A 72,089-nucleotide genomic window follows, 5' to 3' on the forward strand; every position below is an offset into this window, starting at 1 on the left:
TAACGGCTGTCCCAGGCAAACCTCAACATAGAACGTCGAATTTCCAACTTAACTGTGAAAATAAGTGAATATGAGTAGGAGCTATGTGAATAATGAGTAATGAGTAGTGGGTGAGAAGTGCCTGGTGTCAGTCACACGTTGCTTGGCATGGCAGACTCGCGTTGTGATGTCATCTCAGCACATGGTGACGTCGGCTTCCCACACTGGTAGCTGTGGTGAGTGAATGAGTAGCGATGAGTAACTTGAGTGAAGATGAGTTGTGAGTCGTGTCTCACTCTTCGTTTGTTTGTTCCCTTTATTCTATGTGGAAGTTTTCTCTGTCCTTTCTCTAGTGATTTACTCGTTGTGGGATGAAGACTGCCGCTACTTGTAGGTGCGTGTAGAAGATTATACAGACGACGTAGAGTTGTTAATTGTAGTTGATTGTAGATGGCTGTAGTTGATTGTAGATGGCTGTAGACTTTGTAGAACTGAAGCTAACCTTGTAGTCTCGGTTGCTTTTGTAGAAATTTGCTTTTAATTCGGAGACGATGTCCGCAGATTTGCTGGTTTGTCGTTAAGCTACTTGCAAGGCGTCGAGTGATCTCTTGACCTCTGCATCAGCGTAATGATCTGGGAGACGGAGGGGGCAGGAGCTGATATTGTTGGTTGTTGTCAATCTTGATATTTTGTAGGAATTTAATGTTGATTCGTAGACGAGGTTCGTATCCCACCGCTGCCACCAAATGTCATAAGACTTTGTAGTTACTTGTAGAGAAGTATATTTTAGACTTGTGGTCGAGCGGCTTTTATATCTTGTAGTAGTTTCCCCACCAGATGTCATGTAGTGACGGGAGAGGTAAAGAATAGTATGGGACTATTTTTATTTGTCTTGGAAATATTAAACAGGTATAATAGTATAAGTCCTGGGTAGCTACCTCCCTGTCTCGCTATCTCTCTCTCTCTCTGTTCTAAGGCTAATCTCCGTCTCGACCTCTCTCTAGGGTCGCTTGTCTCCTTCTAAACTCTCTTTCCTAAAATCTGGTGTAGTAGGGTGTGTGTGTCACGTATGTTCCTCATGGCAACAGAACTTTCTCACGAGAGGACTGCTGACAGCTAACTGCATCATCTCCTTACTGGCCGCTGTCGTCAGCTTTCCTCCGTGTAAGCATGTTTAGCGCTGCTCGCTTCTCGCAAACACAACACCTTCTCATCATTTGACTTCCTGCTTCTATCTGTCTCTCTATCTATCTATTTATCTATCTATCTATTATGTAGTCCTATATATGGATGAACCACGTATATGCTTACGTACGCAGATACGTGTACAGTACTTATGGACGTACCAAAGTACGGACCTAAGTACGCAGAAACGTACAGTTATGGACGCACATACATATGTATTTACGTACGTAGATATGTTAAGTTATTGACGTACTTACGTACGTACTTATGTACGCAGATACGCATAGTTATGGACGCACCTATTTACATTCTTACGTACGGAGATACGTATGTACTTAAGTACGTGCCTGTGTACGTACGCAACTATGTATGTACCTACGAACGCAATTTTGTACGTACTTACGTACGCAGCTATGTACGTACTTACCTACTTAAGTACGTATGCACGTATCTACGTACTAGCGCACTTAATTTTATTATATATGCAGATGTTCGTAGTAATTTGCGTACGTATTTACCTATATACTTAAATACGTACTTCCAGACTTACTAAGGTACTCGTACAAGCGTACATAAATACTTAATCAAGTAGGTTCTTACGTACGTACATGGTGTTTAATTATGTACTGGTTTTTGTACGGATGTAATTGCTTAAGTAATTTACGTACATGCATAAGTACGTATTTACGTATGTAAGTGCGTACTGTATGTAGCCAAGACCGTAGTACACACGTGTTTGCAGACATAAATACTTGGCTACGTAGTCTAAAAAAAAAAAAAAATAAAAAGTATGGCACACTCGGGGATCGATGGCTGGGAAACGAGCGAGGTTTGTAGACGGGCAGGAATTTGTCAGCATATTGCCTCTAAGAATATGTCGGCCAATATGTGACGGTTTGTGCTATTTCAAGTTGAATTATCAAGGACAATATTTGTACTTATAACTGCAGGATGCCCCGTATATCACAATGCCTCGTCCGTGTTTCCGACTGACACGTGCGATAAGATGGCAGATATATTTTTGGCACACACGATAATACTTGGTTATGCACTTACGTATGTACGTATTTATTTGCGTACAGTGGCGTATAATACTGATGTATCTACATACGTACGTACGTACATGAATACTTTGGTACGTATGTACGTAAATACTTAAGTCAGTTCTTGGTTACATTTGTCCTTGTGTAAATATGTACACGTTATTACATGCTTATGTGCATATGTATATACTTACAGTACGTACTTGATTTGTGGAAAGAGGGAGGTTTAGGAGGAGGGGGAAGGGAGGAAAGAGGTGCTGGAGGGAGTTTGGGGTTGAGCGTGTGTCTGTTTAAGACACAGACACGCATGTGTCTAAGACACTTGGCCCTCAGCTTTGATCAGTTACACAGGGATGCCACCAAAACCGACACCAGGACAAAACGGAACATTTAATAAATTATCTGTAGTCGACTATGTTTCATGTTCCTGAAGGATTTTCTCGTAAATTGGCCCCTTCACTTCAATGACGTCTTATTTAGCATGGTTCTAGCTGACGTCAGCGATTGGACTTAGGAGTCATCTCCTCGTTATGAAGAAATCAATTAACTCTTCATCTAACTTTTCCAGTTTGAAAATTCTCAACCAAGGTAAATGAAATCGTCTGAAGATGGCAAGAATATATAATGTAGAAGATACCATAGCAGTGAGGATGTTAGTTGACCAATCATTGCCTTCAGCATAGGCACAATCAGCACGCATGATGTAATGGTAAAACACACACACACACACACACACACACACACACACACACACACACACACACACACACACACACACACACACACACACACACAAAAGAGCTACTGTCGCTAAAACTGTCACGAAAGAACTGGACCTCCTGGATAATTTAATTAATTATTTTACACTGTGTTTCCATCTCAAAGCAAAGAATACGTAGCTCGTTCCCTGAGCCATTTTTTTTTTCTTGCAAAGCATGTGTCACTATATGCCATTATAATATTATGTCATTCTTTGGGCGATAATACCGTACTGTTGATACTGAATACATGCAAAGTTTTTCACATGCATAACACGTGTGAAGATATCAGCGGATGTGTGTGTGTGTGTGTGTGTGTGTGTGTGTGTGTGTGTGTGTGTGTGTGTGTGTGTGTGTTTTCCTGTCGGCGAGTCTTGACTCTTAAGGAAGATCAGATAAATCTATGTTAAGAAAATTAAAATCCATAAAATATTCCCAGCCGTAGCTAGGATTCAGTATTGCGTCCTTTCACTCAGCAGTCCACTACTCTACCATTTGACAGTCACCTACTTCACTGATGATTTATACATATGCAGACCTTATCTCTTGCATATAACGGCCAAAATACCACTAAACTGACACACACTGTATGTATGGTTTACCCACCGTAAGAACCATGACTGACGACAGTGGTTGGTTTACCGAACATAAGAACCATGGTATACAACTGTGAACAATTAAGTAATCATTGGAACTATGGTTTGCAGTATTGATTGTTTCACCTGATATAAGACTCTATTAGTTATTATTGGTTAGTACTTCACCTTATATAAAAATCATCGTCTGTAAGAGTGGTTATTTCGTTCGGTAAAGAAAATATATATGGAGTGAAATAAAAGTAACTTTACTTCAGCTTTATTCTTTCTGCTTTGATTCGTCTAAGAGTGGTTACAGAATCGCCTACTATATGAGACGATTCGATTTTTTACCAAAAAAAAAAAAATATTTTGTTCACAGAATGATGTAACAAATTAAATAAGTGTCACAGCTGTATTGGCGAAATAATTTAGTTACCGCTGAGGTCAAGAATCGACACAGAGCTAAATGAAACAAAAGCATTCGGGGGCCGAATGCTAATCGCCCACCAGAATGTTGTTGGAGAAGGAAAGTTACCTACAAACCAAATTTGAAAAAGAGAAAAAAAAAAATCGCAAACCTCCGCGGAATTCAGTCACATTGTTTCTCAAAATGCCAGTCCAAACTAAGCGATATATGGCGGCTGGCATTCCGTTGTCTTTGATCAAATCCTCACCAAAAGTAATAGGCTTCTGCATATCCACATCATTGCTGTTTCCTGACGGTTTGGTGAAATTTCCTCAACGACTTTTCAATATATGATGGGAACACACACACACACACACACACACACACACACACACACACACACACACACACACACACACACAACCGAGAAAAACTATATCTCCTCGCCTTACTGAAGGAGCAAGATAAAAATTCAACATCGCATCGTGAGACGGCACCAACATAACGTCGCCCTCTTGAAGAAACTGACTAAGTCATTTCCGGCGATTTCTGGATTTTTGCCTAAATCAATTCTTCATCACGTGGCGCACCTATTGGTATAGTTGCCACTGCCAGGTCTAGGATGTGAGTGGTCTAAAATGCTCCTCAAGTTTCTGCCTAAGTCACTGAAAATTAGAGAAAGTGAGACAGTTTTCTTTCCGATTTCCCGAAAAGTAGAAAAAATGACTTAGGCAGTTTCTTTATGAGGGTGACGATGAACAGGTAGAGTTGTCTCCCCCACGTACAGGTGCACTCGTACATTGCGCATGTCTTACTTTACCGAGCTACTTGCCACCAAATTTGACATATCAGCAATGTTCGATGTTTCCGTGAACAAAGATTGCTTGTTTTTGTGTTCTTGAATGGGCTTCTGCGCCTATGCAAATCAATCATTAACTCCTTGAGCCAGATGACGTATACTGCACTTTCTTTTTATGCAGACATGCACATCCAGTGACCCAGTCCTGGTTGCCCACTCTCTGCACCAGCTGCCTGCACTCCTGACCGCCGACACACCCATCACACGACACACATCCTGAGTTGATCAGCTGCAGCGATCCACTGTTGGTGGCAATGTCCACGATGCCTGAGCTACTGCTGCAGTAGGCGACAGCAGCAGGTGGCGTAGGCAGCAGCAGCAGCAGGAGGCAGATGGTGAGAGGCGAAGATATCTTAGACATCACAACTGTAATCATTATTTCCGACAGTAGTGGAGAGGAGTAGACGGACTTAGCTAGGCATCCCTGGCTGACTGATTGCCGTCAGCACAACGCAGCTCTCTATGCACAATCGTGAATAAATGTTATTGGTGTATAATCTGCTTTAATATGTGTAGTTTTTTCTTTGTAAAATTCTGGCGTATCGCTGGCGCTCCGTGTCCTCACTTGGCACATTAATAAAACATGGAATCCTTTTGTATACTTCTTGTTATTTGTTGCGTGTTCGCCCCTACTCGTAAAAAGTCAGATTAAATGCAAGAGGCGAACGGGGCAGAAATGATACACCCCGTTTCACAATACTCTGTTATATACAGTATATCTCTGACAGAACGTAGTCACTGATGACGTCGCAGTTGGCTATATACATCTGAACCAGTCTCTGTCTTTGCTCAATCTCCTTACGTATGCGACAGAACGTATCCACTGATGACGTCAGTGCTGGTTACGTATCTCTGAACAGGTCTTTATTTTCGCCCAGCTCCGTACTTGTCTGCCGTAACGTAGTGTTTAATGACGAATGACAGGCTACGTACTGCATATGCGACTCTGTGCACTGTATCTCTAATGGTCCACAGGTTCTGAGACAGAGAACGTATACAGTCAATACAAAAGTTAGCCTAATATTTTCTTACGACCCATTTTCTAGCTAAATCTTCCTAGGCTGAGAAAGGATATGTTTCCCTGACCGTAAATGATTATCAATGATATGATGCGTTAGCCAGGAAGGTAACGGAGGTGGCCTAAATGTGAAGCAGACAAATATGGAATAACAGGCCGAGCGTTTATCGCTTACTGTACGTCTTCGCTCCGGTTCCTCACTTGCGAGTATTTTAACGGAACGTAGTCACTGATGATGTCACAGGTGTTTACATGTCCAGGTATTCGTCACTGTTCTGGCTCCTTACGTATCTAAAGCATATTTTCTTAGTAGGGGAGATACAAGTATTTCATGTCGTATTCAGGGAGAAACATACAGGTATTTCATCTCCTCCGGATCACATCAATGGCTCTGTGTGTCCACGTGTTATCATCAACCACTTCAGTACGATGGTGAGTCAGAATGTCTTCTTGTTACTTTTAAATTATTAAATTGTCAACTTAAAAATGGTTATTTTGCAATGACGTGGTGAAATTTAGCATCCACTGAGCTATTCATCTACGAGTGGTGTGGTGTCAGGAGGCAGGAAGAATATAATGAACATGACGGCCTTGCACTGATGTGGTTTACCCATTCAATACAGCCTCCTTTGTAAACTTAGTCTTCTATTGCCACACCAGCTGAGTTTATTTAAGTTTTAAAGACTTCTCATACCGAAGGGGTAAGTAACAGCTAAATCTAAACCTGTCCAGCACGAAATGTTTATGCTAGAGACAGACATCTAGTGATAGCAATACTGAATACTAAAAAAGGCAGCCTTAGTGATGAAAATATAAAGGCCAAAAATGGTGATTAGGATGGCTGGACACATAAAGGACTGTGACGTTTAATTCTTTCTCCCACCAGACCAAGTTCCTAGAGTACAAAAAATTAAGTGGGTTAATGAACGGGAGGGAAAAAAAGGCGTGTGAGAGTGGCGACTGGAAATAAAAATGTGTGTGTGTGTGTGTGTGTGTGTGTGTGTGTGTGTGTGTGTGTGTTTCTTTAAAGAGGGTAGTGTGATTGTGTGCGGTTGAACAGAAAATGATATGACTGCGTGGATGGATAAAAAGAGTCGAGAGCGTGTTTGGATGGACAAAATAGGTGTGTGTGTGGATGGACAAAACGATGTGAGATATGTGTATACGAACAAAATGAAGTGAGAAAGTGAAAGTATGAATGAACAAAAAGAGGTGAGAAAATGAGTGTATGGATGAACAAACGGGGTGAGAAAGTAAGTGTGTGTGATGAACAAACGAGGTGATAAAGTGGGTGTGTGGCTGAACAAACGGGATAAGAATGTGGGTGTGTGGATGAACAAACGGGGTAAGAAAGTGAGTACGTGGATGAACAAACGGGGTGAGAACGTGAGTGTGGATGAATAAACGGGGTAAGAAAGTGAGTGTGTGGATGAAGAAAAGGGGTGAGAATGTGAGTGTGGATAAACAAACAGGGTAAGAGAGTGAGTGTGTGGATGAACAAAAGGGGTTAGAAAGTGAGTGTGTGGATGAAGAAAAGGGGTGAGAATTTGAGTGTGTGGGCGGACAAAAAAGGGTTGAAAATGTGTGGAAGGAGAGTAGGTGTGGCAGTGATGATGAAGGTGGCAGTGTGACTCTGAGTGCCACGAGAGGGAACCAATAATAAGTGACAGGCTACTCTTTGTCCAACGTACCGTACACGATCGGACAATTTGTGGCAAGACATGGGTCGTATTCTAAAAGGCTTTGGATTTTTTACAAGGCCTATTCGTTGGCGATTTAATCTGCTTCTTACACCTCAGCATTCTCTTGTAAGTTGTCTCTGTCTACTGAATACCGACATCTCTCTTTCTCTCTCTGTCTGTCTGTCTGTCTGTCTGTCTCTGTCTGTCTGTCTGTCTGTCTCTCTCTCTCTCTCTCTCTCTCTCTCTCTCTTAAATGCAAGGAAGAAGGAACCAAAGGCTAGTAGCCCATAAGGTTGTTCCCTCCAAGAAAAAATATAAACAACATAGAGCCAAATTCAAGATCCGTTCATTTCGAGATGCCTGGGCACACTGCATTTAAAAGACTAGAGATCATAGGAAGCAGGAAATACAGGCGAGGACAGTTCAAGAGTTGATCTGTTGCATACATGAAGGACTGGGAATAACGGTCAACTCTTGCATTATAGAACTGAACAGCAAAAGGGATGAGAGTTTGCTGCTTGACGGATGCAACGTGCCTGCCTTTAAGGTGGAGGGATGCAAGCAGACAGTTAAGAAAAGCAGTGACCACTGACGCAGAGATAGAAAAGAGATGAAGAGGCAACAGGTAGGCGAAGAGACACAGGTTTAAGGGAACCAGTAAGAGAAGGAGAGTTAATGAGACGAAAAACCTTTGAATCCACCTTATTGAGAACAGTTGTTTGTGGGGAGCCTCCTCACACATGAGAATTGTATTCCACACAGGGGAGAAAAAAATCCCTTGTATAAAGTCAACAACTGTGCAGGGGTAAAGAAAGCATGGGATCGGCTTGTCACACCTAATCTCTGGAAAGAAGATTTTACAAGAAAGGTAAAATGTTCTTTCCACGATAAATCCCAAGAGAGTGAAACCCCAGCGACATATAAAAAGACACTAAAGCAAAATAAATCACTGAGGAGGATATGCTGCAAAATATCCTAGGCTGAGAAGAAAACAGCTTTATATCAGCTTCCGGCGCCAGTGTGAACAGGCCTTCGCTGAGAGGGAAAGTACCAATTTGATAGAAAGGCAGGGGAAAAGGAAGAACTGCATGATGAGGAAGTGGGCAAAAATATATTAGAACGTTGACATTTTCGCTAAAGCACTGGTGAAAAGCGCAGGAAGTCAGTGATAGACAGCGTCACTCTGGCTGCAGGCTTCAGGTTTTCCCCTTCAGTGTCTCCACGTTTTCGTAGCATTACCTTGTTACCACCGGCTCTGGGAAAAGTTCTAATGAAAGATTTAGACTGTTCACCGACATCCTGAATGCGATCACTTTTTTGTTTGTTTATTTGTTCCACAAGAAGTATCTATTTTTGCCAAGCACACAGAAAAATAGTAGTAAATACTTAGGCATATCAGTCACCACTACCACTAACATCACTATCAAAGACTGTCATTGAACATATTCTGTTAATTGCAGCCTAAGTGTTAGATGGTCCAATCACCAATCTAACGAGAATTACAGCACGAACTACATCTTTTTACAATACATGGGGAATGAGGAACCGGCGCTTTTTTCTCCACTCCCAACGATAACAAAAACTGATACACATAAAAAGAAACAGGCGATACCATATATTCAACTAGGAATAAAAATGGACGCATGATAATTGTTAAATGAAATATCCTGTAGTAAGTTGTTACTGATAGCTAGAAATATGAGAAACTTGATTTAGTATCAGTATTAATATTACTATTGGTATTATCACTATTATATTACTGTTGTTGTTAGTGTTAATGAAACTTACATTAATGTTATTGGCTGTGTGAATGTGTGGAGTAATAATACCACCATGGACAGGCAAAGTCACAAACGGTGAGTTTTTAGCAGGAGCTGAGTGCAAAAAACTACCTGTATTTAAGCTCCGCTGGGGCAGGCAACAGTTGATGGATCTGAATTTCATAAAGCAGGCTTTTCTGATCTACCAGAAGACCCGCCGACATGTAAAATACCCCAGTTAATACCAATACGCTTGTCCTATTTGAGACATCCCTAGCATGTATTCAATATGGACTGTGGGTGTTAGCGCCGAAGTGGTGATTCGTGGCAGCGTGTGGTGTGTAGGACTACTGGGCCTTGGGAACAAACTGTGAAGCCTATGCCCAGAATAGGACACCTGAAAAAACGCAAGCACTTCAAATCAAAAGGAAAAAAAAAAAAAACTAAAAACTAAAAAGATCTGTGATAAGACGTATCCAGTATGAAGAATTAAATTTCCCGTAAACTGTTTGAATCCTTCATATATACGACATCTGATGGCAGCCACTCATGTCAGTTTCATTAGGCCGTATCCTTGTTAGCTGAGAATCTCAGTCCCCTCAGTCCACTGACTTTTTTGTAATTTTAGTTTTGATTCCTGAAAGGCTATTTTCATCAGCTTGGGGACAGAAATCATGTTCAAAGGGAGTTAATGGAGACTGAGTCTATCCTTGTCTCTCTCTCTCTCTCTCTCTCTCTCTCTCTCTCTCTCTCTCTCTCTCTCTCTCTTTTTTTTTTTTTTTTTTTTTCAGTGGTAATGATATCGTGTAAAGGTAGAAAAGAAAAAATAAATCAGTCAGTAAATAAACCAAAAACGTCATCGGATGGCGTGGGTTAAACCCTTCGTTGAATGAACACACCCGGTATTTTACTAAGGCCAAACCAAGGCTATTGAAAGAATTCCAAAAAACTACTCGAAACAGTTTCCAACCCACTGACCGGTAATTTTATTTACAGATGAGCAAATTCAGCCACCTCGCTTTTCTCATATCTTCACTTACTTGTGTTGCATATTATATCGATAAGCTTTGATAGACAAAATTTCAGTATTTTAACATTATTCGTTTGTCTAAAGCACGTCAGTATATATGCAGGAATTGAACGAGAACAGTGCACAGCAAAGCATATATATATAAATATATATATATATATATATATATATATATATATATATATATATATATATATATATATATATATATATATATATATATATATATATATATATATATATATATATATATATATATATATATATAAAACACTAGTGCTTGCATGCAAAAATTTCCGGGACTAACTAACAGCCTTTCCATCGCAAAATGTGTGCAAATACCATTATCTTTGTTTCTACACAGTTATTGGGCCCACAGTGACCAATTCTGACTAGAAATTCGAAAAAAAAAAATCTATTTACATATTTTAACGTGTCGCGATAACCGACACTTTCGCGTCGTCGTGTCGCCCGCAACCGCCATTTTTTTTCTGACACTCCCTGGACTTACCCCCACCTAGTGCAAAAACAGCTAGGTCGATATCTATTACCGTTCTATTGAAAGAAGCGAAGAAATACACAGACACACACATGTAAAATTTGAGTCAAGCTTAAAATATTTATAAATACCTCCCCAGATAAGGTTTTTTGCACAGGTCTGCCGGAAATGCGATATCCGTATTTCGTTGAGCTGGGCCTTGCGCTGAAGACGTCACTGCTACGTCACTGCTACGTCATTACACTAACCCTTTCAACCAGACGTATTTAGGATTTTATTCTTGCTAACAAAGCTCATAATCTTATTTTATTTCAGGGTGACTAATCGAAATTGTGGTGTTAGATGTGGCCTTCATTACCTCCATCTCGACCAGATGTCACATCGAAGCTGAGGTAAATTGTTTGGGGGATAGCGAGAACAACTCAAATAGCATCGCCATCGAAGCGGTTAAACATTGAGTCACAGCTACATCAGTATCAACTAACACGTCACTGATACGTTTTCATTATTAATCACCACATCACGGCTCCGTCATCATTATCAACCACCACGTCACTGTTACGTCAGTGTCAACTATCACGTCACTGCTACGTTATCAGCATCAACCACCACATCACCGCAACGTCATCAGTAACAAGTCACCAGTACGTCAATATCAACCACCATGTCACACCTACATCATCATCAGCCATCACGTCACTTGTACGTCATCACTATCAATCACCACGTCACTGCAAAGGTTAGATGATATGGAAGAGACTGCTGTTTTTAAGATCACGAAATCATTCTAGATGAGACAGGGAATTTTAGGATCTCCCTTTTTATTTTTTTTTCACCTGATTATCAATAAGACCTACCAATAAGTTACGCAAACTCTTCCCACCACCATCCTATATTATTTCCTACACTAGTACCCAAGGACTTATTATGGTGTCAAGTTCAACATCTGATATCGTAAAAATGTCAAACTTTACGTGGTGACCCTTTTGGCTATGTTTTCCGGAAAGAAACAAAACAAAACGGAACTGAAGTACTTCAAAATAAAGAACCAGTAGTGCAATAGTTACCGTGTCTAGCTCGCAGTTGGATGAATCTAAGGTCGCTCAGACTCATGGATAATGTCTGTTTCCCTCTTGTTACTGTTCACTTAGCAATATTACAGAGGACCTGGATGTAACATGAAGGGTTGTGGGCAGCGTTCACGGGAAAACTGGTATTTTGAAATAATGGATTGCTTTAACCATCTCCTTGAAGCTGATAGGTATTAACATACGTCTTCTTTCTAGTGGGGGTAACTGTGGTGTAATCGGACGCACACTCGGCTCGCATCAGGAGCTCTCGGGTTTAATTCCAGGTCTGACTACGAGACCCAATGCCAAGGCCTAAAACCCCAGCCTGTTCGCACCTAGAACTGAGAGGGGGACATTGATTTGCAAATATAAAGTACAGCTGAAATGCGCAGTGTGGGGGAATGTTTGTTCAGTAATTTGTTAGTCAGGCACCGTGTCCTTTCAGTTCTACTACTCTGCCATGGTCTAATGCAACCAGATCAGTACCCATGTATGGAGGAGGGACTAAAGACGTCATAAGGCGGAAAACCTACAAAAAATGGATCAAACTATATGAACTAGAATTTTCATGTAACCCTCTCAGTGGCCAGAGATTTTCCATGGCTGCAAAAGTATTTTTTTTTTTTTTTTTTTTTTTACGTTTCCGACTCTGGGCAAAGGCTTCAGGGTCTATTTCTCGGGGACAATGACCTATCCCAAGGCCCAGTAGTCCCCCTACACCTCCACATGTCACCACTTCGGCGCTAACACCCACCATCCATATTGAATACATGCTAGGGCTGTCTCATACAGTACTGGTGTAATGGTATTCTACTGTATCCGTTTTGTTAATAATCTTTTACTGGCAGTTATGGTTTTCATGGTTATTTTTAAATTATAATACTTTTGTAACTGATTTGTTTGTTTTCCACACTCCCATTTCCTGTCTGCATTTGCCACTGCTTTTCTAGTTCAGCTGGTTGTCGCTTAACCACCGATTTAATAAAGGACAACATATTAACGTTAGTGTCTTTACAATAGGTCTATTTTCTTCTTCAAAAACGCCTGCATATTGATGCTGCCATTTCTATTGAACATAGCCTAAATCCATTCTAACAGTTTGGGGGAAAGAACAATGAATTTCCTTAGTCCAACAGTGTATAATACCTACACATTACTGTCTGGGGATAGACTAAGACTGTCTGGGGCCTGTCCCCGTCCATCTGTCAGCCACCGCCTTAGTTGGCCGGCACTGCCAAGTTTGGCATTTTGTGCCAAAACTTACAAAAAAATTTTTGTCATGTGGGAAAGAAATTGTCATTTTCTCTCATTTTTATACGGTTAAACCTTGAAAATGGCAAAAACAGATTCCCAAAACTGAGTTGAGGCACCTGGTAACCCTGACCGCCCCTCCCATTCGCCTAGTGACGTCATGCGTGGAATGGGAAAATTTTTCAACCAGAAGTGTCCTCCGACCACGCTATGCTCAAGTTACCACCGCCTACAAGCTCCGCCCCCAGCTTCTTACGTCACAGCCGATCCCTACTATTGGTGACGTAGCAGTGACGTGGACGTGCGGTGCAATGGCTGGTCTTATCGCGAGGCCCAGAGTATCTCACTGCTCGAATTTCCTGCTGGCTTGTGGTAATTATTTGACGTGTGTGATTGCACTAACATCCGTCTGGCTGTTGGCTCAGACCTTTGGTTACCCCCCAGTTAATTTTTTTTTATTTGGCTCTTGCTGTCTCCAGACTTTTTTACTTTTATTTTACAGGAGACCTTTTGAAATGTAAGGGTCAGATATAGACTCCATCATCTCTTTAGTACAGGATTGTTCTCCCAAACAAAATAAAATCTGGAGATCAAGAGAAAATACAACCAGAAAGGCAACATTTATGAGCAAATACAAAATATTTCACAAAGTCTGCTGCTTATTGTGAAAAAAAAATGTATCTTCTTGTATAAGTAACTCGTAAAGAGAACAAAAAAACTAGAGCACGTTGAGATTAAACTCTTCCAATATCACAATAGCACTCGAAGCTGAGCAGAATGTGTGCCTTTACTGGAATGGTTGTTTTGGTGTCAGGGGCTCCTAACTCTACCTTTAGTGGTTCCAAGCCCATATTATTCTCGCTTTTTTTTTTCAAACACTCCTGAGGCAGTAAAATTTCAAATGTATAAAAAATATTTGAGAAAGATGTATCGAGACAACACACCAGGAACACCAGGTCAAATAGCTATCTTTACAACCTTCCGTCTCTCCAATTTAAAAGAGTGTATGAAACGTATGAAAATATTCTCCAGTAACTGCTCAAAGTTGTACATGGCCAGAAATTTAATCAGCACGGCATGAACAGGGAACTTTATACAACATAATGAAGTATATACAGTTCATCCGGAAATACTTGCCTAAAGAAAAAACGCGAAAGCAACAGCGCTGTGAGAAACCATCGGTCACCTTTGTAAAGATGGTTTTTTGATCGACGGTACAGTACATGCACAGTAATTTTCAGGCCAATCAGTCCACAAACAAAGATATGAGGCCGTGAAAACGAGCTTTGGCAATGAGAGAGAGAGAGAGAGAGAGAGAGAGAGAGAGAGAGGAAAAACATCCCTTTGGAAAACATAAAAACACGTTATGAGATATGATTTGTTAATACTGTCTCATCCTTCTGCTGCTTTGTGGCTGGAGTGCCCTAGCCGTAATGACAGCCTTCCTCAGTTTCGATCCACAAGAGGCGGCATTGAGATTTTACGGACTGCCCGTTATAGAATTCAAGGTTAAATTTTTTCGAAATGTTTTTGAGCGGTAGTGTTATATTGTGAAATTAGGACTCACAAGCATACCTACTTCCTGTTTAATCCTAACCTAACCTAACCTTACCTAAACTTACCTAACATAACTTAAACTAACACCTCCTTTATATAACATTTCGAAAAACTGAATCTGTGAAATCTAAATTCGACAGTCCGTAAAATCACAATGCCACACAAGAGGTGACTGCAGATTTTTTCCATTATACAATACCACCAAGGGAAGGAGGCTGGTTCGCCCCTTGTCATGAATGGACTACGGAAGTTTAGCTTGTGATTCTGCAACGTGGGACTGGCTGATGCTGATTATTGAAAAGTTGCAACAGTTGGCACAAAACAGCTGACAGAACACCATGCCTGACATGGGTCAAGTTTGGCCGAAACTGTTCTGTCTTTTCAAATTTTCGTGATATAGTAATGCTATCACTGTAAAGTTTAATTCGTCTCTGGACAGACTTTTCTAGCTGGTGGCATTACAGGCTTCACTGACCGCTTCGCTACAAGGGTGTCACGGTAAAGTCTAGAGGTAGCAGGATTACGGCACTAAGTTATTGGCGTCCAAACTTCAAAGTGTAGAACGTGTTCGAGCGCGCAAGTTTGCTAATGCTGATATTTTAGATAAAAGAAGAAATGCGGCATCACGCTTGCATGATATTACATGGCAGCTTAAATGGTTCATACATCTTATTTCAGAATGTGTATACTATCAGTTATGGGGCTTCAGACTTTCATGCCAAAGAATGTCGGGTCACAAACTTGATTCACGTTCTGTGCTCAGTCTGGCGCTGTTTCGCTCTGAACAGAAGTATGTTGGTGAATACTGAGTAAAGCCACTGAAGTAAAGCTTGTGTCTTTTCCATAAGCTTTCCACCGATGTGCGTAGGGCCACTGAAGCTTGAATAATTTCAGAGATAACTAAATTTTGGTGGTCAGTTTGGCTTTTTGGTTATATATATGGTAGCTGGTTTTGATATAGTCTATTAAGCAACATTTATAACTTTTTCGTCAGCCATCCAGCGACGAGCGTATATCCTCTGTAGCTTTAATAGTCTCTGAAACAACTGAGGTTTGATGCTCTTTTGTGTTCAGTTTGGCGCTTCTTGTTTTTTTTTTTTTTTGTTTTTTTTAGCAATATGGTAACAAATTTTGAGAAGTCTCTTAAGATACAGTCATTACTCTGTCATACGTTTTCAAAAGAATGAGTGTACATCCACTACAGCTTTCATATTGTCAGAAATAACACTTTCTCCCGCACCCACAGTGGCGGCCAAATACAGTGCTTGTCTCTCAATTCCTCTCTCACTCATGGAGAGTTTCTGTATTTTCTTGAAGAATGGGGTCCAGGTCTAATGGAAGGAATTAAGAAAATTAACTTTTTTACAACTGTTGACATCCCCCACTCCCTCCACCAGGTTCAGACAAGGAGGGACCATCCAAGGGGACGCGGCCGTCGAGTTTCCCACCCCAACCCGGAAAGCACGGCCAATCTTTTTACTTAGGAACACGAATTTTTGCACAATAGCAAAGCTTCACTCACGCCAGGTTATTAGCATGATTGGAATCCCGAGGGCCGACACCACAAGGGGTGATAGCTGCCCCCGGTGGTCTAGGTGAAATTCGTTTTTCACATGCAATAGTTTTAAAACCAAAGAACAATATCATAGTTCTTACCTTCGAAAATTAAATTCTGGACGATGGTAGTTCTTTACTGAGGCCACGTTTTAGGCAGGGAGAGATCCTCCAAAACTACCCGACACGATGGCGCTGACCTAGGGTTGTAAAATTCACGGGAATTTTGAACTCGGAAACTTTCCAGGGGAATTTTGGGAATTTATTGGAAATGTTGGAAATATTCGGGAATTTTCGGGAACTTTCAGAAGGTTTTGAACGCCTTAAAAATTATAAAAGAAAAGAGGTGGCCCCTTTTTCCTGAGGAGAATTAAAAGTCATGTGTAAAGAAAAATGTTTATTTCAATCCAAATATAACTTCCTAAGCTTTAGATAACCTTATCTCAAAATATGTGGCGTTATTCAGTATGTAAGCTGAAAACCTTGTTTGTAAACTAAAATTTTACTCAAAACTGGTACCTTACAGTAATATGTAAGCAGAATAAGAAAGCAAAACTTATCATTAATTATCACTGGCTATGCCATGCAAGTTAAAACAATAGAGCAGAGTGTCTCAATTTTTCACTACATTTATTTCTCACTTTGTTGTTTTTGTAACTTCGGTTTCCTCTGAATCAGATGACACTGAATCTTCCATCACTTCACTGTCTGAATCCATTTCACTGGTGCAGATGGTTAAATTTTTCTCGTCCATGTCATCTTCAAACAGTTTGAGATTAGCACGAATGGCCACCAACTTTTCCACTCGATCATTGGTAAGTCTGTTTCGCAGTTTGGTGTGTGTATTTTCATACATAGACCAGTTTCTCTCTGACATTTATGCAATAATTCAACTTACATTAATGATATGCAGACAGTGAGAAGGTTGAAGAGGTGAGCAGGGACGGGGAGTGACCACCGTGACCTCCTCTCTGTATGCTGTTCCTGGCTGAAGTGGGTAATGTAGTGAGAGGCACAGTGACTGAGTAGGACGCGTTCAGTCCCGTTCAATACACGTCCATGTACTGTACTAACTGGAGTTGAAGACTGTATCTAATTAATATATATATATCCCTAAATTGCTTTACTTATTAATACACAAATTTTTTTTTGAAAAATGTGAATATTCCTGAAAATTCCAAAAATTCCCGGGCCCTGAAAATTCCCGGAAAGATTCCCTGGAAAGTTTCCATTTTCCCGGAAACTTTCTCACCCTTTGCAACCCTACGCTGACCCCTAATGGTCCTGGCCTAAGTCTTTATGCACGGTTATAGTTTCTAACCTTGGAATACGAAATTTTCCATACTGGTAGAAGTTTACCCAAGCCGCATTTTTAACAGAGTGAGATTCCCGATGGCCACACCCCACTGGTGGGGACTGCCCGCAGGGGAAACAGCGCCATAGTTTTTACGTACTGTAGGCACACGAAATTTTCGACAGTAGCATATTTTCACTTGGACCAGAGTTTATAGAATGTGGGATCCCTGGAGTTCGCCCCTGCACCTCCCCATAAATAAATATTCTTTTCCCTTACAATATTGCTGGGATGCGGCTAGCAAAGGTGTCCTTTGTGATGTGCTGAGATAGGCGTCCACACCTTGCTATCTCTTAAGTGAGTTCTCGCTCTCTTCTCGCGCTCGAGCAATTAAATTCGTTATTAAACTGAAGAGCTTCACGCTGCACTAATCTTAAATTATTCAGCCGGTTGCCATGACATCTGACACATCAGCCATCTTAGATGCTGTCGTACGCACGGAATGCTTACTTTTGTGCTTCTTGCAGTTCATTCAACTTATCAATGAGTTTTTTCACTAGAGGAGCTAGATGTAGCCTTCATTAACCTGTTCACCTGAAGAGGTTATTGTTAAGCTGAAGAGAATCGTCTGGAAATGGCGAGTAAAGAAAAATAATGCGTCACCGTAGTAAAGGGTTCAGTCCTTTTAAATAACAGTAGTAGAATTGCTCTGGGACCTGCGGCGAGGCTCTTGTTTTAAACACTGTCCTGTAAAAAGTAACTACTCTTAACAGAGAGATCCACTACCCTGATTCTGGAGGTGCATTAACAGAGTGCCCCACTACCCAGGTTGTGGAGGCCTCAAATGGCCTTAAATGAAGAAACTTTTACTAAAGTTGCTACTAGATGGCGCCACTACAGGTGTCAGCTGACAGCACATTTGGATTCTCCACATCAGATTACCTCACTTTTATGTCTCCAAAGGCTCCCTTTTAACAAATCCGCCAGAAGAAGAAGAAGAAGAACTCTGGCCACGCACTGACCTACTGGCTATCGCCGCAGGTAAAAACAGCCGCGATAGGGAAGTGACAACAAAGCAGGTGTGGGCAAGAGGGTGGTCGTGATTATGGAAATAGTGACAGTGATGAAGATAATGGTGACTGTAGTAGTCGTAGCTGTGGTAATGATAGTGGCTGCAGTGATTGTGGTGGTTGTGGTAGTGATGATTGTGGTAATGATGATAACAGTGGTAGCAGTGATTCTGTTGGCTGTGGTAGTGGTGACTGTGGTGTAATGATGACAGCGGTAGCAGCGACTGTGGTGGCTGTGGCGATAGTGGCTGTGGTGTCATGCTGACAGCGGTAGCAGCGATTGTGGTTGCTGTGATAGTGATGATTAAGGTAATGATGACAGTGGTAGCAGTGACTGTGGTGGCTGTGGTAGTGGTGATTGCGGTAGTGATGACAATGATAGCAGAGATAATAATGGGTGTAGTAGTGGTGAGTATGGTAATAGTGGCAGTGGTAGTGGTGTCAGTGTCAGTGAAGGTAGTGACTGCTGACAAAATTTGTTATACATTATATGGCTTATAATTTTCTGACGTAAGAGTGGCAAGTGAGTCAGCTAGTGTAGAAATATTCTGACAAACTAATTCAACATTCAGACACCATTCATTTGATCGAAATAAAGATAAAAAATTCACAGTAACCAATTCCGTTCGCTCTCCTCACATTGCTGTTATACAGGGAATCAGGGATATCGGTGACGCTAAACAGAGTATAACGTGTAAGGACAGACTGCAATGCATCAATGTACAACAGCATATTATATTTTATCATATTCCCAGTAAATAAATAAATAATAAATGAACACATGGTATTTTTTGTTTCCTTATGTTTTCTTTATTTATTTATTTATTAATATAGTCACTTATTGGTTATATAATAAAATATAATACAGTATTCCTTATGTTTCATTTGTTTATTTATCCATCCATCCATCCACCATCCAATCCTATATTGCCCCATGAGGAGCGTAAGAGCCCGGGGCTAGGCAGTTGGTCTCGACATTTAAGATGAGAGTGACCAGCCTCACTCATCCCTGAGCGGCATTACATGAGCAATCAACCCCAGCCATCCCTTGGACATAAACCTTCACCGGCTCGATCCGACTGGAGCGCAATAATTATCCACTAAACCACCAGGTGCCAAAATTTGGCTATATGGTTACCACCCAGCGTAGTAAATGGTTTCCTGGTGTACAGGAAACCATTTGGCTTGTCACTCAGTGTAGAGTCACCCACAGGCAGAAGGAAAAGGAAAGAATGAAGGAAAGAAAGACAGAAAAGGGAGTGTAAAGTCACTCTTAGGCAGAAGGACAAGGAAAGAATGAAGGAAAGAAAGACAGAAGAGAATGGAAGTAACAAAGTTAGGGAAATAACAGCGGAATTAATTGGAGAAGAGCATGGTCTTAGGAAAGAAAGAGATTGGGTATATTACATGTTCATTCATTGGTCTTTAGTTGGAAAAGTTCCTAGAGAAGGGCAAGAAGTTGTATGTCGCCTTAATGGGTCTGGAGAAGCATAAGACAGGGTGGATAGACAAGGAATATAGAAAGTATATAGAATATATGATGTGAATGGAAAGTTGTTGAATGCCGTGAAGAATATGTATGAATGTGCTACGGCTGCTGTGCGTGTGGATAGTGAACTAGGTGAATTTTTCTACTTGCAGGTTGAATTGAAACAGGGATGTGTCATGTCTCCATAGTTGTTCAGTCTGTATATAGATGGGGTTATAAAAGAGATACAAGGTAAGACAGTGGATGATGAGGCAGCCTTAATGAGAGAGGGCAGTGTTTGGAAACTCCCTGTACTGTTGTTTGCAGATGATACTGTGTTGTTAAGTGAAGACGCAGGGGAACTGCAAGGCTTTGTGGATGAGTTTGGGAGAGTTTGTAAGAAACGGAATCAAAAGGTGAATGTAGGGAAGAGTAAAGTTATGGTCTTCGAGAGAAATGAAGTCAGTGAATGTACAGTGAGTTTGGATTAAAGGGAAATGGAAAATGAGTGCTTTTAAGTACTTGGGTAGAGCGATACATAAAGATGGAAGTTTAGAGGGTGAAGTGCTTGAAAGGGTGCAACATAGAAGAAGGGTTGCTGGTTCTTTGAAAGAAGTGATAAGAAACAGGAATGTCAGCATGGAAGAAAAAAAGTCACTGCATTACAGTATTGTGATACCAACTCTAACGTATGGAAGTGAAGCTTGAACCTTGTTGGAGGGACAGAAGTCAAGAGTGAGAGCAGTGGAAATGAGTTATTGGAGAGGAGCATGTGGCGTTACATGGAGAGACAGACTGACAAAAATGAAGAAGTGAATGTGTGTTGTGGGATGGATGTGGATGTGATAGAATGTGTTAGGAGAAATACGTTGAGTATTTTTTGGCCACATGGAGAGGATAGAGACCGAAAGACTGACGAGGAGAATGTACGTGAGTGAGGTGGAGGGGGGAGAGGGAGGGAGAGGCCAAGGATGAGATGGAGGGATGGAGTGGAGAGGTATACGAGAGAGGGAGGTGTGAGCTGGGAGAAGGGCAGTGAATGGCGGGGGACAGGGCGACATTGAGGCGATTTGTTTGTGGCCATCCCTTACGGGATTAAGGAGTCTGGCAATATATCTGCACTTTATTTTCTCTCTGCATTTCCTCCTGATAATAAATACACACACAGATGGCACTTTTATCAGCTGTGTTTATGCAAGTAAAAGCAGCATTTTATGAAGGTGGTGAAACTCTGTAAGCAATGGTGTGCAGAATTTATTTAAGGGTAGATGAAAATGAAACAAATGATGACAGACATGTGATATTGTTACTGTTCCGAGATTCTTCGTATTATAACGATTTTCATCTTGTGGTTAATGTTACCTTTACTCATTTTGATTACGTCATTATAGTTCCTATTTGCCATGATTTAGTTTACCTCTTGTAGCTTCATGGCTCGGTGAGGCTTGTGTTCTTCTGTCAACACTAAGGATTATTTGGGGTACTCTCTCTTGATTAATTATAAAAAATGGTCTACGCACGTACTCTTGGACGCAGATCAAAAGCAATGACAACGAGAGAGAGAGAGAGAGAGAGAGAGAGAGAGAGAGAGAGAGAGAGAGAGAGAGAGAGAGAGAGAGAGAGAGAGAGAGAGAGACTACGGGCTTTCTTTTCTAAGGTCAAGGTTTACAGTTTGTATGAATAGATCCATTACACACCGCAAATGAGCCAAAAACTAAAGTGATCTTGTACACCTGTTGATAAATGTAGATTAGATTCTTGTCTTATTACTTTGAAACTCGGACACAGCAAAACTATGAATGACTGTGTTTGTACAACCTAATATACTGATGCTTTTGTCTTTCTTGCCTTGCGCTGCACCCACAATGAACCACGCTATTTTACAGAATGCCATGTGTGACAATTCTACAACAAGTGAGGAAGGGCCAGAAAGATACGAAAGGAAATGAAATAAAGGAGGTCAGTACCGATATGGTAATATATTTTGAAAACATTTGTCTGTGGATGTGAACAGGTTGCAGAAGTGTTGTGTGAAGGTCCATGTAGAAGGTAAAAAAAAAAAATAATAATAAAAAAAGAAAAGAGAATAGAAAGAACTGTAAAAATCACAACCTTGTTCCTTCACGATCTGTTGCAAGAGAAACTATGATTACTGTGTCGGTTCTGCGAGTTCAAGAAATGTTGGTAAAAAAAAAAAAAAAAAAAAAAAAGAATACACCCCACTTGACGATCCCTATAACCCGAAATTACAGGCAAATGTGATAAGGATTATCACACAGAAAACAACAATTACTGTTATAAAAGTATCTCAAGACGGTACGACCACCTAGGGTAAACTGGGTGTGAGGAATTGACAAGGAATGTACTGTATATGTGATGGAGAAGCTCAGGAGGTGAAGAGGTAAAGTAGAGGCATATTATGAATGAGGGTGGCGTGCCGTGGGAGGGGGGCGGGTAGTTAGAGAAGAGTTGAATGCATAAAACACATATATTGCCACACAATATTACAAACTTTGAATACTGTATTTACATGCAACAAATAGATATAAGAAGCTTATTAGTTCTTGCGTCAGTCAGAAACAAGTATACTATATAGCAATAAGTAATTCTGACTATTTTAAACAGGCAACAATACTTTAAAGACCTTCATATTAGACCAACAGCTACTCCTTTTGCGTGTGTGGGCGTGGTGATGACGCCAAAGTGTCGCGGCAACCTTAGCGGCAAGAAATCTAGCCATAGCTTAGATGTACCTACACTATTTCAGCGATGTTCCAGTGATTACAGGCCCTTTTATGGTGATTTTCATGAAATTTTTGTATTTATCAACATTCTCTCTCTCTCTCTCTCTCTCTCTCTCTCTCTCTCTAAAGTTTAGAGATATTTGTGGCACTGGATTCGGCAACCCTGTGGAACTCTCGTAAGCCGACCGGATATTTCATGGTGACAGGAAAAATTACGGAAAAAAAAAAAAAACGTCGTGGGATTGAAAGAGATAAGGCCAATAATCCAGTAAAGTAGTTTTCATTTAATTCAAGCTACCACCAGACGATTTCCTTCAGCTGTGGGTGGGTCTCTAACTCTGGTGGGGTTAATGAAGGCTGTATATAAGCCTTGCATGTTGCAAAAATCTTTCCCAAGCTAATAAAATCGCCAGGAGATGGGAAGAGTGAAGGAAAATAACGGGGTCAAAGGGGCTGGGATTTCAGTTAGCCCCTTCAACTCGAGGATGTCATTAAGCTTGCATTGTTGCTATCTCAAGACGATTTTTTTTTTTTATCTGGGAGATCTCATGCAGTGAGAGACTTAATGAAGGCTATGTCTAACCCTCCCTCTCTTAACCCTTTAGTCCGATAATGTATTTTTCTTCCTTCTTATTTCGTACACACGATTTATTTCACTTTCGAGACACAGTAATGGAATTATTGAGGCAGACTTAACCCTTGCCAGCAAGAGTAGTGATATCTGTTGCGGTTATTCTACAAATTATTGTTCTGATGTCAGCACTGTTTGTCTGCCTCACAAAGTACCAGCGTTGACCTACACTGATTTACAAGGAAGAAAAATTACAAACAACAAGAAGGAGTATTCGGCAAGTACAACACTCTGATCCTATTGTATGGCCTTGCCCTGTGACCTTGATCTATGACCGACTTGCCGCAAAATTGAACAACTTCATTCTTGCCTGATCCTCAGCTCTTCCACCAAAGCTGGTCCAAATCAGATCGAAACTGAGTTGCCCTTGTCATGCACAACACTGGCCAGCGATGTTGTTCTGTTGTCAGTATTGAGGATACTGACAACACAACATCGTTGAGCAGTGAGGCTATACGATGTAGGATAATAATAGGGCAAACAGTAATAAGCGATAATGGTGCTGTCAGAAATGAGTGAAGGTAACATATACCTGTGTGAAGAGAGTGAGAGTTTCGCCAGGACTGTCATCACATGTTACAGCTTCCGATGAATGTATACTCACTGATGCCTGAAGTTTGACCACCTGCAAATAAACTTCTTTCTGGATCATACCTGATGAAACAGCCATGCACGTGTGTACTTATTATAAAGCGGCAGAGCGAAAGGAAACTAAAAAAAAAAAAAAAAAAAAAAAAAAAAAGAACTTCCGCTCTCATGGGAAGCTCGTTATTCTGGTTCAGTACTATATGTGTCTATGAGTCGGTTGAGGCATTCCTTCTCTGCGCATAAGTTTCGCACGCGCACACACACACACACACACACACACACATACATATATATATATATATATATATATATATATGGAAACCTCTTGCCAAATAATCTAGTGTCTGGCCAATGGAAAACTACTTTATATCTGCCTCTTGCAAGTGCTGCTATATAAAGTTAAATTATTTTAACACACCGACGGCTAATATAAAAACTGAAAAACTCTTGTGACGTAAATATTCCAGATGCACTGTAGCCATGGTAGTGGTCGGGTGAATGAACAGAGGCAGTGACGCTGTTGTGGCGTAGTGACGCAAGGCGGGCATTAAAAAATAAACACGGAGTTCCTATTTGGATGATGACATGTTCGGGCTTCCAGTAGTTATTATAGCACCAGGATGCTTACTGGAGAAAACACCATTGGATTAAAATGCACTAAAATGACATCTGGGTGGTCTAGTGGTTGGAATACCCACGTCGGAGTGACGACTTAGCCATGCGCAAGAATTCGACTCTGATGAGGTGATTGGAGGTTTGTTGATTATGCCATAGGGTTAATCCGGCGGGCTGAATACCGGCCGATGATTAGGACGGCACGAGGCAAGGTGGTGGTGGTCAGGTGGCTGGAGAAGAGATCTGCTGTCCGAAAGACTTACGTTCTATTTCAGGCTGGGTCAGGGAACAGTCTTAGGATTTGGATTTCGTTTAAGCGTAATTTACTGATCTCCCGCAAGACCACCAACATATTATAACAGCACTCGCAAATACCATTACACTGATTCTGAATGAGACTTCTAGTATGTACTGAATGTGGACGGTGGGTATTAGCGTCACTGGTAACATGTAAAGATGTATGACATGTGGATGGAATACTGGTCTTTCGAAAACAGACTTAAGTTTATGCCCAAAGTAGGACACACACACACACACACACACACACACACACACACACACACACACACACACACACACACACACACACACACACGTTATTAGGTGCGGGAGTATCTCAAGAGGAGACTTGGTCAGTCAGTCATGCTTCATTCTATGGAAGCCCCATATGACCCCTCATCTTACCAAGTACTTTTTCTTTGTTTCTTTACTCAACATAATTATCCACTGCTGCACTGTGTACTAGTCTGCCTACGGCACACTGATGCACACATGAGGAATCCGGGTCTGAAGAAATTACACAGATTCGATAAGACTGAGGGACGCAGATCAGACAAGTAGGCTATTGTTAACCCCTTAAAACAAATGACATCTGTATCTATCTATCTATCCAACTACCAATCTACCTATGTATGTATGTATCTATTTATCTATTTGTTCATAAATTTATACTGTTATCAGATTGCTTCATTCATATTACCAGTGACTCCAAATAGTGAAGGGCTGTATATGATCCTTCCGATCCGAAAAATTTCTCTAAGGCTGTAAAGAAGTGTCTGAAGGTAGTTATAATAATATCCATGACATGAATGCAGTGAAGGTTCTAAAGAGGGTATTTGTGGAGCAAAACACATGACGCACTACACGGATGTTACGGCATTGCGGATAATATGAGGGACTGGGTAACGATGTGCTGGGGTAGTGTGCAGTGGACAGTTCATCTCATGGTCATGAGTTCAGCTCCCGGCTGTTGCAAGGAGAACCTTTAAGAATAAATTACTTCGAAATCGTTTTTAGCCTTTCTCCGTAAGACTTACAACCGTCTTTATGGGTCGTATGCTGAAACCTTAATCGCAAAGTGTAGTGCATACCCACAATATTTTATTTCCATTTTTGGAAAACCTGTGGATACTACATATGGTCAGCCTGCATTCCATATTACTGAGTGCACTCAGCAAGGATACAGGAAGGCCAAACGTGTTCCATCTTACTTGACTCATAAATTATCGTAAAAAAAAAAAAAATGGAGTTTGCATTCCACTATACGGTTCCCTGTTTAAGCATACGACCGTAAGCACTACAGTTCACAAATACGGGAGTGAAATTCTGGAAAACCACAGATAAAGGCGGAAGTCATTACCAGGTAGAGTCCCAGAACTCATGCCTCGAATTACGCTAGGCAGTTTGGAGCAGGTGGTACAGTCCCTGAACACCGATCCCGACTCGACAAGAAAATATACAAAGTTTGCAAGATAAAGGGATGAAAATTTTCATAGGTATAATACCACGTTCAGACTTTCTGTACGTCAAATGAACTGCATTTGGGGGTTAGGGGAGGGGAGTAGCTCATATCCTCAACCCCTAAGACAGTATCCACATTTCTCAGGGCAGAGGAATTACATTTCTTAGGTGTATACATACAGGCTTAAGCAGGTCAAGAGCACCAGAGCAACTAAGCGTTAATGCTGGATTATATATTAGATCCCCTGTCCCACCCCCACCCACCCCCATCCCCGCGGAAAGTTGTCCACGGTGTCTCAAATACACAAACTTCTTAATTTAACTAGTCGGCCACCACTACCTTTATTTCATTATTTTTGTGGTAATGACTCTTAGGCTAAAACGAATTCACTGCACCAGCAGAACACATTCTGTTTTACAGCCGAGGTTCAGGTAAGCTCAGAAGAGAATTATCGTTAGTACATTTTTTTTTTTTTTTTATTATAAATGCCTGATGATTTATTTTTCGTTCGTACACAAGATTTCTCCTCACTATTTATCAGTTTGCTTGTCGTTACAATATCTCCGGTCCCAGTCACTAGAGGTAAGTCTACCGTACTGTCTGGTGCTGAAACACGCCTTCATTTTGTCAACACACACTGCTTGACATTTAAATGTAGCTGAACCTCAACACCAACAAGGCGAAGTAAACGTGGAGGTTTACTTGAGAGTGACAAGGTGTGAAGATCGATGATACCAAACTGATTCTTGAAGGTACAAAGCAAAAGATATAAATAATAGGCACGTAAATAATAAATATTTAATATTAAATTAAACAACTGAACATCCAAATAAATAAACACACTTTTCAATAAATAACACAAATATATAAATAAATATCACAGAAACATTTGTCACAATACTGACAATGTTCACAAGAATTACTGAACTGCCCATCCTTGTGCTGCGGGGATGTAACCGATGTCGAAGGTGCCAGTATTGCAAGGCGGTCACCCTCCAGGCCTGGATGGGCTGATGACGTCACCACTGCAACTAACGCTGCCCACGACAATGGCTGTCCGTACTGATGTTGTGTCCATACTGCAGTGGTGACCATTATGCCAGTCTATGCCCACTGTTGTTGTATGAGTGATGTATGTTGGCTGCGATGAAGTGATGGTGTAACTGGGATGATGGCGAGGCACCACCAGTGTTGTTGACGTCATCTTGGGTGTCTGTGATGTCTTGAGCCTCCTCTGATGTGACAACAGAACCTGTCCCAGATGTTCTCTGGTTCAGCTGAACAGCGGAGTAAATATCCTGGGTTGGTTTGTGTTGCTAAAACATGCGCAGCCTGTGACCCAGTCCTGGTTGCCCACCCTCTGCACCAGCTGCCTGCACACCTCACCGTCGACACACCCATCACACGACACACAGCCTGAGTTGATCAGCTGCAATATTTCATTACCGATGGGAACGTCCACGGGACCCGGGTTACTGTTGCAGGAGGCGGCAGCAGCAGGCGGTGTCAGTAGTAGCAGCAGTAGGTGGCAGGTAGTGAGAAACAGAGCCAACTCAGCCACCACAACTCTGGTCATCATAGTAAGAGAGAGACGACGCTGTCACTGATGGAAATCCTGAAGCGTCCGGCATATATGTGATGGAGACAAAGTCCCGGGCCGATTCTGCTGACGTGCTAATCTTGTGCTTCCGGGATAACAGAGAGGGTCCTTCCCCGACTGAGCGACGCTTTGGCGTCACCACCACGCCCGCACTCTCAACAAGAGTTTACACTAGTTTCATTATTTTCTAAAATGCAAGTCAATATGATGAATCTACCCGAGTAACATTCTGTAACAACTTATAACTATTGCTTTACAGTATGTCCGTTGGTACTGGCAACTGACTTATGAATCATCTGGCTTGTCGTATCAAATGTTAAATGTAATTGAATCAGTCAGACCATCTAATCTCTTTGAGAACCATATATTTCATATTCCAACCCACCCTGTGACGACCTCCCCTCCACCCTCCTCCTCCCATAACACTCTGTCCTCCCTGATGTACAGTGCTATTGCCAGCATTTGTAGCTAGTACAGGGGCTGACTCATTCAGATAGATGTGGCACCTTTGTGTTTGCATAGCTCAAAGTTTCAAGGTAAGAATTATCTGAAAGTACCATTGCTCATGTAGTGGTTGAAAATTTAGTCTCTGAATGCAGACTGCATCCATACCAAATATAGCAACAATACATGTGAAATTATATTGGTCAGGTAGTGGCGTGTATTGTTGATGTTGGTAACTGTGCCTTAACGTCGGTCATATTAGGTGAAGCATGTGTGCACTGATGCAGTAGTGCTCGAGATATACTGTATTTTTAAGCTGCTAGTTTCAGTCATGATTAGCACATATTAAGCACTGAGCTAGATGCATAATATTATACAAAACATATTATGTAGCACAGTTTTCGCGATGCATCTCTTATGGGTGAACCCTGTCTGGGTTCCATAAGTTTGGACGATTCCCTCTTCCCTCATAAAGGTTGACTAGGTTTATGATCATACAAGATAATTTTTGCATCCATATAACACTGACTGCCGGAGAATGTAATCTTTTACTGTGTGTGTGTGTGTGTGTGTGTGTGTGTGTGTGTGTGTGTGTGTGTGTGTGTGTGTGTGTGTGTGTGTGTGTGTGTGTGTGTGTGTGTGTGTGTGTTTGATAAACTAATTAAAACAGTTTTGATCCTTTCTTAACCAAACATGACCAACTGTGTTTTAGAACAATACGTCAAAGGTCAAGATCACAAGACAAGGTCAACTTAAATCATTCTGATCTGATGCAGAGCAATCCTGGCGGATGACTAGAGGTACGGCAGGAACAAGGGGATTCAAATTTTGAGAAGAGTCAAAGGTGAAGGACAAAGGGCAAAGTCAAAGTTCGACCCATGTAAGACTGTGATTTAATGAATGTGAAACAGTTTTGACGTAATTTTAACCAAACCTGGTGCAGGGGTTGATGTCAGCGAAGGGGTTGACCTACTGTTTTTAAGAACAGTAGGTCAAAAGACAAGATCACAGTGCAAAGCCAACTTACACAGCTTTAACTCGATTTATACTAAATTTTGCGGAAGTTGTCAGGCTAAAGGAAGGGTAAAAGGATTCGAATTTGAGAACAATTTGTCGAAGATCAAGGCCAAAGGACTAGGTCAAGTGTTCTACCTTATAACCCATCTTTTTTTATTTCGATTAGGACTAAATTTTGCTGGAAGGACGAATGGTCAGCCAAGGATGAATGAAGAGATTCGATTTTGAGAAGTTCACGGTCACAGGGTTAAGTGAACTGAAACAACTTCAATTCACTTTGCACAAGACTTAGTGGAACGATTAAGGATTCTGGCGAGAATGAAGCAATTCGATACTGAGAAGAATCGGCCAAGGGTCAAGGCCACAGGGCAAAGCAAAGTGTTCGATCCTTAGACTAGTGCGCGGCTGCTGCAGTTTCTGAGTGCTCCTTCTTGTTTTTCTGTAAGTCTAACCTGGCTAACGTCAGAGGATACTCCTCGTCTCGGGGAAACTCTTCCCTCGACAAAGAATTAAAACAAGAAGCGGTGCCAAGGTACAGCCAACCGTCCCCGGCAGTCATTTTAGTGCTGACGTATAAACACAACAGGATATCTAGTCAAAGATGTCACATATAGTACTGGGGTAAATCGGGTGAAAACTGACGATTTTATGCACATTTGAAATCTAATGCCCAACCCACCTGACACTGACTCCCTTACCGCTAAATGAGAGGTGACCTCCCTGATGTAAAGAGGCATGGTATAGGATGCAGATTTGAAAGATGCACCTTTAGGTTTTGGTTCATGTCGATTAGACGAATCTGAAAGGAGTTAGGCGAAAAAACATTTTTTTTAACCTTATTTTGGGCATACAGCCTAGGCCTTGGCCCAACTTGGCCCCATATTTAATCAAGTGATCAGAAGGTCATGGCCCATCATCCCTGTAATTTTAGTAAAAATCGCACCAATAGTGTTCGCGTGAAGTTGTTAACAGACAGACAGGCAGACAAACAGACAGACAGACAGACAAACAAACGAGCAGACAAACCGAGTGAAAACAATACCCATATCCGAGCCTCCCTGGGGACGGGTAACTAGTTCTCTGTGCAATGCCTTGCACACAACATTATTTCCCTGTTAAAACATCATCTACATAACTGCTACATATAATATAAATCACTCCATATAAAAGAAAACCAAGATGCAATAACAGATGGTGAGGTATGGGTAACAGTACTGGATAATTTGTGTAATATTAAATGCTGAGCAAATCCATTCCCTCCTCTAACTTACACAGACTTCCCGCCACTCCCCTGCGTCTCGCTCCTAGCAAGAAATAAAGCTTCCAATGAAACTCTTATGTCGTGTTTCGTGCCTCACAACTCAATCACTTGAGACCAATGAAAAATTTCTTATTTTGGTCTTGTTGATACCAGACGGTTTTATTCAGATTTGGTGAACACAACGCTAGTGGAGGGGGTTGATGAAGACTGTATGTAACCCCAGTAGCTCGATAAATCTCCCCTAAGTGAATTAAAATCGCCAGGAGGGAGTGAGAATAAATAGTAAAAAAATCGTCATCGGATTGACAGGGGTTAAGAGTAGCTGAGGAACAGAGGCAAATTTACTCTGCAGCACGATTATTTATATATCATCATTCTTATAATTGTCATCAAACTCTCTGTACATATGTTACAAGAGCCATATCGATTAGAGCAAATCCCGAGTTTCAGAGCTATTTTGCATAGAAATGTATGGTAGTTAACCGCGGCAATAGCGCTTACGACGCTGCCACATATATGGGATGGTCAGAGAGGGTGGATTGCAATGGCTGGCAACAGTTGAACATCGTTGGAAAGCTTGCGAAAAATAAGTGACTTTTTCAGATTTCGCAACCATAATGAAAAAAAAAAAAAAAAAAAAAAAACGCCACTCTGAGCATCAAAATTGGGATATTTCTGAAATAATGAAGGCTACACAGACGTACACATATCATTGGAAAGGTTGTGTAAGTTTGATATGTACTGCTTACGTGGCTTCTCCAAAAAGTGGCCAGCATACTGTTAATAGAACCCCAAATGCCCAAAATTAAGCACATAAAATAAGCTAAAATTATGACTAGTCATGATCTGGATGAGGACCCAAAGTCCCTATACAGTGCACACACTGAAAGAAGACGGATCATTTCACTGTGCGCATTAACACAGGACAAGAAGGATGGCATACAGTACTTCTACTTTTAGCTAAAATAACATTAGTATGCTTGCTTGCTCGAAGTTCCACAGTTGCAGATTTGGACCATAGCTTCATAAATATAGAGTTAATCTCTGTATCCGTGCTCTTAAAATTATAAAGGAGTTTGGTAGCCTACTTACACCCTGATATTACAAAGTGAACATACACACTGGTGCCTCATGTACCACAGTGAACCAGCCCCTGTACCAGTTACCAGTGCTGGCAATTGTACCCAAGGTACCTCACTTCTCCACAGGCCCAGTCTCTCTTCAGTACATTCCTACTTCCTAACCAGTGTGTTACAACCAGTTTGCCCCAGACAGTCACGTCATCTTGACTTTAATGTCTGTAATGTCTGCCTTTCCCTATGGTTATTCTTTTCATTTTTTTTCTGGCGGCTTTTCAACTACACGGATTTTGAGAGCACGAGGAAGTCTTATGTTTCTTGATACCAAAGAACAGATACCATAATCATAGCCTGTCTAGTAACCAAAGACCTTGAAACAACTAAGAGATCACATCAATCTGTTTCTTTCTTCCATTACATCGGCCTGTCTCTTTATATATATTCATGTATTTAATAGTCTTCCTTTGTTTACCTATGCATACTTTATGCTTCCCAATACATGAACCACTAAACATTTCTCACGCAACCCGTTCACAATCGTTGAGCAAGGTCTTGAAAATAAATGGCTTTATCTGCACTGACCGTCTTTACTTCCTACCCCCTCGTCTCTGTATTACTCCTTTGTTTTAACCGTAAAAATAATGTGTTCCATAAAATAGCTTGTTTCATGGTAAAGTAACACCCCTTCACTCGCATGTGGGACCTCTAACGGGCAAGACAACAGCACTGTTTTATTTTTTGGTTTGTACAATCGGTCACCAAATCCTTTTCTGCCCCATCATAAGCGTAGAGACCCGTGCCGCTGATTTCCCTTCTGTGTACCATTTTAGCACTTTTTCTTGACTTGGAAAGTCTAGGTTAGGTTAGATTTGCTTTCTTAGTATCAGGTTAAGTTAGCGTGCAAGTGAGTTAGGTTAGGTTAGGTTAGAGTAAAAAGAGGGATAAAAATGTAATGATCCTCCTGGGAAAATCAAACGTTGTGCCTGATGTAAACTTGGCATACAGAAGGCATTGAGGGCAACAATGACCACTTGTTATCTCCTGAGCGGTATTAGGTCAGCAATAGTCCCTAACCTAACCTTGGATATAAGTCCTTATGAGACACATCATCTTAACACACTACACTGTTATACACACACCATTTGGTTATATGGTTACCACCCAGCGCAGCAAATGAATTCCTGGGCGACATGAAATCATTTGGTTTGTCATTCAGTCTATAGTCACTTAAAACAACAGTAACTAAAGTGTGTAGATGGTGAGTGACCCCACATGCCTTTCATAGTGTAGTTTAATGTAGATAGTTTTTCACCGCGATGACGTTTTCCTACCATATTCTAGATTCGGCCAGCTGGAGATATTAGGTACAGCATTCGCCGACACCTTCACCATACCCTCCTTACTCTTACTTGACCTAGATTTTGGTCTTTTTACAGCTTAACATAGCTGAGTGGCAGAGAAAGACACCAATACATCCTTTCCATAACACTGCATCATCACCAGCATTATAATCCAGTATTAATTATATGCTACAGCTTAGCATTCAGGGTGAAGAGATAACAATTTTAGGCCAGGTTAGAGTGAAAAGGGTATAGAGCAGGCCGCCCAAGTTGATACAACAATCTGACTTCGGCTGGAGAAAAATGAAAAAAGATATTCCCGAGTTGAAGGGGTCAAATAAAGTGTTCTAGATGCAGCAGGAGCGGAATGAAATAAAAAGTTCTTTATAATACTGAAAAACAACATCGATACATGCTAAATTTCTGGAGACAATTTCTTTTCTGTTCTTTCTTTTTTGTCTGTCCAAGTTTATTTGTCTGTCTGTCCGTCTGTCTGTCTGTCTGTCTGACCTTGGGGATGTCGTTTCCATTTTTGCACTAGCCATCTCCCGGCGATTTTATTCAGCTTAGCACAGCCTTCTAAAAACTGGAGGGGTTAGATAGAACCTTAATATAACCCGTCAGTACGAGGGGTCATTCCAAAGATGAATAAAAAATCGTCTGGCAGTAGAAAACTTACACTAAAAAGGGCATGACCCGGATTTAATGAGGGGAAATCAAAAATGGTCTGGAGGCGGCAGGAACAAAACACCGTAGACGTCATCGGAGTGAAGAGGATATCCTGGTTTTCGCTGACTGGCTGCGGGACGATTTTACTGAGCTGCTCGGGACACGTGGAGGGGCTTAATGGTGGTTGTCTTACCCCGTCACTGCCAGAGGTTCACCCATACTAAAATCGTCTGGAGGGAGTACGAAGGAAATTGAATCGCCTACAAGAAGCATGAATTACAAAAATCGTCTGGAGGTAGCTAGAAAAAATCGCCTGGAAGAAGCAAGTATAAAATGAAAATGATCTGAAGGGTGGAAGAATAAAAAAATCGTCTGGAGGGAGCAAAGATTTAAAAAATAGCGATAAAATTGGTCTGGAGGTTGCACGAATAAACTAAAAAATCGTCTGAAGGGAGCAATAGCAAAAAAAAAATCACAGCAATAGAATAACAATCATCCAGAGGCAGCTAAACTGCAATACAATGGTCTAGAGAGAGCAATATTAAAAAGAATCATAGCAGTCAAATAAAAATCGTCTAGAGGCAGCAAAACAATAAAAATCGTCCAGAGGTAGTAAAGTGAAACAAATACCGTCTGGGGAGTAAAAATCGTCTGAAGGAAGCAAGGATGAAATGGAAGTCGTTGAGATAGCACGAATAAAAAGAATCGTCTGGAGGTGGCATGAATAAAATTAAAATCGTCTGGAAAGAGCAAGAAAAAAGTAAACATCGTCAGGAGGAAGCATTTTCTTTTTTGCTTTGGCCTAAATTAATTGACACCGTTTCTGACACCAATGAAAATCGCGTGTAGGTAGCGGGAACAAAACATATCAAGGAAGACAGGCAGATAGATGGACAGGTAGACAGGGAGACAGACAGATAGATAGTTAGGTAGATAGATAGACAGATATATCATCTGGCTAAAAAGGATAAATAACATATTTAGGAAGGTTTTCACGAATTATCAGTTTCCTTTTTTAGTTTTTCGCGCGCGCGCGCGTGCGTGCGTGCGTGCGTGTGTGTGTGTGTGTGTGTGTGTGTGTGTGTGTGTGTGTGTGTGTGTGTGTGTGTGTGTGTGTGTGTGTGTGTGTGTGTAGATAAAGGTCGTGTGGATGCACATGAACAAAACACAGGTTGGTCCTTGAATAGCGCTCCAGTAGACACTCACCTGGCGGTATATTATGTTTCAGAGACGGCTAAGACTGCTGGTGTGGGCGTGGGTGTGGCAATGGGACCGGGGAATGAGTAAAGGATGCAGATAACACACTGACAATGCTGCCCCAGCCGTCCCAGGAATACACAAAAAAATCGCCTGGTTAAGTGGAAGCGGCGCGCTATATTTGGTCCACCCTGTATAATGAACGGATAAGCAGTGAAAAGGATATTCTGGTACTCGAAAACTAAGGAAAGATTCAGCTTTCGGGGGAGACGTGGCAGTGGGGAAGGATGTAAGCCCTCTCATTGTCGGAACTACTCTCGTATTCTATTTCAGCTAACGCCAGGCGATTTTATTCAGCTAAGAACGAGTCATGGTACTGTTTTTATTACAGCTAACGCCAGACGCTTTTATTCAGCCGCGAGTAAGTCAAAGGAACTTAGTATTACTGGTGATCGTTTTTGCTCCCTCCAGTACGATAGGTTTCCCCCACAAGTCACTATAAATCGTCTGGAGGTGGTAGTAGCAGAAAAATAACAATTTTTTTCTTTTTTATTCTTTTCTTTTTCCTATTCTTTATTTCTTATTTTTTTGTTTTTTATTTCCTCTTTGTTTTATTTTTCCACCTTTTTTTTTTTCTTTTCATTTATGTTTTGAAGGAGAGTAATGAGGGATCTTTTCCAACCCCTTTGCTACGAGATAGTCCCCCCCAAATCGTGTGGAGATAACAGGTTCTGACTAACCCGGACGTCATCGTAGTGAAGAGCACATCCTGGTAGTCGCTAACCGACTCCATATCCAAATCCCGGGCGTGGCTGTACTGGCGTCAAATAATGAGATTATTTTCGCAACTAATTTCCGGAGACAAGAGGACTTCCCCATGCCCCTCTCCTTCCTCCTCCTCCGCGGCACGAGGAGGAGGAGACGTGGAGATGACGCGTCATCTCCACGTCATCATTTACGTCACCATCGACGCACACCACTGCTGCCTACACCTTCACTTGTAGCGGTGGCGAGATATCACTGTAGTCTATAAAGGTTCTTGCTGAAGCTCTTGTAACACGTGTCTTACAGGTACGCAGTGGCTTGAGATTGGAAGAAAAAATCCAGCATAACTTAACAGGTCTCGTGCTTGATTCCCAGGTCGAGATAAGACGAAAGAATGCAAGACAAAATTTCAACATAAAGGTCTCATTCTTCACTACCAGGCCGACCACGAGATGCACAGGCTCCGTTTACACCCATAAGGACGCGGACTGGTGAGCAGATAGTTGAATATTGTAGGGGTGTTACGGCTGTGTACGTTTTATGATGGTCCCCTCCCTTCAAAATTATTCTACTCGGGCACTTGCTCCTATTCCTGAAATTCACATCCTCATCATACGATCCTTTTATCTCTTCTCTTCCCTCCAACCTAATAGCAAGACTCACAACAATTTTCGGGTACTATACGAGTCATACTTTTGACTGTTATCTTCATACAGTTACCCAGTCACTTAGGTGGGGTGTACGCTGTGGCGGCGCATAGCCCTTTAATTTTTTGCCTTCACCTACAAAGGATCCCTCCGTGCAAGCCTCCACGCAGCGGGTCTTCCCACCTTACGTAACTCCTGACAGAAACGATGGTCCTTCTACCCAGCAACGAGATTTACTGTCTTCCTGTTGGTCTCCTCCATTCCGAGTTATTTTAAATACCACATTATGAGCAGAATGAATCTCAGGGCGACGTGTCACGTGCCCATACAACCGGAACTGGCGTTCATGTATTCTGCAGGTAATAAGCCTTGACTGACTTTTATGGAGCACGTGACCATTATACACTTGAACATGCCGGCAATACTCCATTAACCTGCAAAGGTACTTCGTATCAAAGGAATTCATTCGCTGCTCAAAAGAAATGTTTACTGTCCATGTCTTAAAGCCATAATGTAAGACATGATGACGTAAGTGTTCGCCTTTCTGCACAAAGAACGACGACGGGCATTGAGTTAGTCCATAATAACACAATCCAGACCTATGAGACGGGAAATCTCACCTGAACCACAAGTGTAATGGATCAGGCTATCAAGATACATGACTCTTTCCAAGACCTCTGTCCTCACCACAAGCCTCAACAGGTTATTGTTTCATTCAACATGCCACCAAATGCCTAGACACTAGTTTTGGTCCAGGACACCTCTAGTTCCAGCGGCTTCACCTCGTGAAGTACCTTGGGAGTATTTAAGGATGACTTCAGTGATTCCGCCAGGATAACTATATCATCGGCAATGTCGAGGTTAGTAACCATTAAATGAGTCGATTATCTACAGAGGCTCCAGTAAATTGCTTGAGCCAGTACCCAATTCATGCACGTGCTAAAAAGTGAGAGGGCAATGACATCTCCCTGTGTTGTTTCAGAACTTACTGGAATAAAATAGATGTTTTCTTTTTATAATTAATTGTCTGATCGAGTCAAGCGAGCAAAACACTATACTTCAGCCAAAATTTGGTGTGTAAAATTTTTCCTCCATGTAGTATGTAAAATTTCCTTGCCCGAGGAGCACCATATTATTGTTTTCTTCTCAGTTATTAAACCAATACTGGCGTGTCATAAAATTTTGGAACTATCATGAAAACTGCCTTCCAGTGCTCTCAGGCTTTTTCACTACGAGCCAGATATAGAAAAAAAAAAAAAAAAAAAAAAAAAAAAAATCGTTGGGCAGGAACAGAGCACCAATTTTTTTTTTTTTTTTTTTTTTTTTTTTCACGGCGCTTAGGCTAGTGGCACGTCGTACCTTTTTGGAAATTAGGAACCTTCCTGCCAGTAGTACCAGTTGCAGAGGTTGTAAATTAATGCCAGTAATATTTTTGCACCCTGCACTATAATATCCCATATTTTTATACAATTTTACTATAATGTTGTGTGTTTCTTACATCGATTCAGTATATATATTTTGTTTTCAGTTGAACCATGACACTTGAGGCTATTATGTTACCAGTGAGTTCCTATACATATACACTGTATATTTTGTGATGTTTATCCACATTTCTAAAAGAAAATATCGTAGTCAGTTCAAAAGTTTTTATCACGTGGGTGATCAGTACACAGTCATCCCCCTTCCCCTCAAAAAAAAAAAGAAAGAAAAAAAAAAGCTAAACGTAGCCGAGGAAGGCCAAAAATATAACCTTGTTCGATCGAATACGTTCCACACCCGGTGTGTGTGCCTATTTCTTGACATGTCTCATTGTTCCACTCACTCAATGTAGTGCTGCTCTCGGGGTGTCTGCCCTGTCCTCTCCATCCTTCTTTCCTTCCATTCTCTTCTATCTTTCCTTCCTTCATTCTTTCCTTGTCCTTCTGCCTGCGGGTGACTTTACACTCCCTCTTCTGTCTTTCTTTCCTTCATTCTTTCCACTTCCTTCAGCCTGTGGGTGACTCTATACTGAGTGACAAGCCAAGTGGTTTCCTGTGCACCAGGAAACCATTTACTACGCTGGGTGGTAACCATATAACCAAATTTTGGCACCTGGTGGTTTAGTGGGTAATTATTGCTCTCCAATCGGATTGAGCCGGTGAAGGTTTATATCCAAGGGATGGCTGGGGTTGATTGCTCATGTAATGCCATTCAGGGATGAGTGAGGCTGGTCACTCTCATCTTAAATGTCGGGACCAACTGCCTAGCCCCGGGCTCCTACGCTCCACATGGGGCAATGTAGGATTGGATGATGGATGGATGGATGGATGGTCTCATTGTCAGAATACAGGTCTCTTATGAACCAAATAAATTACTGTGTGGGTCCTACAGAGTTTCAATAGTTCCTATAATACCTCCCGATTCACCAGAGCAAATGCTTTCTTGAGCTGAATATAGGCTGTTCATAGTCCCTCCTGAAACTCTAGTCGGCGTTCCTCAAGAACTCTGAGTGCCAGAGCCAGGTCATCTATAGTCTTCTTTGGTGTGAATCTGGATTGTCCAGGCCTCTGAAACTTTTGCAAATTGTCCCATTTTAGCATCAACCGTACGTGAGAAAGAATCATGTCCGACACACAAAACACAATAACACCACGGCAAGTGCTACAGTCAAGTTGGTCTCTCTTTTCTCTCCAGACAGGGATTACCACAGTATTTGTCCGGTCAGATGGAGTGATATCACTCTGACAAACAGTTTCCATGACTGCATATAATCCTCGCATCATAGTCTCTTTCCCAGCTTTGACCAGTTCCACAGGGATGCCGGACAACCAGCCACATTACCACTTTTCAGTCTAACTACTGCCCTCCTGAATTCTTCTACAGAAGGTGTGGCATCCTTGTTTGTTGGGACAACAACAAGCGGTTGTATTGTACATCAGCCAACAGATGCTCTCCAAATGGGGGCTCTTTCATATTAAAAAAAAAGTGCAGTCCAACGAGCTCTGCACTCACCTGCCTCTGACACGAGCAGTCCCTCAGCTCTGATAGAACACAGTTAACCAGAAAGGTGGTCCTGGAGCGGAGTTTCTTCAGGGCCAAATAAGCAGGTCGAAGGACATATGCATGAATGTGTCCCCTCTCATACCTCTCCTTGTCCTTTCTCAGCAAATTCTTATATCTGACGAAACAGAAATCTGTGCAGCTCCTGATCCTCAGTCAGTCTGGTATCTCGACTCTCATCCATAGTAATCAGTGTCCCCGTTGAAACGTACCCCCTCCCAGGTTTCAAGCAATTTACATCACATTCTTAAGCTGCTGCCATAGTCATATGCTTAAGGGTATCCTATGTATCAACAAGGTCATCAAAGACGCTGAGCACCTCAAACCGATACGAAACTCACTTCATACTCATGAGCAACCTTGTTATCCCTGAGTTTCTAAGGAGAGAATTGCCTTTGTTGCCAGCTTGAAATTCTCAGTTCTGTTGGGCATAAATCCAAGCCTTCTTCTTTGGTGTCTTTATTTTTCCCTAATATCCTTCAGACAATTATATTAAACTTCGGCACCATCTCTGGTAATGAAGTAGTTAATGGAAACCATACCTTACCCCTCCTGTAGGAAATGTACCTCTTTACCTGAATAAGATTATTAGGTGGTAGCAGAACAAAAACAAGAGCTTCAGACTCCGATAAGTCAACACCAACTTGACCAACATTGAAGATCATACGTCAGGATATAAAACGAAATTAACTGGCTCTCTATAAGGATCTTAATGATCTTGGTCTCACGTCTGTTTTGTTTAATTTGTGAGATATGCATAATTCAGTGATTCCATTTTCTTTTTTTTTTTTTTTATGACCCCGACTTTGTTATTTTTCGCACAGTATTTAATCACTTGTTCCTATGATGGTACTAGTTATTATGTCAGATCTTGTGCGTTTTCATTCAATAGTTTTCTCTAAAATTGACAACACAGACAAGCAGACGGACAGACAGCCAAAACGGGTAAAAAACATAACCTCTTTGGGATGTAAGGAAAAAAAGATATAACTGTATTTTAAGGGTAGAGCATGGTAAAGCACAGTACCTAACAACACCACGTCCGTATGGCACTGATGAACCTCTGGGACCGCAGCAGATTAACAGACATTCTTGAGCTTACAGGACGTATTCTAGGTGGCATAAGAGGCATCGAAGCACCTCTCCCTTAGTGATCTATTTTGCACATTACACTTTAACATTCCATTTGAGTGTTACGTATATGGTTTTAACAGACACATTATGCATCAGGACGATACACGAGGATAGTGACGGGTAATCTGCTATGTATTTAACTAAGGATGAAGTATTACCAAGGCTCGAATTAACACCTTTTTCCTTAGCGATTTATACTGCTTACTGCACCATGCAACTCTTTTGTATACTGTTTATATTTTTTCTTTTCCAAGACAGATTACATAAATAACAAAAAAAGGTAATTATTAGCGATCTATATGCAGAAATAAACAGCCAGGGAAGAGGCGTTTGGGGGCTACCTTAACTGACGAGAATGTGGGCCCAGTTCACAACAACCGCCTAGAGTACGACCCTAAGATGTGTATAAGATTTCTTGCTTAGATTACTACCCTCATCCATACAAGCTAACACCTCACATCTAAGCTGGAGTGGATATCTAGATAGTAAAATGCGGCCAAACAAAATTATTTCCGATAACAGCTCACTTGTAATAAGACTTGTTTATCGTATATATTGGTGACGATCCTTTATAGGTCCTTTCCCTGGTTATTGTTCTCTTTATATATAATGCAGTTAGGTTATTAGTGATGTCATCGCTTCAGCACGTCTTTATATAATTTCTCTATGGTATCACACGATTTTATTCAACATGGGAAGTACTGTTAGCCTGAAGGATATCATGTAGTTGATATGGCCCCCAACTCATTTCAATGTGAACCTAGCGGACTACAGGCTGAAGCTGTCCCTCTACGTTGCATCCTCCTCCTTTGAGAATATATCGGGGGAGATGGGTGATGTTTGCACAACCAGGCTGCTCGGTTATATCGGTGCCACCACGTGAGGGCGTCCACTTGGTTTGCTTCAGATCAGCTCAAAACTGTGTTAGTTATTTCATTTACACACGGACATGCGGTTCGAGCTTTGACCTTCTCCTTTGACCATAACCTACGATTGTTTTCAAGATTGAATCCTTTCGGTTTTTGCGTTACCCTGAGCCCTTTCTCAAAGTTTGTTTTTAACTGGATAAAAAGTTTGTATGCTGACCGTCATAGGTCAAGCTTTGACCTAGCTCTGTGACCTTGACCTCAGATCTATTGCCCTCAAAAACAAATGGTTTGCCCCTTAGCACTTTTTTTTTTTTTATGTTATCCAACTCGGTGCAATCCTTGCACCAAGTTTGGATAACATAAGAAAAAAAAGGTTAATGTAGTTTTGTTCTCTCTCTCTCTCTCTCTCTCTCTCTCTCTCACACACACACACACACACACACACACACACACACCAGGCAAAACGACACATGCTAACTGCTCGAGTGTGTGGGTGTATTGACGACATTGGAAGCAGGGCTAAAAACTGTACCATGCTACCTTCAGAGGGCGTAATTCAACTAAAGTGAAGTCTCCAGCAATATATAGTTCCTTTCCGTATGGTATCCGTATTAAACTCTGCGAACAAAATGATCTTGGCATACACCCGTTCTCATATAAGATTCCAGCATCACAATTAAAGCCATTTCTTCCCAGTATTACCTGTTACTTCGTATATCAGTACCCACAATCTGAGCAGCGTAACCTAACTACCTTCACCCTAACAGATGAACCTAGCTTAACGCAACCTAACCCCAACACATTACCCTAAGCTATCAGTACAACCCTCCTTAATTAACCTAAAGTAACCTAATCTAAACTTATCGAATCTAACCTAACTTAAACTAGCCTAACTAACGAATCTAACCTTACATTAACCTACCTATAACAGACTCAGCTAATCCAGCCTAACCTACCTCCAACAAACTAACTAAACCTTAGCTAGAAATTTTCGGAAAAAATTATCCATAGCTCATATAGTATGGAAATATGCAGGAGGGTGACATTACAGTATATTCATAGGTTAGACTACAACATATAACTTCTAAATGACCTTCCTTCATTTTATTACGTCATATTTGCTTATTTTTAGTTGATTTATATTTCGGTACTGTTGTTAAATACTAATAATCGCTTTTTTGAGTCGGGAGGGGGGGAAGGAGGGGAGGGGAGGAGGAGGGAGCATGCTGCATGGGATGAGAGATGCTCAAGACCCTATCCAGTGCCTGACTGACACTGGGCTCCGTCAGTAAAGTTCCTTTAAATTCAGCCTAGTCTTTCAAGAGAGTTCGGTGACACACAGACGAAAGTGATGATAGTCAGACCCATCAACAAGCCAAAAGTCAAAGAACCACACAGAGAACCAAATGAAAATGGTACAGCTAGGGACAAAAAGTTCATCTAATTTGCCACAGAACCAATTTCACGCCAGAGTCATGTACATTATTTTCCTCCATGGCGCATTTGATTAAAGTCATCAATGGGCAGACACGCAACATATCTTTTCCAGCTAAGGAAATTTAGGCAGCAGAGGCAATGAGAAACAGAAGTGGTGGAATATTTGGTGAACTAATGATCTTAAGTTAGATATTCTTAAATCGTCAGCACAGTAGATAAAATCCATTGTAACAAAATATATCCTGTGATCATGCCAGCCTTAATGAACGTCCAGTAGGTAATCACGGGGGCGTGTGAGTGTCCTGAGTGTGTTGGCGAGGTGGTAACGTTTTGTCGGTGAACCACGGAAGTGCCAGTCTAACCCTATGTATTATCCCGGAAACACTGCCTCGCATGTTAGCAGAATCGGCCCGGGACTCTGCCTCCATCACATATATAGCAGACACGTCCAGGGTTTCCACCAGTCCATCCTGGGCTCTCTCACTATCATGACCAGAGTTGTGGCGGATAAGTTGGCTCTGCCTCTCACCACCTGTCATCTGCTGCTGCTGCTGCTACTGCTGGTGCTGGTGACGCCACCTGACACTGCCGCTTCCTGCAGTCGTAACTCACCTCACGTTATCACCGTTCGTGGAGCGATAAATCTGACTAACTTAGATTGTGAGTTGTGTGATCGGTGTCACATCGGTGAGGTATGCATACAGCTGGTGCAGAGGGTGGACAACCAAGACTGGGTCACAGGGTGTGCATGTCTTCGCAGCAACCATAATGTCACAACTATTGTTCCACGGGACAACTAAACCAGAGAACATCTGGGACAGGTTCTGTTGTCACATCAGAGGAGGCTCAAGACATCACAGACACCCAAGATGACGTCAACAACACTAGTGGTGCCTGGCCATCATCACAGTTACATCATCACTTCACCCCAGCCAACATACATCACTCATACAACAACAATGGGCATAGACTGGCACAATGGTCACCACTGCAGTATGGACACAACATCAGTACGGAGAGCCATTGTCGTGGCCAGCGTTACCTGCAGTGGTGACGTCATCAGCCACTGTCCCCTGTACTCGTCTCTGGGGCCGTGCATCTGCCTGTTGGTATATAACCGTTGTTGAAGCTAAAGCCTTTAACAACAGTGATATCCCCACAGCACCAGGATGTTCTTTTTTTTTCAATCGCGTTACTATATTCAGTAACAATTTTATATGTGGAAACAAGTATTTATTTATTTATTTATTAATAAAAAATTGTATCATGTTTGTAAGTGTAATAACGTATACATTTATGGCTTTTATTTTATCCCGAAATTTCAAGTCGAGTTTATCACTTTGACTTTAGTTGTGTCCTCAGTGTCTGTCTGTGAATCTGAGTTAACCAAACCTACAACATACTTTTATTTCAGCAATGATGCTGCATATGTTGGCTGTTTTTGTTCCTGGATATGTCAATGACAAAACAAGGAACATCAAAAGCGCATGAAATTATTTTGTATATTAATGATGCAGGAGTCCATGTAAAATTGATCTCTCTCTCTCTCTCTCTCTCTGAATATATATATATATATATATATATATATATATATATATATATATATATATATATATATATATATATATATATATTTGAGAAAATAAGGTATAACATGGATAATACATCGTTAAGGAAGAGGTAGAAGGAAGTCTCCCATGTCACCTAGAATGCATCCCAAAGAACTGCATTCTGATGGGCCTTCGAGGATCCTTAGAAACTTTGTATTCCCTCAACCATAGTACGTCATGACTCTAAGTTTGGTGGTAGTCGGGCGATATCATTTGACCTGATGAGTTAGATATACTAGTAGTCTTCATTAACCACTTCACTACTAGAGAGCCCTCCTTAAGCGAGTAAAAGCGTCTGGCAGTGAGAATAAGTACACAAGTATCCACTGTTCTTAAGGAATTAAGGATCCGCTTCGTCTGAGCACAATGAAGGAATAACAGATACAGAATGATTAATATCAACATTAATATTATTATTAGCGTTAATAAAGCAGCTTGATACGATTTTGAAAGGAGTCAGTTATTAGTCAGGGCCATTGGACAAAGTAATAGGTCGACCCCTGTGTCCGTGTAGGAACAAAATAATGAAATAGTTTTACTGCGATTTGGATCAGTCTTGGTACCGTAAGTGTTGACGATATGCTAAGGGGTTGATATACTAGTTTTGAGAACATTGCAGGGTCAGCTTTAAGTTTTCATCAGACTAAGACCAAGCTTTGAAGAAGGGTTCAGGGCAAGGCAAGGAAAAAAAGGATCTGATTTTGAAAACAATTGGTAAAAGGTCAAGGTCACAATGCAAAGTCAACTCATGTTTTGATCCGATTTGCGCCAGACTAGTGGATGCATCAAGGATCAGGCATGAATGAAGTTCTTCGATTTTGAGATCAATCGGTCTAGTGAGGTTCACAAGGAAAATTCTGATGTCCGGTCTTTAGACCAGGTGATGGGCGCTGGTGTGGCACAAGTACGTCCTCGGGATGACGGGGTTAAAACTTTGAAGGGGGAGAGTGAAACCAAGCCACTTAATTCTGAGTCATGTGTGGCACCTATGATGAGAATAAAGTGTTTTTGTCATAAAGCGCCCTACAACACAGCATGCAGGCTAAACACACGTAATGTCCACAGCTGTTCCATACACGATCGAGGGAAACTGTGGACTAACATGGCCGTATTATCGTGATCTTAAGTACTGTACCTCGATAACACCCCTTGAGTTTTTATTTTGCACATCACTTCTCGGTTACTGTACTCTTTTCAGTTTATTAAAGCGTAAAACTGTCATCTCTTCTTCTTGAAAGTTGAGCTACAACAATAGATTAAGACCAGAATCTAATAACAGTCACGAATATGTGCAGTGGAAAGATGGCCAGCCATAGTCTTGTTTTATTTTGTCATTGAGTTGCGGGAAATTACTTGCAAAATGGACAATAACTTCCGGCAAGTTAAAATATATGAACCACAGTACAACTTTTAACATTATTCTGGTTAGGAATGATACTATGAATAGGAGAACTTTGATATAACCTTCACTTGATCCTTCAATACAAAAGTTACTTCCTTTGCTGTCTGACGATAGAAAGAGTAAGCCACTAAGGACATCATCGTATTGATAGGGTTGATATTCTGTTGTACTGTATGCTATTCATGTGTTGTTAATACCGACAGTTTGTATAAATGACATACGGTGTTATGACCGTGCCATATACAGACGAACTGGCAAGGAAGAGGTGGCATGGAGACTAAAACGACTAAAAGACGGATACACATCATTTGTCAGTATGTCAACACTCATGCTATCTGTCTGTCTGTCTGTCTATCTGTCTGTCTGTCTGTCTGTCTCTCTCTCTCTCTCTCACTCTCTCTCTCTCAATCCAATTTTCCATAGGAGGTTTTACGTATATAATTATGTACGTATATTGTGGTAGGTGGGGGCGCTCACCTTCCACTCACTCGATGTAGTGCTGCTCTCGGGTGTCTGCCCTGTCCTCTCCTCCATCCTTCTTTCCTTCCATCTTCTTCTATCTTTCTTTCCTTCATTCTTTCCTCGTCCTTCTGCCTACGGGTGACTTTACACTCCCTCTTCTGTCTTTCTTTCCTTCATTCTTCACTCTTCCTTCTGCCTGTGGGTGACTCTACACTGAGTGACAAGCCTAATGGTTTCCTGTACACCAGGAAACTATTTACTACGCTGGGTGGTAACCATATAATCAAATTTTGGCTCCTGGTGGTTTAGTGGGTAATAAAGGTGCTCCAATCGGATTGAGCCAGTGAAAGTTTATATCCAAGGGATGGTTGGGGTTTATTGCTCACGTAATGCCACTCAGGGATGAGTGAGGTTGGTCACTCTCATCTTAAATGTCAGGACCAACTGCCTAGCCCCGGGCTCCTACGCTCCTCATGGGGCTACGTAGGATTGGATGATGGATGGATGGATGGATGGATGGATGGATGGATGCAAGCATGTACAGTATGTATGTATGCAAGCATGTATGTATGTATGCATGCATCAGGATGCGGCCTGAAACATGCGATCGGCAAGATGAAACGAAGCACCGGGTTACAGCCGCTACAATGTATGAGTCTGAACGTTGAACGGACTCCCGAGCCTCGTTTCCTCTGCAGACCGCATGTTTGCAACAAATGTGGCAGAACTCTTAGCGCGGTCAGACTGTTCACTGTACACACTTGGCATGGGGATGTAACTCTGCTGTGTACAATACGTTTATACTGCATTTCACGGCAATTAATGATCCGTACGGTTCGAGAGAGCCAGTTTCTGCCTCTCAAAAAGTGTCTCACTCCCACTTAAATGCTTCATGCACGGATGTGAGACCCGAATTGTTGGTGGGATGGGTGGCATCGCAGCAACTTTTCCGTAGTTACTACGTAATAACAGCAGGGAATTGTTTTGCTCGTTGCCCGACCGCGCTCGCGTGAGTGAAGAATATAACTCATAAGAGATTTTTTATTCCATTTTAACCACACCTGACGGAAGGGTTGAGATACAGACATGGGATTGACTTTTTTTTTTTTTTTTTTTAACAACAGGTCAGAGATAAAGGCCACACGGATAGGTCAGATTTTGATCTAGAAAGGTCAGCTTCAAGTTTTCATCCGACTTAGACCAAACTTTGTGCAAGGGTTAAGGGTAAGAGAAAGGAAAGGATTTGATTATGAGAACAGTCAGAGATCAAGATCGCTGGTGAAGGTCAAAGTGTGTGTGTGTGTGTGTGTGTGTGTGTGTGTGTGTGTGTGTGTGTGTGTGTGTGTGTGTGTGTGAGAGAGAGAGAGAGAGAGAGAGAGAGAGAGAGAGAGAGAGAGAGAGAGAGAGAGAGAGAGAGTCTGTGTACTGTATATTACTCACTACCGATCAGTCCACCGGAACCTTCCCCACTTTCACAATTGAGGTGGACAGGCTATGAAACAAACACACACACACACACAGACACAGACACACACACACACACACACACACACACACTAACACAGACACACACAGACACACACAGACACACACACACACACACACACACACACACACACACACACACACACAAAGGATTAAATCAACAAAGCAATTAATGTGGGATAGCAATCATGTACCGTGATTACCCGGCATGCTGTAGCACGGTGGTTCTCAAACTTTTTGGCAATATACCCACAAAATAATTAGAGGCTCGCGATTCCCCTCTCTCTCTCTCTCTCTCTCTCTCTCTCTCATGCACGTATTGCCGACCCAGTGGTTTATTGACTGTTAATATAACTTTATGCTCCTTCCTGCTTTGTGATACTGCGGGTATCAGATCGTTACCAAAATATCATTTATTTTTATATCAGACCTGCCCTTCACAGCACAGATGACGATACTTAGACACCGAATACTCTCAAGCACTGAGCAAAATCATGCTACATTCGAAAATTAGAAGATTTGTCCGTGAACTATACTCGGTTCCACGGAGTCTGACGCACTGATTTTGCCAGCCGAGGACAGGTGGATCTGGTAACACTGCGCGTTGCACTCGGGCGGTGATTGGTGGATTTTCGTTGTGTTTGAACGTGCGTCCTGTTGACTTCGTACTCCTGCCACCCCCCACATTTATTTGTAAGATACAGGATTATAAAGATATAAATTAATGCAATGATATCTTTAATGATAAATATGTCCCTTTTAATTTATTAGAGATAAAGCTGAACGACACTGATAACAAAACTAAGTAAAGTCGCAACTGGACGTATACGGACAAGTGTTGGCGATTGTCGCGGGAATTCAGACGTTCGGAGCAAGGTGGTTTCGTAGGTCCTTTGAAGGCTCGATGTTTTTCCCACTACTACTACACTGTCACAGTCTACACCATGCCCTTCATTACCTCATCTACTGTAAGAATTTTTGGAATCTTTAGTCCTAACTTTAGTCCTAACTTAGTCGTAGTGTGTGATGATGCTATGTACAGTTCATAATTCAAAAATTGTTCTCAAGCAAATACTTTCTGTACTCTTCCGTCGTGTTAATATTCATCGTGGGTTGTAGTTCCATTACTTGTTGGTAATAAATAGTACTAAGGAAGAGCGATTATACGAATTAGTACAATCAGTTATAGCAGTGGTGGTGTAGAGGTAACAGCGAGCGAGACAGTAGGCCATGTTTGCGAACGTGATAGCGCCCGAATATGGCCTGTAGGCTAGCTGCAAACGCCCGCACAACTTACGTAGCCCTGGCTGGTAGGATAACAGAAAGGAGCAAAAAATATCTGTAGATTTTCTTAGTTGTGTTATATAGACATTACGTAAGCATCCTTTAAAATTTATGAAGCTGTTGTAATAACCATGTCAAAAGACTTGACTGCCCAAAATCCTTTTTAAATAGTGCCATAAACACTGCATAATTGATGACCTATATTATAACAGAAAGCAGCTCAAGAATCAAATATTGCATAGGTTTCCCATACTTGTTAGAAGTATGAAATTATTTATATATAGTATAATCTTTACGATTGACGGGTTCATCTGTAGGTTTTTCGTTTATTTTTAATATATTCCTGCTTAGGATGTGTTGCCTGAAATAAAGATTTGTCGGCAGGTATGTATTGGACAACATGCATGGACCCAGCATGACATTACCACCACCACCACAACAACACTAACAACAACTACAGCAACAACAAGTAGTAATACTACTACTACCACCACTGTTACTACTGCTACCACTACCACTAATACTACCGCCACCTGCACTGCAAGTACAGAGCAACACACAGGCCTTAACAAAAAGTTCCAACGGTCCCCTCACAAATATGGAAGTCAGGGACGAAATATTATAATGAACGTTCACCGATTTTTTACAAGGGAGGGTCAGTGTGAAACACAACTACAGGTGACACTGAAGACAGCAAAAGCAACTGGAGTCAGCTACAGAACTATCCAGAGGATAATAGCAGAGGCTTCTAAGTCACCGAATGGTATAATGTGTTCACCACCTAAACGTGTACGACCATCACCCATCGTAGGAAATCTGGACAGTTTTGACCAAGGATGCATCAGACGAGAGCTGCTGGCATTTTATGAACGAGGTGAACTGCCAACGATTTCGGCTTTATTAAAGAAAGTCCAGGAGCCTCCTATCAGTTTCAAGGGTGTCGAACTTCATTATTTAGAATAATAAGACAACTGGGATTTCGGTATAAGAAGGTGCAAAGTGGAAGGAAAATTTTGATGGAAAGGAAGGACATTGTGGCAGCCAGAAAAGAATACCTTCGAGAAATGAACAACAACAGAGCAAGTTCCCATCCCCGTCCGGTGGTCTTTTGGATGAAACATGGATCAACCAAAACATCTGTGTTGAGCGTTGTTGGACTGATCCAGACGGAACAGCTGGCCCTAAACTTAAGACGGGGAGAGGTGCCAGATTCATCATAGTTCATGCTGGTGGTCACCAAGGCTTCATACCTGGAGCTCTTTTGATGTTCCGGTCCAAGAATGGATCAAAGGGGGACTACCATGATGCTATGGACCATGAACGGTTCAAGATCTGGTTCCAAGAACAATTACTTCCCAGCATCAGTGAAGGATCACTAATAGTTTTAGATAATGCACCATACCACTCAAAATTCACCTGTAAAGTGCCAACAACCAGCAGCAGAAAAGATGAACTACTACAGTGGTTAGCTTCAAACAACATCTCCCATGATCCCTCTGCTACTAAAGTACAGTTACTTCAGATCTGTAAAAAACACAAGTCAAAGCAAGAATACGAAATTGATCAGATAGCAGTTAGTCACGGACATAGAGTACTCAGGCTACCCCCCTACCACTGCATGCTGAACCCCACTGAACTAATTTGGGCACAGGTGAAAACTGAAGTGAAGCAGAAAAACTCTAATGGTAACCAGTGCCTGAAGAGAATTGAGCAAATAGCCTACGAGGCAATCAACAACATAACATCTGAACATTGGCGGAAATGCATCGACCACACACTAAAAATTGAGGCTGAATTCAGGGCCAAGGACATTGCACAAGATCATTATGTTGAAAATTTTGTAATTAATGTGGCATCTGACGAAAGTAGTGTGGACGATCCAAGTGAAGAGGAAAGTGATATGGAGACCTAAATATACAACCTTACCTTAGATATGCTTAGCTTTTCTTGATTATGATTTGTGTGAGCACACACACACACACACACACACACACAATCTCACTGGGGTCAATACATGCTGTTCTTAATAAACACACATTTTCAATACCTTCATAGGTAACAGTAGCTTTACAGAGCTACATTATTTTGTTTGTATTCATAGTCAGATTCAGTAAAAAAAATTTCTTACAGTAATACGTTTGGTGTTTATTTTCCTGAGCCATTTCATAAGAGAGAGAGAGAGAGAGAGAGAGAGAGAGAGAGAGAGAGATCCGGAAAGTAATGGATTACATTATTGCAGAATGAACCGAGTATTTGTTAACGACGGAATAAAGGAAAGATAAAAGGAAACCCCATGAGAAAATAATAACTTGTACCATGCCGCTACAATTAAACCGCGTGAAGTGTGAACGAAATTAATCATAGTGAAATGACAATATAAATAAATAAAACATAATTATCATTAGGCCTGCTTCTGTCCTTAACTGTTGTCCGTATGTGTCCAGTAGCGCCTTAGTTTTGTTATCAGTGTCGTTCAGGTTTATCTCTAATAAATTAAAAAGGACATTTATCACTAAAGATATCATTGCATTAATCTGCAGCCGTATAATTCTGTATCTTACAAATAGATGAGGAGGTTGGTAGGAATACAAATTCAATTTGGCGCACGTTCAAATACGATGGAGATTGACCAATCACCGCCCGAGGACACGGCGCAGTGTTACCAATTCCGCCTGTCATCAGCTGGCAAAATCTGTGCGTCAGACTCCGTGGAACCAAGTATACTTATGCATTACTTTGAGTCTGCCAATCTTGTCATGTGTACTAAAGTAGCCCAGTCCCCCAAAAGGTACTGCACAGTAATATGATGCTGTGATAGGCAGCGGGGGGTTGGGAGGGGGAGAAAACTGAGCGTTATTCTCCAAAATTTAAAATTTTACCGTCGAACAAAGAGATGACAGCCGTAATAACGTTCAGCAAATGAATATACTGTACTGTATATATATATATATATATATATATATATATATATATATATATATATATATAGAGAGAGAGAGAGAGAGAGAGAGAGAGAGAGAGAGAGAGAGAGAGATAAACAAGTATACATCTTCTCGTAGTTGTTAGGCATAAGCTAATTGTGTAATACCAATAATTATAATATCAATGATGTAAATAAAATACACAGTAGGCAATGGGCCTGTCCTGTGTATCTACGACCCATCGAAATTCCTCTCGTGACTCATTTAAGAACCACTGCTATTGTGCGTTGTTCATGCAAACGAACACGGTCCTTTAACTCGGCTTTACATATTGGAAGAAATGCAAGGCTTCACGCGCTGTAGTTCCTTCTAGATGGACCCTAATGGTAACTCACACGTCCGAGCTTGCATATAAAAGTCATGCATGCTGTATTTTAATTTTCAGTCACACATTCCGTCAATCGGATGCTAATTAATGGATCCAAGTCTGACCGAAACTCTTGTATGTATATAGAAATAAAAGCTCACACGGATTCGGCAAGTGGGGATAAATCAGCTATAGATATTAAAATTATTAAAGCTTTATCACCCATCTTCACCCCCACTCTTTCAGCCACCCTCCCAAACAGCACACCTGGGTTTCAAGTGGTGGGCAAGTCGGTAGAGAGGTTGTCTGTTCATCTAGTGGAGGAGAGTTCGAATCCCAGCTGGGGCAAGGAACAGGTAGACAGTAAAAGTATACGACAATAATTCATATTTCCAGACCACCACTACCGGTGCTTAAATTAATACAAGTAAAAAAAAAATCGAAAAGCCGCGTAATGACCACTTTCATGGAGGATTTTGATGTACCGCAGTTGAAGAGCCGTGCCATTAGCAACGAAAAAAGAATCAGGTGTTATAATCGGTAATAATTTGTGGCTGAATCTGACACAACCGACCCATTCCCACAACTTGAATATTTAGTGGCTTTTGTGTGTAGTTCCATAATTATTAGTTATGCTGTAGGAATGAGTCTTTTTAGTCACTGATCACGCCAGTCCTCCAAACTGACTACATCTGGCCATCATCTGAGCTGAAAAAAAATTCTTCCTCGAGGTAGAGACAAAACACGCAACTGGATAGATAACAACAAGGAGACCAATAAATGAAAGAGAGAGAGAGAGAGAGAGAGAGAGAGAGAGAGAGAGAGAGGAGCAAAGAAAATCACCCCCTCTTCGTCAGCGCTGGTGTAATGACGTGATCAGGAGGCAAGGTCAAACACTACCGGTATATCTTTTTACCTTCAGACAATTGGATTCTGTTTATTAAAGGTCTCCAGTACTAAAATGATCCCCTTCAGTACGGTGGCGTCTGTTTATATTGTGAAAGAAACCTGCACTATCACGGGAAGAATAAACTAACAGATTTCCAGTACTGCCGGGAATCGAACCAGGGTCCCTTCAGATAAGAGCCAGGCAGCTTTCCATTGTACCCAGACTGGGTAAAAGTTGTCTCACCTTGTTAGTATGTATCAGTTTATAAACCATGCGGACAGAATCCCAGGGCTATTTCTGTTCCGCAGGTCACAGCTTCTCTCCCCAGCGTGATCGGTCTTACTTTAATTATGAGCATCCCTAACCAAAGCAACCCCATCTAACCTAACCAAACCCAACTAGACGAACCTGACCTAAATTAGCCTAACATATTAGTTTCATTTAACAGAATCTAACTTAACAAGCTAACATTTACAAGTAAACATAAAAATCTACTTCAATCTAACCTAACCTTACCTAACCTAGCTTAATACTACCAGAGTCAGCTAACCTACTTCTAACAGACTCTGCCAACTCAGCCTAACTTAACCACAACAGACGAACCTAACATTACCTAGAAATTCCTGGAAAAAAAAAAGGTGTCCACATCATCTACAGTTCGGAAATACGGAGGAAGGCGGTATAACATTCGTAGGTTAGGCTACATAATCTAACGTCTGAATGATCTTTTATTTATGTTATTGTCATTGATTTGGCTTTTTATTCATTACTGTATTACTTTTAGATCATTTTAATTCTTGCCCTTTTTTATGGGAGGGGTAAGAGGTGGAGTGAGTGAGGGGGGAGCATATTGTAGGGGATGAGGTATGCACAAGATCTATTCAATAATCCAGTGCTGGACTGACAGTTGGTTCCGTCGGCTAAGATTGATTTAACTCAGCCAAGTCTTTGAGGAAAGTTCAGTGACAGACGACAAAGCGGTGAGAGTTGAACTGATGGTATATAGGTCCACAGTAAAAGAACCACACACAACGTGAAACGAAACTGGTACAGCCAAGGACATAAAATTCGTATCAATTCCCATAGAATCAATTTCACACTAGCGGCCCGTCCATTATTTTCCTCAATTACGCATTATATTAAAGTCATCAATGGGTAAAGATGCATAACAGGTCTTTTCCAGCCAAGTAAATTTAGGCAGCAGAGGCAATGAGAAATAGATCTGGTGGAATATTTGCTGACCTCATTATCCAGAATGCAATATCCTTTCTATGTCATTAGCACAGCAGATAAATCCTTAGCAGCACAATATCCTGTGATCATGGTAGCCATACTGAACATCCAGTAGGCTATTATGTGGGCGTGTGAGTGGCCTGAGTGTGTGGGCGAGGGGGTGACGGTATGTCGGGCAACCACGGAAGTGCCCCTCCAAACCAATGTATTTTCCCGGAAACACAGCCTCCCATGTCAGCAGAAGCGGCCCGAGACTCACATATATACAGTGGACAGGTTCAGGATTTCCATAAGAGCCATCCTTGTCTCTCTCACTATGATGACCAGAGTTGTGGCTGCTAAGTTGGCTCTGCCTCTCACCACCTGTCATCGCTGCTGCTGGTGACGACACCTGCCGCTGCCGCCTCGTGCAGCCGTAACTCACCTCATGTTATCACCGTTCGTGGTGCGCTGAATCTGACCAACTCAGACTGTGAGTAGTGTGATCGGTGTCATATCGGTGAGGTATGCATACAGCTGGTGCAGAGGGTGGACAACCAGGACTGGTACACAGGGTGTGCATGTCTTTGCAGCAACCATAATGTCACAACTATTGTTCCACGGGACAACTAAACCAGAGAACATCTGGGACAGGTTCTGTTGTCACGTCAGAGGAGGCTCAAGACATCACAGACACCCAAGATGACGTCAACAACACTGGTGGTCCCTGGCCATCATCACAGTTACATCATCACTTCACCCCAGCCAACATACATCACTCATACAACAACAATGGGCATAGACTGGCATAATGGTCACCATTGCAGTATGGACACAACATCAGTACCGAGAGCCATTGGCGTGGCCAGCGTTACCTGCAGTGGTGACGTCATCAGCCACTGTCCCCTGTACCCTTATCTCTGGGGCCGTGCATCTGTCTTGGTTGGTGTAATTCCGTGGTTGAAGGTATGTCATTAACGACAGCAATATCCTGACAGCACCGGCATGACAACTTTATTCAATCATGTTACTATATGCAGTAAAAATCCTGGGTATGATGATAAGTATTTATTAATTTACTAATTTATCAAAACTCTGTATAATGATGGTAAATATATTAACATATACTTTTCTAAGTTTAATTAATTGCTAAAGTTTTAAACTGAATTTATAACTAATAAAACCTGTGTCCTAAATATCCTTTAACCGAGCGTTCATCCTGACTTATGATGTAACTTAATTCCATCGGTGATCCAGTAGATAGCGGTAATTTCTGTTCTTGCAGAAATCGTCTTGTATGTTACTGATGCAGAATGAGTGGATGGGAAGCAGTTATACATAATACACAAAACAAAAAACGAAGGTGTAAAATGTCCATCCATCCATCATCCAATCCTACGTTGCCCCACGAGAAGCGTTGACGCCCGGGGCTAGGCAAGTTGATCCTGACATTTAAGATGAGAGTGACCAGCCTCACTCATCCCAGAGTGGCATTACATGAGCAATCAACCCCAACCACCCCTTGGATATAAACCTTCACCAGCTCAATCCGATTGGAGCGCAATAATTATCCACTGATCCAACAGGCGCCAAAATTTGGTTATATGGTTACCACCCAGCGTTGTATATGAAATAATTAAGGAACACAGTCTCCTATGCCACCTAAAACAGCAGCAAAAGAACTGTATTCTCCTGGCCTTTGAACGTTCTGTAGAGCTTTATGATTCCTTAAAACATGCTTAGAATATACTGTCCTATTCTGGCTGCAGTCGCACTATTTTATTTAGCTTGGGGGAGACCTTTTGAACTGAAGGGGTTATATTATGTAGCCTTCATAATCGCTTCACTACTAGGGTGCGTTTCTAAACCGAGTAAAATCGTCTCATGGTAGAAGAGGTTACGAATGGAAGGTGTTAATGCTCTGTCTTGCATGAGGTGAGTGTGAAGCAGAAATTACTTAATGTTAGACGAACGTATAAACCTGTCTGTACCAGGGAGCCTGATAAGTCCAGGGGAATGTGGTGCCAAGAGGACAAGATGACGATATGAGTTGAAGAAGAGGAACTGACTCGAGACTGATTAACCCTTTGGCTATGGTGGTTTATCTGAATTGAATAAAATCGTCCATCGTAAGCTGGAATAAAAGTGGTAAAAAAACATTAGTGGTCAAAACGTTATTGGCGTCAGTCTAATGTAGTTTTTTGTACATAGGTTTCGTCTGAGTTCAGTTAATTCGTCTGGCTTAAGCCACAATAAAATGAAAAGGACGTGATACGCATATCAACGATTACCAGATACAGATATATTTATTAACAATGAATCATATCCTATAAATCATGTGCACAAACAGTCTCATTGCCGCATTATTAACACCTCACTCCGAGAAGGAATTTTTACATACACGTTCTCGAAGCGAATTATATTTTAATTGACCCCGCGCGCGCGCGCGTGCTTCTGTGTGTGTGTGTGTGTGTGTGTGTGTGTGTGTGTGTGTGTGTGTGTGTGTGTGTGTGTGTGTGTTCCTTTTTTCGTGTTTTGGTGTTCTATCCATCTCAGTTATGATAGGAAGCTTCCAGCGGTCTGATTACTAGTGCCTAATATACATAGAATGTCTCCCTCACAAACTCAGCCACTTCAACAACACAATTTCACACATGCTCTTCCCACCCTACACCCCAAAAGCCTTCCACACTTAAAATCGTATTCTAAATGACTTAGGATATTTCGTAGGGGAAATGAAGTGGCAGGGAAGAGGTGTTGTGGAGACTCATGCCCAAAAGACAGACACCTTAGCACTAGTCAACACCCACGTGCTATCTCTCTCTGTCTCTCATTTCCAGTATAATGTATGTATGTATGTATGTATGTACTCTTATTATAATGGTCGACATGCTCAGTGCACATGCCTGACATGGAAAAGGCAGTTCTACTGTTTACAGTACGTTTCCTTTAAGCTGTGTCCCGTGGCAGTTATTGCTCTTTAGTGGTACACACACACACACACACACACACACACACACACACACACACACATATATATATATATATATATATATATATATATATATATATATATATATATATATATATATATATATATATATATATAAAGAGACTTTCGTCTGTCTGGTTGTCCGTCTGGCAATCGAGGAGTATGCATTCTGAACTCTCAAAACACCTCCAACAGATTTAACTTTTTACGGGGATTTTATATGTGTACATTACAGATGCTACAGTGGCGTCCTTGATGGCTGAGACTTGAACTAATTACAAGGAATCAAGTCAACATGGTGGTAACATGGTGGCTAATTACAGAAGATTTTTTACGTCTACAACCATAACATTAGCTACAATGGGTAGGATGAGTGGAAGGATTGGTGGGGTGGTCAGGGCGGTGGAATGGGGTGGGTGGGCAAGGTTGAGTGGATGGATAGGTGTGGAGGGGCAGGGTGGATGGGAGGGAGGGTGTGGTGGATGGGCAGGGTGGGTGGCAGGGTGGGTGAACTGGGTTGGAAGGTGGGTGTGGTGGGTGGGAAGCTGGGTGTGATGCATGGGCAGGGTGGGTGGCAGGGTGGGTGCATTGGGTGGGAAGGTGGGCAGGGTGGGTGGCAGGGTGGTTGCATTGGGTGGGAAGGTGGGTGTGGTGGATGGACAGGGTTGGGTGGGTGTGGCGGATGGGCATGGCTGGGTGGATGGGCAGGATGGGTGGGTGAGTGTGGGTGAGTGGGTAGGCAAGGTGGGTGGTGGATGGGTAGGGTAGATGGGTTGGTGGGTGAGCAGGTTGGGTGGGCATGGCTGGTGGGTGGATGGTTCGGTAGGTGGAAATTAAGTCCATGGTAGGAATAGGTCCATGAGAAATATATCCGTGGTAAAATGGATCCAAGGAGGAACATAATTTCTTTGGGTAAAATGGGACCCGAGGGTTTTTCCACAGAGGGAGTGGCTATCCAGGGTCCCAGGCAGTATCGGCATGCACGGTCATAGAGTTTTACCGGGACAACGCCGGGTACCTCTGCTAGTTTTCCATATTACACCTTAAGCTTCTCTTGTATGTTGCCTCATTTTTATCGTTTTAATGTTGACGGAGTTCGCATCAATAATACATGAGGATATTGGGATGTAATGTGCAGAATAAATCGCCGTGCAAGAGATAGTACGAAAACTACCCAAGTCGTTTAGGATACGATCCCAAACGTGGAAGGTTTTTGGAGTGTAGGGTGTGAAGGGCATATGGGAAATTGTGTTATTAGAATGACTGAGTTTATGAGTGAGGAATTCTGTATTTTTTATGTGCTACTGTACAGACGACCGGAACCTTTGGAGCTATCATTACTGAGGTCTATAGGACATTGAAACAGGAAAAAGGAACACACACACACACACACACACACACACACACACACACACACACACACACACACACACACACACACACACACACACACACAGTGGATTATATGAACCACGCAATTAATATAGGATATCAATCATATGCAGTGATTTGCCGGAACGCTATTGCACGTTTTTATTGCAAACGAATACAGTCATCAACGCGGCATTTTATGGAAGAGGGACTAATTGTTGGGTGGCACTTACAGCAGTTCTTTAGCATGAATCTTAATGTTAACTTACACCATGACAACTGCTTACAGGCATGAGTCACAGATACACCTACACTCCCGGTAACATAAGGCGTCCATCGAATGTTCGTTCACAGTCGAGGTATAAGTGCGACTGAAATTGATGTATGTAAGTAAATAACTAACTAACCAACTAACTAACTAAATGAATAAAGTCGACACATGAGTATAATTTAACTATATATTTCAACATTCATCGTAACTTATTGGCACTCATTTCCACAACTGCCCTTCCATCGAAAGTACTGTATACCAAGATTTTAAGCATCACAGCTGGCCAGCAAAAGTAGAAAGCATTATCTACCAATAGTTGCTGGCTAAATTATAACTACGAAATTAGACAAAAGCCTTAAATCTTGAAGCTTATTAGTAACCATCTTTAGGGATGATCGACACTTGGTCGTGGCCAGAATTAGGATGCAAGTAAGATGGAGGAATAGAAGAAGGGAAAGACGAGAGGAAGGAGTAGTTGCAAGGAGAGTGGAAAGGTTAGAAGAGGATGAGAAAAAGGCAGAGTATAAGAGAGAAGTGGAGGAACGATTGGGCAAATATGAATTGGAGCAGATGGGAGACGTGGAAGGTGTGTGTAAGATATTTACAGAAGAAATATGTGCAGCATGTGATGTGGTGTGTGGAAGGAAGAGAAGACGGAGGGGGGTGCAAAGGAACAGCGTGGTGGACTGAAGAGGTGAAACAGGCAGTGGCACAAAAGAAGAATGCATACAATGAATGGATGAGAAATAGGGGCGTGGAAGAAGTTGAGAGGCGGAAGAGAGAGTTATATGTGGAAAGGAAGAGAGAGGTGAAAAGATTAGTAAGAGAGAGTAAGAAGAGAGTGGATGAGGAATTTGGAAGGAATTTGAGTGTAAAGTGGAGGGACTGTAAGAAAATGTTCTGGAGAGAAGTGAAAAGAGTAAGACAGGGTGGAAGTGAAGTTAGCAGGGGAGTGAAAGATAAAAATGGTAGATTACTAGTGGAGAAGGGAGAAAAAGTGAGCAGATGGAGAGAACACTTTAAGGAATTGTTGAACGTAGAGGATGGAAGTAATGCGAGTATAAGTGGCTGGGGAATGGCTGGGAGAACTAGGGAGGTGAGAAGACAGGAAGAAATCAGTAGGATAGAAGTTGTGGAAGCAATGAAGAAAGTTAAATCGGGGAAAGCCCCAGGAATTGATGGAGGTGTGGTGAAATGCTGAAGCATGGGGGAGAGATAGTAGTAGAATGGATGTGGAAGATGTGCAGATTGGCCTGGGAGGAAGGTAGAGTCCCGGAGGATTGGAAGTCAGGTATAATTATTCCCTTGTACAAAGGAAAAGGGGAAAAAGAAGTGTGTGGTAATCATAGGGGTATTTGTCTTCTTAGTATAATAGGAAAAGTGTATGGTAGGATACTTATAGACAGAGTTAGAGAAAGAACAGAGAAATTAATTGGAGAAGAACAGGGAGGCTTTAGGAAGGGAAGAGGTTGTGTAGATCAGATATTCATTCTTAGATCTTTAGTGGAAAAGTTTCTAGAGAAGGGAAAGAAGTTGTATGCGGCTTTCATGGATTTGGAGAAAGCATATGACAGGGTGGATAGACAAGGATTGTGGAAAGTGTTAAGAATATATGGAGTAGATGGGAAGTTGTTGAATGCTGTGAAGAGTATGTACGATGGTGCGAAGGCTGCAGTGCGTGTGGATGGTGAACTAAGTGAATTTTCTCTTTGAAAGTTGGTTTGAAACAGGGATGTGTCATGTCTCCATGGTTGTTCAATCTGTACATGGATGGGGTAATAAAAGAGGTACAAGGTAGGGTAGTGGATGTTGGAGTGGCCCTGGTGAGAGAGGATAGTGTTTGGAAACTCCCTGTACTGTTGTTTGCAGATGATACTGTGTTGTTGAGTGAAGACGAAGGGGAGCTGCAAGGCTTGGTGGATGAGTTTGGGAGAGTGTGTAAGAAACGGAACCTAAAGGTGAATGTAGGGAAGAGTAAAGTGATGGTCTTTGGAGAGAGGTGAAGTCAGTGAATGTACAGCGAGGTTGGATGGTGAGGAATTGGAAAATGTGAGTACGTTTAAGTATTTGGGTAGTGTGATGAGTAAGGATGGAGGTTTGGAGGGTGAAGTGCTTGAAAGGGTACAGCAGGGAAGAAAGGTTGCTGGTTCCTTGAAAGCAGTGATAAGAAACAGGGAAGTGAGCATGGAAGTAAAAAGTTACTACATGACAGTATTGTGATACCAACTCTAACATACGGAAGTGAAGCTTGGACATTGTTGGAAGGACACAAGTCAAGAGTGAGAGCAGTGGAAATGAGTTATTTAAGAGGAGCCTGTGGAGTCACGTGGAGAGACAGGCTGACGAATGAGGATATAAAGGAGCGTTGTGGTGTGGATGTGGATGTGATAGGAAGCGTTGTGAGGAACACACTGAGGTGGTTTGGCCATGTGGAGAGGATGGAGGGTGAAAGACTGACGAAGAGAGTGTATATGAGTAAGGTGGAGGGTGGAAGAGGGAGGGGGAGACCGAGGATGAGATGGAGGGATGGGGTGGAGAGGTATATGAGAGAGGGGGGTGTGAGTTGGGAGCAGGGCAGTGAAATGGCGGGGACAGGGCGACTTGGAGGCGATTTGTTTGTGGCCACCCCAAACGGGATTGAGGCGTCTGGCAATAGATAGATAGATAGACACCTGGATTATGAACAATCGTCGAGGTCCCTGCGAGATAAAAGAAAGGGAGGCAGATACAAAGAAAAACAGTGTACTCACCATAATACCTTAGGGGTTTATAATATATATATATATATATATATATATATATATATATATATATATATATATATATATATATATATATATATATAAGAAAAAATTCATAAAGCATTTATAATCAAAGAAATATATGGATACAAAAGAACCCAGCCATCAACAAGAGCGTCGTCATAGTCGGTTCTACAATTGCTGTTCTTTTCTGACCCCCATCAGTCCACTGACATATTGTGTATTTTGTTTTTTAGCTACACTGAAACGCTTAAAATCGACTTCAGTGTGATTTTCCGAACATGAGTAGTTTGATGTAGTTTCCATGAACTCCATTAGTGCAAGAAGTCATTCCTGTGTTCAATAAACTTAAGAGGAGGTAGTATGAATAAGGTACTAATATACATCACCGTACTGATGAAGTTAAGACGCTATTCAATAAACTTTCACTCCTCCGATTCCGCTTCTCTGTCACTTTTGGCGTTAATGTTGGCGAGCGCACGTAAGTACCCCATCAACATTAGCAGTATCAGAACAGTTACCATGAAATCTTTCGTGAGCATCATACATTCCCAGTACAGCATATATGTACCATTAACATTGAGGTAGAAAAATTACCATGAAATCCTTCGTGAGCCTCACACCTCCCCAGGACGGCACGTAAATGTCATTAACGAAACCAGTAACAGCTAGGATGTTTACCATGAAATCCTTAGTGAGTCACACAGCTCCCCAGTAAAGCTTACAAAACTGTGGATCCTTTTTTTTGGCAAGATGGAAACCAATCAACTGTGCAAGTAATCCTTAGCACGCTATTCTCGTTGGCTTTATGGGTTTGTAGCACATCTTTCTTAGCGATTTATTTTGCATATTACACCTTGTCTATTGTCGGTTTGTTTTCATTTACTAAAGATCTGTAACCCATTTCAGATCAGTTGACGGCCAGATAGGAGGATAAATCTGCTTAGTAACCAAGGAGACTCATTTCTAAGTCATAACTAAGGCTCACTGAAATTCAAGCAACTATGACTTTATATTCAAGTAACAGGAATATCCCAGTTCTGCCAGACGAAAACAAACCTACCCCAGTGTGTTATTTATCTTTTTGATATGGACGTAAACTGCATATACTGTACAACATGCAAGAAGAAAATTACCGTCTAAGGCAGAAACGAACTGGTATGGAAGAGGTGAATGAGAACCTCCAGTGTTGACGAGAACAAGCGCCTTTAGACTGCCTACCTGTACAGCGAGAGTATGAGTGATGCGATGGAGGGCAGGGGTAGGTTACGAGAGTTTGGCTAATTGAGACGTAACCCATCCTGTTCTGAAGGTCAACATACCTGCAATGGAGAGAAAGATAGGAAATATGTGAATGTGATTTACTAACCCGCGTCACTTCTTGCCCCATCGATGAAGAGTCCGCAAGTGAGGCAAGATGAGGAACGTGAGGAGGACGAGGAGAACAGGTTTAAAAAAAAGAACGAACCGGGCGGGCAGGAGTGTGCGAGACAGGCATGGATGGTGGGTAAGTGATGGGAAAGGGAAAGGATACACCTACAGATGGGCAGTGTAAGTCAGTAGGTACTGGCAGTGTGTAGGTTTAAGTCGAAGTTTTCTTCATGAGATATACAAAAAGGATGCAGTAACAATGTGATTGCTTTACTGTCAAATACGTTACATCTTGCAACGCAGGTGAAATATGTAGATTCAAGTATCATACACATACATCTTACGCAAGAAAATATAGGCTGAAGGTAAATAATCATACGCGACTACATACTCTATATGGGTCTTATAAACTTATCCAGTACGACAGACCTTTCCAAACTTTCATAAAATCGCAGCGAGACAGCAGGATAAACTCTGTAAACAGGTATCGTAATAAAATAGTACATGATAACTGCTTGTTATTCCTTCAGGAAGAAAGGCCTTTTGTATGCTAGTTAAAATCGCCTATAGGTAACAAAAAAAAAAAAAAAAATTATTGTTCCAACAGGATTCAGTATGACAGTAGAGCACACATGAACAATCGCTACAGTATACACAAACACAAACATTATCACGAACACAGACAAATTCACGCGCTGACATGTGCATTCGCTTATACATAAACTTAAGCAAGTAATGGCATGCACAAACACATGTAGCATATTTACACACTTTAAAAAAATCAGTAGCAAATAGCTGTGTACAATGGTCAGTAACCGAATATGGCTGAAAACTCCTTAGTACTTGCCCTGTTAGTGTAGAGTACCCAGTGAAATGGACCGTGTATTTATTCATGTCATTAAGCTAGGAAATTTGCTTGCTTCACATTTCTATTTCAGCTACAGTTTATTGTTCCTTTTTTCTGTGTCTGATTCTGGTCGCAGATTTTGAAGTCCGTTTCCTGAGGCCCACGATCCTATTTGCCACATAACTTCATATGTTACTATTTCGGCGCTTCACACTGAGTACACGCTAGAGCATTCTCTTCAACGAAATTCATATCTTCACATTGTTTCCTGTCCCTGTCTGGAACATAACTCGCTCCTTTAATTGTGTGTGTGTGTGTGTGTGTGTGTGTGTGTGTGTGTGTGTGTGTGTGTATCGACAGACTGGACCTCATGTGTTTGCAGCCTCATTGGTCAACACAATCAAGGCATTTCTAATCAAATCTCTGACACCCCCCCAACACACGTACACATATACACGTGCACACATCCATACACACATGCACACGAATAAAGTTGGAGGCAAACGTATGTAAAGATGCAATTAAACACTCATACACATAATGTACATACAGAGACTTAAAGTACAGATACAAACAGCTACAATTTTTCACACACACACACACACACACACACACACACACACACACACACACACACACACACACACACACACACACAAACACACACACACGCACACATACAGACAAACAAACAACAAACAACACACACACACACACACACACACACACACACACACACACACACACACACACACACAAACTGGCAGCATAGATAAATATAACTACAAATTTCATACATACATGCATGCATAAATGCTTATATAAATACATAATAATATACAGAAGCTACAAAAAAAAGTTGTTTCAAGTCTTCACACACAAATATACACAAACATACATACAGACAGACAAATAAACATCAACAGGAAACAGACACAAACAGCTTCACTCTGTTACACACACACACACACACACACACACACACACACACACACACACACACACGATCATAATCATAAATGAAAGCAGACAAAAAAAACTACAATCTTTCACGTTCACACACACACACACACACACACACACACACACACACACACACACACACACACACACACACACACACACACACACAGGATCATAATCATAACTGAAAACAGACACAGATAGCTACAATCTTTCACACACACACACACACACACACACACACACACACACACACACACACACACACACACGTAGGGAAATTGGCAACATCCATTTTGCGGTGATGAAAGGGCGAGCAATCATTACCATTTTGTGAGTCTGGGTCGATCCAATTAGTTCACTCAATTGTAGCGCAGGTTGTGGGGGCGTCACACGGATCAATTACTCACGTGGATCATTTACTCACTCACCGATCAATTAGTCATCTGGATCATTTACCTGGATGACTCAGCTAGTTTGGATCACTTACCTTGGTTACTCATTCACCTGGATCAGTCATTTACTTGGATCATTTACTCACTACGCACCATCACTCATTCACTTGCATTGCTTCGCTCACCTAGTTAGGATCACTCACTTTATTCATCTATATCATTCACTCACCCGTGTCAATCATATACTTGAAAGGATCAGTCATTTATCTGGATCAGCTATTCACCTGGTCTGGCTCACTTATTTACTTTGATCATTCACGTAGAACGGATCACCTACTCGTCAGAATTACATACTTTCACAGACCACTTTATCAGCTGGATCACTCATTCATCTGGACTGCATCAGTTACCCTGGATCTTTTACTGCGTTTGGAGCACTCAGTCACTTCGCATGGACCACTTACATAGACCAATTACCTAGACTGACTCACCTGGATCACTCACTCATCAGGATCACTTACCTGGATCAATGACTCATCTTGTTCACTCGCTGAATTGTATCACACACCCGTATCACTCCTCACCTGGATCACTTATTCACCAGGATTACTCACTCATCAGGATCACTCACTTAGGTCACTCACTTACCAAGATTATTCATCTGGATCATTCACTCATCTGGATTATGCACTCATCTAGATAATTCACTTCTCTGGATCACTAACTCATCTGGATTCATTCATCTGGATCACTCATATGCATCACTCATTCATCTGGATCACCCATATGGATCAATCACTCGTTTGGATCACTCACATAGATCACTCACTCATCTGGATCATTCACCTGGGCTACTCACTCACCTGGACACTCGCTCACTCCCTTGGATTGAATTACACAACAGAGTAACAAATATAATATTGCTGACAACGGCATGAACGTTGGCAATTAAGACCACTGACAATAACACCAGCACCGACACCACCACCATTAACACCACCACTGACAGCAACACTGATAACATTACCATTGACAACAGCATCACTGACACCAACACTAGTACTGACAACACCACTACCATTACTGACGCTGACCCAACCTTGACACCACCACCACTGACGACCCTACTATTGCCAACACTAAGGACAACAGCATTACCGAAAACTATACCACTGACAACAACACCACTGATGACAGTAATCACTACTGACATTACCACTGACAACACCATCACCGCTGACAACACCACCACCGCTGGCAACACTACCACTGACAAATCAATAACAATTTACAGAGACACAAACGACACTGAAATCGTCACTTAGAAAACCACTAACAATTGTATAACTATTTGCAAAGCCACTGACAGCTCTTAGCCATCACATACCACACCGCTCCAACTCTATAACAAATTGCATCATTCCTGACACCGTCTTAAATCGCCACTTACACGACTAGGAACCACTTACGCACCAGTGACAACTCTAAAACTGCTTACAACACGACTAACAACTCTATGAAAATTACAACGCCAGTAATAACTCTTCATATACCTACAACACCACCTACACAACCTGAAACATCTCTGACAACACTACTAACAACTCCACAGACACTTGCAATACCAAAAAAAGATCTATAATCCCTTACAACACCACTAACAACTTTATAAACACTTACAACACCACTAAAAACTTTATAAACACTTACAACACCACTAACCACTTTATAAAAACTTACAACACCACTAACAACTCTATAAACACTTACAACACCACTAACAACTTTATAAAAACTTACAATACCACTAACAACTCTATAAACACTTACATTACCACTAACAACTCTTTAAACACTTACTACACCACTAACAACTCTATAAACATTTACAACACCATAAAGGACTCTATAAACACTTACAACACCACTAACAACTCTTTAAACACTTAGAACACCACTAACAACTATATAAACACTTACAACACCACTAACAACTGTATAAACACTTACAACACCACTAACAACTATATAAACACTTACAACACCACTAACAACTCTATAAACACTTAAGACACTATAAACACTTACAACACCACTAACAACTCTAAACAGTTACAATACCATTAACAATTCTATAAACACCTACAATACCACAAACAATTCTATAAACACTTACAATGCCACAGCCAACTCTATAAACACTTACAATACCACAGCCAACTCCATAAACACTTACAACACCACTAACAACTGTATAGCCACTTGCAGCATCACTAACAACCTACTTAAAACGTCTTCAACAACTCAATAGCCGCTTACAACACAACCAACAATATTACTTACGACATTGTACTGTACAACATTGCTAACAAACTTTTAACCACCATTTAGAGCATTAGTGACAAATGTGTAGCCTTTTCAACACCAGTGACACCAGCTAAACCATTACTAGCTATTCAACTGTAAACTCAGTATCACTTACAACACGACTGACAGCTCTGACACATGAAAACAGCCCTAACCAAACCATCATCAAATAACTCTAACTCACCTACAACACCACTGACACAACCTAAACCACCTGACGGCATCTAACAAAAAGGCAATTTTTTACATATTTATTACCACTATAACCGCTGACAAGAACACCTAACTACAGTATATACCTAAAACCAGCTGTAACATGACTCAAACAGCTTCCCATCACTGACACCACCACCACCAATACTGTAACACATCACTAACAAATTCATTAACACTTACGACACCAGTGACAACACCTAGACCATCAGTGACACCACTAACAAGACCTAGGCCACCAGTGACATCACTAACAATAACTAAATCGCTACTGACACCACTAACAATACCTAACCCACTGCTGAGAACACCACTAACGGCACCTAAACCACACCGCTGACATTATTAACAGCACGTAAGCAACCAGACGCCACTAACAGCATCTAAACCACCGCTGACACCACTGAGAGCACCTCGGCCACCACTGACACGATAAGGACTTCACTGACATCATTAACAACACCTAAACCACCATTGTCATCAATAACAGTACCTAAATGGCCGCTAACACCAATAACAACCCCCAAATAACTTAAAACGCCTCTAAGAACATCTAAATCATGAATGACAACAATACTGACAACACCTAAACCACCACTGACAGCACTAATAACAACACCTAATCCACCAGTGACTACAGCAAAAAACTCTAAATCCACTTGTAGCTCCACTGACAACACCTAAATCACCACTGACAACACCCAAATCGCCACTGACTACATCAGAATCACCACTGACACCACAAGCAACACGTAAGTCACCACTGACAACATAAACCACCACTGACAACAACAACAACAGCTATAAGGGGCAAATACACTGGCTGATGTCGAACGAAATTGGCCTGAGCAGAAGTGAACCGTATATGAAAAAAGGTAAAAAGAAGAGCGGAAAATTACCCGATCCATACATATGCGGTATAACAAAGAGCCGTATACCAGGCTGAGCTATGCACGTATATATATATATTTTTGTTTCGTAATCCTCTGTTATTTCCCCGACATTGTTTTTATTGTAGGATGGACAAAGAGTAATATATTTTTGTGTGATGAAGCTACAGCATTTATCCATCCTCTCTGTCTCTTATCTCTAGCGGCCATCGCTCTGAACTGCGGTAGCGATATTTGATAGGCATTTATAGATACAGTTTTGATTTTTATTTTTTATTTTTTGCTTATTTATTAGGAGTATCTTTACATACAGGTTGATTCAAAAGTCAGGTTGTGTGGGGTAATACTGTATCACGGCAGCCACTGATTTCTTGAGCTGTACAATTATTAACAATTTAGTAGGCTGTATTACACCTGTCTTGACACTATTTTTGTACATAGCACATTATTGTCTTCTCTGTTATATATACAGGATCACTTACCTGCACCACACACAGATCTGGATCACTCACACATCTGGATCCTCATTCACCTGGCTCACTCACTCACTCGGATCACTCACTCATCTGGATCATTCTTTCATATAGATCACTCACTCACCTGGATCACTCACTCACCTGGATCACTCACTCACCTGGATCACTCGCTCATGGGGATCACTCACTCATCTGCATCGCTCATCTGAATCACTGGATCACTCTACAGGAGTAGACTGTAGCACCAGTCGAGCAGGGCAGTACTCCCGAGGTGGATGGAAAGCTGATGACAGGGAGTGCTGGAGCTCCCGTTTCATCAGCCCTCAGGACTAGTTCCTGACCATCCCCCTTTGCTGAACTTTTTCAGTGTCTCAGTTACACAGAGAGTAGGCCAGCATGCTCTCCAGTACAAATTTCTCTAACTATCTTCACCAAACTACATGCACAGTACACACTACACTTCCTATTCAAAATTTACCAAAATGGCCTCGTCTTATCAAGCCTCGGAGTCCCCAGGGGGCCCCCACCATTTGCCCGTCTCCCGGTGACGACTCAAGGTGCCTGGAACCACGGTCTGACTCTCTTCTTCTTCATTTCTGCAACATTCGCGGCCTTTCCTCTAACTTTCGCTCTGTTGAGCACCACCTCTCCTCCTCTAAACCTCACCTTCTTTTTCTAACGGAGACTCAGCTGTCTGAGGCAACTGACAGCAAACCCTTTTCTGTATCCTCCTACTTTCTCTATACTCATTTCAAAGCCAAAGGTGGCTGTTGTGTATATATACGCAACGACTTATCTTGCTCTCGTGTTCCTGAACTTGATTCTTCTGAATTCTCCACACTCTGGCTTCGTCTTTCCTGTCATTCTCTGACTAAATATATCTGTGCTGTTTACTTATCCCCTAATTCTACTGACTATCAAAAATTCTTCGACTATCTTACTTCTACGATGGAACACATTCTATCCATTTCTCCTTCCTCTGAAATCTCCATTCTTGGAGATTTCAATGTTCACCACCACCTTTGGCTCTCCTCTCCTTTCACGGATCCACCTGGTGAACAAGCCTACATCTTTTCTATCCTTAATGACCTAGAGCAGCTTGTACAGCACCCTACCCGTATCCCTGACCGCCTTGGAGAGAGCTCCAACATACTTGACCTCTTCCTCACAACTAATCCTTCTGCTTACTCTGTTAATCTTTTCTCTCCGTTGGGCTCCTCCGATCACAACCTTATTACCTTAACCTGTCCTATCACTCCGGTACGGCCTGTGGACCCCCCAGTAAAACGTCGTCTGTGGCATTTTGGAGCCGCGGACTGGGAGGCCCTCAGGCAGTACTTCTTTGATTTTCCCTGGAATGACTATTGCTTCCATGGCCGTGAGCCATCTGAGTGTGCCTTGCGCATTACGGAGGTTATTCTCTCCGGCATGGAAGCATACATTCCTTTCTCATATCCTTCGACTAATGCAAGAAAGCCTTGGTTTAATCACGCTTGTTCTAATGCTGTCTGCAACAAGGAGAGGGCCTACAAAAGGTACCAGAGCCAACCCACCCCTGAATCACATCATCTTTACGTTTCTGCCTGGAATCGTGCTAAGTCTGTTCTTCGCTCTACTAAAAATAATTTCATCCATACTAAATGCTCTCAACTCTCCGACTCGAATTCTTCCCGCTCCTTCTGGCATCTTGCCAAAAATCTTTCTAACAACTTTACCTCATCATCCTTCCCTCCTCTTTTCTACTCTGATGGTTCTGTAGCTATTTCTTCTACTGATAAAGCTGATCTCTTCGCACAGACTTTCTCCTCCAATTCTACCTTAGATGATTCCGGTGCTGTTCCTCCATCACTTCCCCCCTCTGACTTCCTCATGGCTGACATTAAAATTTCTTCAGTTGATGTATTTTCTGCCATCACTGGCCTCAGTACTAACAAGGCATATGGGCCTGATGGGGTCCCTCCTGTTGTTCTCAAGAACTGTGCTTCTGTGCTTACACCCTGCCTAGGCAAACTCTTTCGCCTTTGTCTGTCAACTTGTACCTTTCCTTCTTGCTGGAAGTTTGCTCTCATTCAGCCAGTCCCAAAGAAGGGTGACCACTCCCAACCCTCCAACTATCGTCCAATTGCTTTAACGTCATGTATTTCAAAAGTTTTCGAGTCAATTCTTAATAGAAAAATTTTAAGGCATCTTTCCTATCACAACCTTCTTTCCGATCGTCAGTATGGGTTCCGTCAGGGACGCTCCACTGGCGATCTTCTCACCTACCTTTCAGACTCCTGGTCATCCTCCTTTCGGGACTTTGGTGAAAGCTTTGCCATTGCACTTGACATCTCAAAGGCTTTCGATCGAGTCTGGCATAAATCTTTAATTTCCAAACTGCCCTCCTACGGTTTCTATCCTTCTATCTGTGCCTTCATCGCTAGCTTCCTTTCTGGTCGTTCTATAGCCGCTGTTGTAGACGGCCATCGTTCTTCTCCTAGATCTATCAACAGTGGTGTTCCTCAGGGCTCTGTCCTATCACCAACTCTCTTCCTTTTATTCATCAATGATCTTCTAAGCTGTACATCTAACCCTATCCACTCATACGCTGACGACTCCACCCTTCACCTTTCCATTCGGTTCCCGCAACGCCCATCTCAACAGTTACTTCAACAAGCAAGG

The sequence above is a fragment of the Coenobita brevimanus genome, chromosome 62 (assembly GCF_032717465.1).
Source record: "Coenobita brevimanus isolate Jiangsu-jjx chromosome 62, ASM3271746v2, whole genome shotgun sequence".
NCBI classification, from domain to species: Eukaryota; Metazoa; Arthropoda; class Malacostraca; order Decapoda; family Coenobitidae; genus Coenobita; species Coenobita brevimanus.